This window comes from Eschrichtius robustus, chromosome 14, assembly GCF_028021215.1.
Source record: "Eschrichtius robustus isolate mEscRob2 chromosome 14, mEscRob2.pri, whole genome shotgun sequence".
Taxonomy (NCBI): Eukaryota; Metazoa; Chordata; class Mammalia; order Artiodactyla; family Eschrichtiidae; genus Eschrichtius; species Eschrichtius robustus.
In genome coordinates, this window is record NC_090837.1 from 46,875,835 (window position 1) to 46,941,573 (window position 65,739).

The 65,739-nt window shown below is 38.0% G+C and overlaps 1 protein-coding gene across 2 annotated transcripts; it reads right to left on the reverse strand.

Annotated features, from left to right (window-relative positions):
• Positions 1 to 11,050: 11,050 nt before the first annotated feature.
• DSC2 (desmocollin 2) lies at positions 11,051 to 43,772 on the reverse strand. 2 transcript variants are annotated; one of them, XM_068562385.1, is made up of 17 exons: positions 43,487 to 43,772; positions 36,803 to 36,887; positions 35,702 to 35,901; positions 34,479 to 34,598; positions 33,034 to 33,189; positions 31,271 to 31,415; positions 30,110 to 30,276; positions 26,403 to 26,537; positions 25,966 to 26,151; positions 24,298 to 24,548; positions 24,027 to 24,169; positions 18,967 to 19,194; positions 16,013 to 16,249; positions 15,508 to 15,632; positions 13,971 to 14,258; positions 13,407 to 13,450; positions 13,194 to 13,322 (listed from the first exon to the last, which is right to left on the reverse strand). In XM_068562385.1, exons 1-16 carry the CDS (start codon positions 43,553 to 43,555, stop codon positions 13,424 to 13,426), a joined length of 2,562 nt encoding a protein of 853 aa, XP_068418486.1. In that variant the 5' UTR covers positions 43,556 to 43,772; the 3' UTR covers positions 13,194 to 13,322; positions 13,407 to 13,423. The 2 variants fall into 2 exon arrangements, with proteins under 2 accessions (XP_068418484.1, XP_068418486.1); XM_068562383.1 differs by lacking the exon at positions 13,407 to 13,450 and having other exon boundaries at positions 11,051 to 13,322.
• Positions 43,773 to 65,739: the final 21,967 nt, after the last annotated feature.

A 65,739-nucleotide genomic window follows, 5' to 3' on the forward strand; every position in this document is an offset into this window, starting at 1 on the left:
CTCCTAAGGAGGGGCTCTCTTAAGTGTTTTATGTAAAAGCTTCCCAGAGTATTCTACTGTACAGATCAGAAATGAGATTCTTGCTCTAGATGAGCAGTTCTCAAAATGTGTTTTTTTAACCAGTAGCACAAGCACCACTAGGAATGTGGAAGTTCTTTACTCACTCTGAAATATGATGACAGATACAAAACCCAGGAAATGATGAAATTGACGTCGGAAGAATTCAGGCCTTTGGGTTTTTCTAAGATGCGGATTCTTAAACTTTTTTTTAAATGTTTCATTTTGATTTAGATGTAAATCTCCTTTTCCCATTTTTTAGCTCTCTTTGTAGCATTTAGATAATCTATTTAATCAATACTTTACAAGAAAGGCTTAGGTCTGCTTTTGTGTACTTCATCAAGTCCTTTCATGGTGCGCATGATGAAATGTACTGTGGTTTCCGGTTCGTTTATTACCTGGACTGTTGTTACCTGTATTCGTTTATTCTTACTTTCAAAGTCTTTCCCTAGATTTCAGTAAATTACAGGAGAAATCTATATCAAGGAAGTATTTCTTCCACACACCCATTTAGGTCTAGATGTTTCCTATCCTTGGTGAAATATTCATGGCTAGAAAGATTCTAATGGTTCCACTTTCCTATCTCAAGTGCAAGAATATTTATTCTAACTCTTGGGGCTGGGTTTTTTAAGTGGTTTCCAGATAAACTGTCTATATTATTAAGACTTCCCTCTGCTTACAATTGACACAATTCTCACGATTTACTTTGATGTCCACAGCTATTGGCAAAATGGAAAAAAAAAATCAGGTATTGTTTTGGTGTTCTTTCCACCTAGATAACCAAAGTTATCATGTAAGACTTTTAGCATCATGACACAGTAAACATGGGACAGAGATTGGTGTTTCCATTGCCTTCATACTAAGTACTGAAACACAATATCTTATTACTCAGGGACTAATGCCAGTCTTGAAACAAAACCACGCTTCCTTTTGAGATACATCTGTTCATCTCTACCTAGATGTTATGGGTCTTGTTTTTCATTTTGTTTTTTAAAAATCTCTTCCTTTAGCTCATGCTTTACCTACTTTTTCATCTTTCCATTCCACACTCTCTACTGGGACAATAAAAATGTTCTCAAGACACATATAATTGACAGTGGTGAAGGCATGCTTCCTGAAACCACAAGTTTTCTGCCACACCTCTTTTAGGAAGACCAAACAGTCCTGACACCCAAGCTAGTTTAAATATCCTGAGAAGTGGGTATTTTATAGGGGTCATCTGGAAAGATTTACTGAGATGTGAACTTGGAGATCTGAATGATAGAGGAGACCAATGATCTGGAGGACAAGCATCCCAGCCTGAGAGAATAGTAAGTATAAAAGCCCTGGAAATCAACAACAAGCTTGTCTGTTCAGAGAACAGAGAGGAAGCCAACAAGTGCTGGAGTGGAGTGAAGGCTACTAGCATATAAGGTGATAAAAAGAAGCAACAGAGATTTAAAAAAACTCATGGGCCCCGTTAAAGAGTTTAGGTTTTATTTTAATCTCACCTGCTCATAAAAAGGCATAGAAAGGCTTTTGGGTGGTGGTGGGGGAGGAAGGCATGATCTGATTTATATATTTTATTAATCACTTATGGTTGCTGCAAGAAAAGAGATTATAGAGGGCAACACTGGCAGATGTAGCAGTTCAGGCCGAAGGTGATGATAGTTTGACCTATGAAAGGCAGTGACGGAACTAGTGATGAAGTTTGGATTTGTGGTATAACTTGAAGTTAGACCTCATAGGACTGGCTGATAGATTGGAGGTGGGATGTGAGAGAAAGAGAAGATTCAAGGGTGACTACCAAGGGCTTTGTACTAAGCAGCAGTGTGAACACAATGACTGAATGAAGGAAGGAAATTGGGAGAGGAACTGGTTTGGATTAAGACATGAAGGGTTTTATTTGGACATGTAAAGTTTGAGATGTCTATTACATACCCAAGCTAAGATGTATTATTTAAAACTTTGAGAGTGAAAGAGAAAATCTAGGGAATGAGTGAAGATAGATCCCTTAGTTACTCCAAGAATCAGGAAGGAAAAAAGGAAGCAGCTCCTCCTAGACTAAGGAGGAGTGGCCAGAGACTAAGGAGGAATGCAATGATCTGTGAACATGGTGTTCCATAAGCCAAGGGAAGACAGTTTGTCACCAAGAAGGACGTAATTAACTGTGGCATAAGCTTTTGAAAAGTCAAGTAAGATTAAGGCTAAAAACAAGTCATTGGATTGGACATGACTAAGCCATTGGTGATGACAGGAAAGTGAGTTTCCTTGGAGTAGTGGTGACGAAGGCACAATTGCAGAGCCACAGATGGACTAGGTTAGGTGATGAAGAAATAGAAGCAAAAGCGACTCTCAGATCATCGCTTCCTTGCACCTGTCACACTTTGGTTCTCCTGAAAGCAAAGCCTGAAACACAGATGTGAGAGAAGCCAGTCTACTGGGAGATAATCCTGGAGGCAGAATCAGAGACTGGGAAAATATAAAAGTCACTAAAAGCTGTGTTATTGACTTGAGTAATGTTGTGGGCTCAGTCCCACTTGTCACGCTCTGAGAAATGAGGTCTACTGCACTTCAGAGTTGTATTCTGAAAAGACAGTACATTACCAGGCAATTCTAAGCACCACAAACTTAGAGGCTTAAAACAACACACATGTATTATCCATAGTTTCTGTGTGTCAAATATTTGGACATGGCTTAGCTGGGTGCTCTGCTTTATTCTCACCAGGCTGCAACTGAGGTGTCGGCTGGGCTGCATCTTCATCTAGAGGCTCAGGTGGGGAAGGATCCACTTTCAAGCTCATGCTGATTCTTGGCAGGTTTCCTTATGGCTGTGTAACAAATGGCCTGCTTTTTGTGGCTGTTGGGTGGATGGTGGGCAGCATTAAGTCTTACAGGCCACCAGCAGTTTCTAGAGGTCACACCAGTTCTTTGTCACATGGGCTTGCTTATTGCAAGTCAGCAAGAAGAAGCTCTTTCCCCGGTCCGCTAAAATGGGATGTTATATAGCATAATCATACGCTATGTGGGTGAAGTCTCATCCTATCACCTTTGCCATGTTCTATTGACTAGAAGCAAGTCTAGTCAATAGACTTGCTTCTAGTCAATAGAAGCCCTTCCCTGCCTTCTAGTCAATGAGGCCCGGCCCTCATTCCAGAGGAGGAGATTACTCAAAATCATGGACACCAAAAGGCGAGGAACCAGTGGAGGGTCACCTTAACAAACAGGAATCTGGAGCACATGTCCACTGACTTCTCTTCCCTTTATGGTGAGCGTGGGCCCTGAGGAGCAATCACTCCTCTGACTTTCTGGGCTCCACCTACACGCGGACTGAGGATGATGAAGCAGGTGCTCCAGGTGTACACTGGCAGATGTGTGGAGCTGTCAGACTCAGCTATGCTGAAATTGGGTGTTGAAGGCTTGTCCTATGGGACTCAAAGGCTTCTGCAACAGCATCATTTGGGTCTTTGTTATGTAGGTTTTTCTATGAAAGGGGATGGAGAAAATGAGGCAATCGCTGAAGGACAACTTGAGGTAAACAAGTTTTATTCACATGACAGAAGCAAATTGCGGGGTGGCTAAGAGCGTAGATTCTCAAGTCAGATTGCCTAGTCAAATACTGATTCTATCATATCCTAGTACCACTACCCTGAGCTAGTCATTTAACATTTCTGTGTCTCAGTTTCCTCATCTATAAAGTGGGAATAATAATGGTTCCTAACTTGAATGAGCATGAAAAGAATTAACATATGTAAAGTTTTTACAATATGGCACAAGAAAACTACTATATCCATGTTAACAATTATTTCTATTAAGCATTTCTGTTTATTCTTGGAGATGATCCAGGCAACAGCAGATTATGGACGATGTAGGAGAGGTTAATTTCATGAACAAAGATCTTGAGAAAGCAAAAGGTCATGGGAACCAGTGTATTAATGGAGAGGTTGCCTTAAATAGGAGCAGAGCAAGTCTTCCATTATAAAGGATGGAGGTCAAAGTACATGGTATAGTTGTTGGTAGTCTGGTAGAGTTGGTGGTGGAAAGATGAGAGAGTTCTGTTTCTATTTTGTCATTAAAATCAGATGCAAAGTTATGTTAAGCAAGGAAGGTAGACTAGAGACTTAAGCAGAGTAGGTGTAAAATAGGAAATTGACTAGACCAGTCTTTTGAATTGTTGACTCTAATTTATAGTAAGAAATATTTTTCATGTTGTGAACTGGTACATAGCTCATACATGTAATCTGGAACTTAAATTTCATGAATAACACTTACTATTCCCATGTGTAACACACACTGACCATTTCTGTTCATTGCCTTCTAATTTATTAATAATGCAGGTGGCCATCCCTCGAGTTAATTGGCTGTGTTTCAACCAGTTGGCTGTATCTCACTGTTTGAAAAACCCTGAACTTAGGTAACAGAGCAGAATTGTGGGTCAGCACTGACAACATGGTTAAATGTTTTTTCTTGAGCCATGTTCCAGGGTTCAAGTAAAATTCATGAAATAGCTGGCAAATGGGGTTTATCCAGTGATAGGGTTTTGCTGAGTAATTACAAAGAAGAGAAGGGAAAAGAAGTTAAAGTTATAGTGGAATAGGTTAAAGCAATGAATAAATTGAAGTTGAGAAAGGAAGGAAATGATGAGATCAGTGAAACAATGAAAAAGTGGTAGGGTTTTGCAAGAGACTGAAAATTGCCAAAGATGTTATTGGAAGCTTTCCTAAAGGAACTCAGCCAAAAAAAAGAAAAAGGGAACTTCCCTAAGTAATTGAGTTTCAGGCACATATCCAGACAAACTATGTAAATCAAAGCATCAGAAGAGTTCTGGGATAGACTTGTGCATTTATCCGTTAAAGACATTTTATCGGGGCTGCTTACCAGCTTCATGTTGGCATGGAGCTAACATCAGACGAATCCAACTACCCTTGCCCTGTCCTTGACATACATCCCCACACACCACAGACATTGCAATACAATCTCTTTGACTTGGAGGACATTTGGAAATCAATGATATACTAAGACTGAATTACCACTTCACTTATATTAAATTAACAGGGAATCATAGAAAATTATAACAAAGTGACTAGATATTTAACCTGGTCTAACCCCTCATTTTATTGAAGAAACATACACCCAAAGAAGGAGTTATGTGATTTACCTAAAGATGCAGATGAGTTTTAAGAATGTCGAGATAAAAATTCAGAGTTTTGGACCCATATACCCTTTCTTAAAAAATCTTTACGGAGATAAATTAATCTGTTAAAACCAAAAATGGTTGAAACCCATAATGTTGTTTTTTTCTTTCCTGCTTAAACCTAAGATGTATTGGCAGGTTTTAAATTATTATTATTGTTGGAAGAAACAGCACCCAATTATAACCATAAAAAACAAAACTGTGTCTGCAAGTTAAATCCTGTTCTAGGAAACTATCCAAATTCTTTTCCTGTGAACAATCAATGAACCATATAAAGAGTTTTAGAAATAACTTTATTAATTAGAAGTTTTTAAATGATATTTATTCTCTAAGATTTCTATATGCATTATGCAAAAAAGGAGGAATTTAAATTACTGATGTTTATATGAAAATTTTGCATAAAGGAGACATTAAAATAATTAGAAAATGATTCCTATTTTTCAATTAAAAAAAAAAAAAAAGAAAGTACAGACTCCAGGGACTTCCCTGGTGGCTTAGCGGTTAAGAATCTGCCTGCCAATGCAGGGAACATGGGTTCAATCCCTGGTCAGGGAAGATCCCACATGCCATGGAGCAACTAAGCCAGTGCACCACAGCTACTGAGCCTGCACTCTAGAACCCGCGAGCCACAACTACTGAGCCCACACGCTACAACAACTGAAGCCTGGGTGCTTAGAGCCCGTGCTCCGCAAGGAGAGAAGCCACCGCAATGAGAAGCCCACGCACTGCAACAAAGAGTAGCCCCCGTTGGCTGCAACCAGAGAAAAGCCCGCTCCCAGCAACGAAGACCCAACGCAGCCAGAAATAAATAAATAAAATAAATAAATTTATATATTAAAAAAAAGTACAGACTCCAGACCAGACCACAATGTTTAAAATGTAATGAAGACTCAGCAGTCTTTTTTAAATTTATTTAATTATTTTTGGCTGTGTTGGGTCTTCGCTGCTGCGCGTTGACTTTCTCTAGTTGTGGCGAGCGGGGGCTACTCCTTGTTGCGGGACACGGGCTTCTCCTTGTGGTGGCTTCTCTTGTTGTGGAGCTCGGGTTCTAGGCACGCGGGCTTCAGTAGCTGTGGCTTGTGGTCTCTGGAGTGCAGGCTCAGTAGTTGTGGCGCACTGGCTTAGATGCTCCACAGCATATGGAATCTTCCCGGACGAGGGCTTGAACCGGTGTCCCCTGCATTGGCAGGCGGATTCTTAACCACTGTGCCACCAGGCAAGTCCTCATCATAGTCTTCTTTGTGCAAAGATTAACTTTGTGTCTATGGCAGGAGGAAGAGGGAAAGCTTGGCTTGCTACAAAATGAACAATTTACTTGGTTCACCCTTGCCCTCATGCAAATACTGTTTGAAATATTTCATTTGGTACGTCTAGTAAATTGATTACTTTTTCTTAGTCTAGCCAGCACATGAAAATTTACTGATGATAAAATTTGTGTGCTAATGCAAAATTTTTAGACCAAAAACACATGAGTGCACTCAATTGTTATGAGATGATAAAATACTGTTTTTGCTTCAATTCAGTCATTTACTGTGAATGTAATATGTTCATTGTAGCCTTGACATTGTAAGGCTAAGATTTACAGGTTTTTTTCTCACAGGTCTATAAATCTCCAAAAATCTAAAACCTATGAACTTTTCTTGTTATTTCATTTATTATTTCCCCCCGATTTTATAATAAATGCTCATTGTAAAATGGAAACACAAAAACATAATAAATATTTCATCTGCAGATTACCACTCAACATTTTAGTATATTACATAGAATCTTACATTTATATGAATTTGGAATTATACTGATCTAGAGAATTGTCCTACTTTTCCATTAATACTATATTTTGTCTTTTCTTATTTAATTAAATAGCCTTCAAAATAAAATAATTGCATGATATTCCATTACCATCATAACAATAGTAGCAATAGCTATCTTTATTAATACATTGATGTGTCAAGCACTAAAATAGGATCCTTGGGACGTCCCTCGTGGTCCAGTGGTAAAGAATCCGCCTTCCAACGCAAGGGACACGGGTTTGAGCCCTGGTCGGGAAACTGGGATCCCACATGCCGCGGGGCAACTAAGCCCGCATGCCACAACTAGAGAGCCCACGCACCCTGGAGCCCAAGCCACAAGCAGAGAGAGAAAACCCACATGCCACAACTAGAGAGAAGCCCACGTGCCACAACGAAGAGCCCACACCACAATGAAAAGATCCCGCATGCCTCAGTGAAGACCCCGCATGCTGCAACTAAGACCCGACTCAACCAAAAATAAATAAATAAATATTTTAAAAAGATAGGATCTTTACATGTATTATGTCATTTATTCCTATTTTGTCCCCATTTTATATGTAACAAATCTGATGCTCCCATGACTTACCAAGGTTCCTCAGTTAGTGATAACAAAGTTGCAATTTGGATTCATGTCTTTCAGACTGCAAAGTCAGTGCCCATGGTCACTACCTCCGTTATCCTCATTTATGGTAACTTATATCACAATAATGTATTATAAACCATTTACTTTCCTATCATGGGACATTTAGCTTATTTCCAATTATCCACATATTTCATGCTACTGAGATAAACATCCTTGAATGTATGTGGAATCTTTGCAACATTATCCTACCTTTTCAGGATAAATTCCTTTTACCTGATTTACTGGTAATTTTGTATCAGAATTCTGTAGGTTGACCCCGCCCCTCTCCTTTCAACTTTGGCTTTCAGAACATCTCATTCCCTGTAGGTTCACCTCATGTCCTTGGTTCTTAGAAAATTTCCAATTGGCCCACTTCCCATGGGAACACTCCTTAAGCTGCAAGTCTTGACTTTTTCACCACGTCCCTTCCCTGTTTCATAAAACCCTCTGAAGCTCCTAGCCATCATGGTTACCCAGTGAGCACTGACTGTCACCCTGCCTGACACAGCTTCCACATGACAGCATAGCACTGCCAAGTAACTGCCACTTCACGGACAGAGTCACCTGTTGCACCTGGTGCTGACCCTCCTTGCCCCATTTGTCTCTGGAGATTTGACAACCTGATTTGTTTTGGGAAGAGATGCAACATAATTTGCATGCATGTTATTGGTTAGCAGCATTTATGTGGCAAAATTAGCTCATTTTTTTTTAGTGTTTACTGAGTGTCCTCATCCCACAATTCTACCTTAAGACCATGCCTCCACTTCCCCTCCATGTGGTTGGCAGGAATCACGGAGCAGAGTTCATTCTGAAATGGCTAATCAACTGAAATTGTGGAATTTTACAAACTAATGTGTTTCAACTCTTTGCTACATTTCTAGCATTTTGTGTAATGTATCTGATATGAAGAAGCAAACTTTAAATACTTCAGTTTCATAAACTTCTGAATAATCACCTAAATCTAGATACTAATCCCTATCCATGGTTCTCAAACTTTAAAGGGTGTAAAAGTGACCTAGCAAACTTATTAAAAAGTGCGGCCTTCCATACTTCTTCCCAATTACCTGTCATCCTGTGATTCTGATTCAAGGGATCTTTTTTTTTTTTTTTTGGCCACTTTGCCTGTGGGATCTTATTTCCCTGACCAGGGATCAAACCTGCACCCCCTGCAGTGGAAGCACGGAGTCTTAACCACTGGACCACCAGAGAGGTCCCAGAGGGATCTTTATTTTAACAAACACAATGGGTGATTCTGAGGTAGATGATCTGTGAACCACACTCTAAAAAATAGTGCAAGCAAATATTTCAGCAAGGTCACCCTACTATTTGTCTACTGTGAAAGAAACAGCATTTTGCTCCATCCTCCTTCCTGCATCCTAACATAAATAAAAGCAAGCAGGCAACTAGCAGAAACTCCACAGTTCTAACCTCTTAGCTCTGCGCAGATTTCCTGTAGGGATATAAGGGACAACTACACCATGCCTTGTCCTGTGCAAAAGTAGCTGATTCAGCTTGTTCCTTCTCATATGAGCACAAACAGTCTGTATTAGGAAGGCCTTACGTGGCTGTAATGGGAGAGCATTAAATGACTGTATGCAAAAAAATGAATGAATGAAATTGTGTTTAAAATTCTCAGAAAATTTGGCAGTTTGGGGCAACAAATAGGATGTGCTATGCAGACAAGAAAGAGAAGCTAAGGATTCTCAGCTTCAAGCCTAAGTAATAAGAAGGAGGACACTATTTATACAGGAAACTCAGGAAGGCCTGATTGGATGTGGCAACGCACTGTTTGTCTTTACGCATAATAAGTTAAAAGTACTAGGCTAACAGAGGTCTTGACCTAAAAGTAAATAATAGGATAACAGAGGTCTTAAAGAAGAACTGGATAAGAGCTGTAGCTCTACATAGATATCATGTAACCTCTTACAGCTTCATTATTCAAGGAGGTAAAAAAAATGATGGTTCTAGGTACATAGAAGGAAAAGCATTTTGTCCTCAGGACGTTAACTGCCTAAGGGGTCGACCAGGGCAAAATCTGGGGTCGAGATTTCAATCTTGAGCCCACGAAAAGGCTGGAGATAGAGACTAAAGGGAAAGCTTGTGGTCAAAGTCAGATTTTGCTAGAGACTAAAGGGAAAGCTTGTGGTCAAAGTCAGATTTTGCACTTAAAAAAAAAAAAAGAAAGAAAAGGAACGAAGATAAAACCCAGTCTTAAAACAGGGAATCCAATAAAGCAGAAAATGATTATACAGAGACCACAAAAGCAGATTGCACTGAACTAATTGCAGGTCCCCGTTGGCTTCCTCTGTTGAAGCAACATTTTGTAGGGGAAATCTCTAAGAGTTTTGTCTCCTTTTTGCTTCCTGAGGCAATGTATGGCTTATTAGGAATTTTATCTGCTTTTCATTTAAGTCTTAAGACTGATCACACACTGATTTGTGGGCTATGGATATGATATAGCTTCCTGACTACCAAGAATCAGAGACCTGGAAACTATTATTAGCCATGAAGTTCCCAAAGGCCATCACAGGTAAAACACTGATAGAGCTTCTGGGGAAAATGAACGGGAACATGATGGCAAGTTGTCAGCTGTAGAGAAGTGGATACAGGAGCTATGATTATTCCCAGCTATGGCATCCTCTGCTCCTACTATGATAATAGCAGCAGCTGACACATATATTGAGGGCTAACCCAGTACCAAGTCTTTTCATGAATTAACTCTTTTAACTGACAAAAAAAACTATGAAGTAGACTCCTCCAACCCCCTCAACAGGTGTCATACAAGTGAGGAAACTAGACTCCAAGTTTGAGTGACTTCTCAAATCCCACAGCTAATAAGGGTGGAGCTGGGAGTTTGCATCAGGGTAGTGTCTCTGGAGTTTTTGCATTTAGATTACCATGGTGACTGCCAAGAGTCTTAAACTCCCAGGCAAGCAACTGCTTGCCTCGGAGGCAAACCATTCTTTAGCAGAACAAGCTAGCAGAGCAGCTAAGGATGGGCTTGACAGGAGGAATCTTAAGCACATGTAATTTTCAAAGAGCTTTAGAATTAGTGCCCTTTTTAAGAAGTGGATGTTCCTCTTTCCAGCCAATTTGAACAGAGTAGTTTCACAGTATTTCAAACAAAGCAATCCTTTGCAGATACTTCAGCAATCTTTGCAATGTATATTCTGAACCACAGGAAATATAAGACCCAGTCATCAGATGATCATTATGGAGAAACATATGCTCAATTGACAAACATTCGAAAATGAAAAACAAAAAATAAAATAACCCCCCCAAAAGCCCAACCTTTTCATTATCCTGTTTTCTTAATAGATTTTTGTTAATATGAAATGGGTTGTATATGTGACTTATTTAAAATTATTTGGTTTTATTAGGAGTGCCTTTTAGGTGGACCACTCTGACTTTCATGCTTAAAAACGATTTTTTATTCAAATGTCTTACAGCCACTCTAATAGAACCCTAGGAAAGGAGTTCTATTATTATTCCCCATTTTAGATGAAGAAAACCAGACACAGAGAAATTATGCAGCTTAACCAATTGTGCACCCCACAGCAGCACAGTCTTTAGAATAGTAAAATTAGATGAATGTGGTGATAACAACGGACCAATTACCTCTCCAAATCAAACTCTAAAATTCTAAAAAATGTAGAACAGGATTCTAAAAAAGAGACTCACTTCTCTAAGTAAGAAAAATACAATCCCATAAGCTCATATCATACACATGATTGTTAATCAAAGACACTGATTCTTAAAAACTACTTGATTTACTTTATCATAACTAGTAATATACAAGAATTTTATACATAATTTATTAAAAATAACTTTGAGAAACAGTATTTTTGACTGAGTAGTGATGAAACTATTGAAAAGATAAACTGATTATTGAATAAATTACCGTGTTAATTTTTAAAGATAATTGTTATAAGCCAATCCTGTGAATTCAAAATAGGCATATTATTAACAATCCTAAATATCAGAAATACTTTTAAAATGTCCATATGGTTAGTATGGATAGAAAATTCATTGCCTGAAATCAGCTGTGAAATGTAGCCTGGAATTTGGTTGGCTATTAAGTTTAATTTTGTCTTATTATTTCAAAATTTAAATAGTTCGAACCACTTCTACATTTGTAAAAACTGTAATCTGAAAATATTTTTAAAAAAACTTTACAAACACATAGCTATAACTAGCCATCTCATCTAAAAAGCTATAAAAGTTATTCCTAGAGAGATTTCACGATCCCTGTATGGCAAAGCTTATTTCAAAAAACATCACTATTTTGCATTTATAAACTGTATCCTTGCAATAATGAACTAACTGTAAATATACTATTATATACTAAACATCCACACCCTAATTTTAATTACACTATTCCTTTTGTTAACATAAAATGTTGCATCAAATAAAAGCGTGACATATTTCTACAGTTGAATGGCAAAATTAAAGGGTCTTTGTTGAGGAGGTAATGAAGCAATCACCAAAACAGTTGAAACAAAAAAATCGACATTACATTGATTTTAAGAAAAGTCAAGAATACAGGTGCTTACATAAAGCAGAAACACAGAATAAGTCACTTTACAAGCGAGGAAAAAAGAGGTGGCTTTTAAAAATATTTAGATTCTCCAACCCAAATCGGAATTTTAAGAACAAAAAGAAGAGAAAGAGAAAGAGAGAGATAGAGGGAAAAAGAGAGGGAGAGGGGGAAAGAGGGAAGAGAGAGGGTGAGAGGCAGACAGAAGGGGCGGTGGGGAGTGGCGGGGACCAAAGACCAAAACCTTGCAGGAGTAAAAATACATTCTTCAGCATTTTGTTAATTTAAATTTTGCGGAGAAGGTGGGTAACAGAGGAAATGTAGATTCAGTGCCAGGTTTCACAGAGAATACAACACAGAAACTAAAGTCCACCAAAATGGAATTATAGTAACAGTCAACGCTTAGTTGGGAATCTCCCTTTGCTTTACGAAGAAAGGTCATGTTACAAGACTAAAACAATAGCAGGAATGCCGTGTATACACTTTAGAATGTTTAGGAGAACAACAGTCTTCAAGCACCACACAAACAATTAATTTAGGTAACTGAAGATAATGTTAGAGCAAGACCTCTTCAATTTTCCATTCGGTTATACTCCAAGTAGTCTATGATATAGACTTGAGTTAATTACATATTATTGCACTATAAATTGGCTGCTGTCACTATACCCAAATGTAAACAATAATGCAGACTTTCTCAACTTGTCTATCTGCAGGTGTCCTGAGGTGGAAGACAAGTAATTAAAAACTATGGAAAAATCAGGAAATTTGTGTAGTTATTCACAGCATCCCTCTGTAAAAGCACATTTGATTAAAGAGATCTCAACAAAATAAAGGGGAAAAGCCTCCAAAACAGCATCTTCTATTTTTAAAAAAATCCTGCCTTGTAATAATAATTTAAAAGAGACAATTAAAGCCACTGGCTTTTGTAGACTAAATAGAATGCACTCATCTCTTCATGCATGTTTCTGCTAGTGTCCTAAATTTGGGTTCCAAATGATCCAAAAATTCAAGCCCATCTTCTTCTTGTCGTTCACTGCAACAACCCACAGAACCAGCCGCCGATCCTTTTCCTTCATAGTTATACGTCCGGACGTAGTCTTGAGCATGCATATGACTGTTATCCTGAGTACACTGCTGGACCTTCTGCCAAGAGGAAGAACACAGCATGTTTTGTTACTATTTTAAACACCGAAACTTACTAGCATAAAAATAATTGCTTTGATTTACCTTTCATTGTTTGATTTTTAATCAGTGTGTCCTCTAATGGATTCCTACATATAAAAAACACCCATGATTGGTCTATATCATCAATCATACCATCAATTCACTACATAGCATGTTTCTAAGAGTCACACATGTGGCAGCAAGTATACAAGTGTCCGTTTTAAGTAATCATTGCTTTCTCTTTCAAGATTATGGCTAATGTGAAATGCATCCCTTAAACTGCACCTGAATGCATGTGGGCTCAGAGCTTGCCAGATAGGCATAGTGGCTGTGCAGGCTGGAATTGCCTTGGACCCCACTTTTGGTCTTTAAGACATGACTTGTCTGATGAGAAATGGCAACACAAAGTCATGAGCAAAAGAATTTGAATATCATATGATTTCAGAAGCAATTAAAAAGCAATCCACTTAACATCTGATCATAACTAAATCAAAATTAAGGAAAGTCAAATTTCTTATTAGTAGGTTAATCATTAATTGAAAATAGAGATCAGGCCAGTAAACTGTAATCATTTAGAAAGTTGAAAAGGAAGCAAAATAGATTTGTAGGTCACTTAGGGAAACTCACTTCACCAAGGCGGGGCTGAGCGTAGGTGTACCACTCGGAGTACGCGTATCTGCAGTTATCCGCCTCTACTTGTCCTCCTCTGCAGGAATCCAGGGTGTGCTGTCCACCTCCCTTACACATTTCCAGGGTGTGATGATGCCCGGCCTCCTGGCAGGACTCAATGGTCTGCCCTCCTTTCACCATTTCAATGGTCTCCTGCCCTACGTTTTTCACTCCGGATCCCAGGGTGCTGCAAATTCCCTGAGTGGAGCCTCCCGCAGTATGGGTTGTGAAGCCATTGGTGGAATACTGAAACAAAACAGTTGGCATTGGGGAAATACGGAGGAGAACAAAAAATGAGAAAAAGAGCAAATCATGCAGATAATGCTGTGAATTTTCAAGCTAAAAGGTAAGCATGCTGAGGGCGGGAACTCCATCTGTCCTGGCAAGCCCAAGTACCTAACTACCGTAACCCCAGTACTTCACGTAGTGTCCAATACAAGAAGCAAACTATAGATGTCAAGTGGTCTGAGCCTTGAGACAAGTCAGAAAGCTTGATGTACACTCCTTCTTTAAAAACTTCTTAGACTACTGTACAACTTCATTTGTGAAATCCTTCCAGCATCTCACATCTCAAGATCAGGATTGCACACTATTGTCTCACATGGATTGACCCTGATTCCCTTCACCTGACTAGAACAGAAACAGAAATAATAATCAGTAATTTTATTTAGTGTCTGATTGAGTTCCCTTCAACTGAAACAAAATCAATAGAAATAAAAGTTGCTGTAAAAATCTTAGCAGCAATACTAAATCCTTGTGATCTAATTAAATACAAATAAATCAGCAGAGAAAATAAGAACACTAAAGCTCTGGCCACTAATTTTCCATGTTACGTTTTTGTAGGAAACTCTAAGTTTTATTTTTTCTAATACCTTCCTAGATGTCAACATCCTTTTGTTTTCTAAATCCTTCCTCCTCGAATCATCAATCATGCTTCTTGTAGGGAATTTACTTGTTCCTCATCCACATATTAGGCTGGAAATCAAAGCTGAAGCAGTGTAATCACCTGTTGGCATTACTGCTTCATATATTTGACTTCAGGCTCCTTTCTAACCTATATTAGAGCCTGAAAGCCTCCATTAAAGTTCTTCCCACGATGACCAAAGCCTGTAGTCATTTTATTGCTGTTGCCAGAAAAGAAATTAAAACCATATGCTGATGATCTGTGAGTAACTAAATGAAACATTTTTACACACAACCAGCAGCTTCAACATATAAAAAAGACTGGGTCTAAAGTTGAAGCCATGACACCCTTGAAATAGAAAATAATAATGACATGCTGAAGGATTTTTACTAGTAAGTAACACTATATGGCCGAATTGAAATGCCATATATCACCATAGGATCAATGTCATTTTATCTGTCTCCTGGGACTGATGACATTTTATATATTGTAAGTTACCTGATTTCAAAAGAACTTTGCCCAGAAAAGATCATTACAGTTGGTTAGGCCAATTTATCGTCTGTATGTATTTTGAAAAGACAAACAATTTACCATTTTGTCATCGCCGGGAGCTTCAGTGTTTGACACAATGAGGTTCTGCTGGGCTAAATCATCAGGAAATACTTTTGGCTTTTTGGCTGCCCCAGTAGCTCCACAGACCAAGGTAAATAGGATACCTGGAGGATGAGAGAGATTACTTCAGTTTATCGTAAAACAGTGTTATGAATTTATGATGACAAATATGAAAACAACTTTCCAGAAAACATAAATATTATTGCTTGTGTCAAAGTAGCATCCAGTAGAAAAGCCTGCCCTAACCAGATATGCCACAAACAATGCTAAGAGCTGTATTTGTGTTGAATTTTATTCCTATGCTAATTAGGATAGCACTAAAATAATACCTAAATGCACTTTCAATAAATAAATTAAATATGTGTGTGTTAAATAGAAATGTAGCTATATACAAATGAGCAGCCATAGATACCAGTGCTGATTCTAAGAATTTGTCCTGAAAGTTATTTTAAAGGCTATCATTTGAATTCATGAAAGGACTTACAAAATAGCAATGCTATGCCCAACAATATTGCAAGGATGGCCCACTTTCCAAGTATCAGTCTTCCGTTGGCAAGGTGCGGAGCAACATGAGTGGTGCAGTCACTTGGGGTAACACAGTCACATAATAACACGTTTAACTGAGTAACAAGTGATTGGTCAAGCCTATCTGCAACTCTGACAGGTACTGTATATTGTCCAAACGGGGGGTCATTCAGATAGGAAAGACGAGCTGCTGTATCTGAAAGGAAATAAAACCAAGCATTATAGAATGTCATTGATTTCTCCTGAGCATAAATAATTAGTGACAGAATATTCATTATTTCCCTACAAATGGACATTCCTGATGGGAATGGCACAAGTGCTACACGATTGTAAGCGTGAATGGACGAAGTCTTTCTAATCATATAAAAGTTTGCCTACACTGCCTCTTTTTATAAAGGTCTTTCTTTTGGCTTTTGTAATAATATATTTTATCTGTGGATAAACAAATCCTTCCTATCACAAATAACAGACTTGTTTAGAGACTGATTTTTATCACATCTTTAAAATTTTTTAATTTTTAAAATACCAGTCAGTGTATATTTTCTTTTATGCATGATTCATCAGAGAATTTCATAGACTAAAATTCTGGATGTTTTCCCTTACTTTGTTTTCTATACATTGTGCCAAACCTTGACCATATTTTCAAGGCATGAGTCATGCTGCTGGAACTTCTTCTCATGGTCCTACAAGACACTGGGACCAACTGTATTTTTTTGGTTTTGATGTATGTTTTTTTAGGTCAAAGTAGAAAATATTGGGCTTCCCTGGTGGTGCAGTGGTTAAGAACCTGCCTGCCGACGCAGGGGACACGGGTTTGAGCCCTTGTCCGGGAAGATCCCACATGCCGCAGAGCAACTAAGCCCACGAGCCACAACTACTGAGCCTGCGCTATAGAGCCCACGAGCCACAACTACTGAGCCCGTGCGCCACAACTACTGAAGCCTGCGCACCTAGAGCCGGTGCTCCGCAACAAGAAAAATCACTGCAATGAGAAGCCCGCGCACTGCAATGAAGAGTAGCCCCTGCTCGCCGCAACTAGAGAAAGCCCGCGTGCAGCAATGAAGACCCAACACAGCTAAAAATAAATAAATAAAATAAATAAATTTATTAAAAAAAAAAAAAAAAAAGAGTAGAAAATATCCAGGTCAAAATCCTAGTCTTGGGAACGCCAAAAATATACTACTCTACATGTAGATGACACATGCCCATGCCCAAGAATAATCCTCCCCATTTAACTGGCTCAGTGTGACATTTTCATTATTTCATAATTTGAAGCTCTAAATATAAACTTGGATATTTGGGTAAAAAAAAAAACAATCACTGAATCAAGTCAATTTTAAGAGAAAGCATGGTTAACCCAGTGAGTCTATGTATGTGTAAGAAATCATAATAAGACTAACAAAACCACAATTTATGATTCAAAACGTGCCATGGTCTATTGCATTGACTATCTTGTTTACTTCCCCCAATAATCCCATTTTACACATGAGTAAATTGATGCCCAAGAAGAATAAATAGCATGGCGAGACCTAAAGCCTCTTTAGGATACGTTCTTCTTAACTTGGCATTTCCCAGGCTTTTGGGCTCTTTCACAGCCCAGTAAAACTTTAAACTAACAAAGTTTTGACCAACATAATCCTGACAACGTTTCATTGTACTAAGTAGGAATATTTTTTAAAATTACCACCTCCTTTAACATTATGTCAAAAGAAATATTATGAAACCAAATAAGTAGAAAGGACATCTAAATGTAAGGTTAGTTCTCAAGCACGCACACGTTAGAATGCTGTTACAAACACTGAAAATGTTGTCAGTTCACAGAGCAACTTGTCATAATAGGAAGTCAAGGAATACTCATTGAAAGCATGGGAATGAAAACCTTTCAAGGGCATTTTAAAGGCACCCCCCACTCAGCTTACAGTGGATCTTGAGTCGTGAAAGCTGGAGTGACATGACATCATGATGCACAGGTACTGTAGTGTGGTCAGGAGACACAGAATGTGCTGGAAAGTTAAGAGCTGATGTAGGGAATGAGGCAATGGTGGGACAAAGGGAGGTTCGCTTTGTTTTTGCCATTCTTGTCACCATAGATTCTAACATGGGTAAAGTCAGAAGTACAGACTGGGACCAAGTGGGGGAAGAATCCCACATAGAAAACAGTAGACAAGAAATGGTCAGAAGTCAAGGCAGCGCAGAAAGAAGGGATCCTATGGTGGACAGTGTGATGCATAGCCAGATCCCCTGTCATCAGGGATGTACTGTCCCAGCTGCTTGGGAGGCTATCAGCATCATCAGTGACTGTGCCTTCCTGCCAAAGGTCACATCCCTGCGGGCAGCCCAACCCACTGATGCAGCAATGTAAAAGCACAGAACAGAATGGCCATTCTGAAGGGCCATTTAGTTCAGACTCCCCGTGAGTCAGCCGAGGCTGTCCTTTGGCCTGAGCTACAGCTTGATTTCTCTTTTTGCTAAATCCTGCTTCCCTTCCTTTCACACATATTGATGCCAAGGAAACTCCCTGATAAACATTCAGCCTGGAAAGACTGTCTCAGTGTCTGCTTCCTGGGGAGCATACCTGCAAGGGATGGGGATTCCCTTATGACTTAGGAGACCACTGTCATATGAAGACTCTGTGTAGGTGGGAGGTACACAGGTCAGGAAGTGGTTACATCAGACCTAGTCTGGGGTGGGGGTGGGGGTAGAGTACGAATGAGAATTCACCCAACACCAAAGGGAATCCTGGCACAGGACTGATCAGAGACTGGCACTTCCCACCACACCAACACTGAGAAACTCATGTTCTTTTGTTGGCAGTTACCATTCAGTGAATTATTCTTCTACTCCATCAAGAAAAAAAAATATTTTAGATATCCTGATGCTGAGAAGGACAAAGTAATGTTTAAAAATACATACCGTTAATTCTTGTCAGTCTCCACATTCTAAGTACTTCTGAATCAGAAGCACCGTCCAAACTGAACTCAAAGGGTGGGCCGTGTATGGGTTCATCGGGATCTACGGCCACAATCTCCGCCGATGACATGACAGTTTTACAGATTGTCACTGTGCGCTGAGGTATGAATGGGCCGTTATCATTCACGTCTTCGAGTTTAATCCCTAGTGTCCCAGTACATGTTCTCCCATCTAGAAAATTGGATATGAAAATACAATTTTTTTAATGTTTTGAGTTTTCACTGGGACATTACAACATTGCAAAAAATTTATTACTTATTAGGTACTTGTACCATATAAATGAGAGTGACAAGCACAGTCCCAGGCTATGTCCTTAAGGTAAGTTAAGAGAAAGACATTATCAATTTCAAATGGGTTGTACAGAAAATAACTGCTATTTAGATTTGTCATTCATTCACTAAAGAGCTGCAATAGACATGGGAACTTTTATGGAGGTGAGCTTTGACAGAGTTTTAAAAAGAGGAAGGAAGAGGGGACCAAACAAGGATATTTCTGGTATATTGAAAAGCACAAGAAGATTTAAGGAGGTGGGAAAGCACATACACACACCTATGCTCTGGACATAATGAAGGGGAAGGCACACTGGTGCGAGGTGACGCTGGAAAGAAGAACCAAGGGTCCTTGAAAGCCAACGTAGGGAGCTTGGAGTTTAATATGCATTTAGAAAACACTTAAGATTTGGGGGCAGGAAAAGTGAAAGACAGAAGGCATGTATTTGGGAGATTAGAACAAAACTAGCACACGGAAATGTTCAAAGCATGAAAGACTCCAGAAGTGGAAAAACACTTTCAAACCAGAATAATCACTCTGAGGTGTAGCCTAAGGAACTCATCTGTCTACATATTCAATAAAAACTTACTGAGTAACTACTTTGTACAGGGCACTGCAGTGGAAAATCTGGAGATTCAAAAATGAAGTGGTCACGGGTCCCGGCCACAAATTAGTAACACGGTTGTGAAGTCTGAAGTTGAACATAAATCCAGGACTTGTGTCTCTAAATCGTTTATTCTTTCTGTTTAATAGGAAGGCCTTGAACATCAGGGGTGGAGAAGAGGATGAAAAAACCTGTGCTACCCGCGACCTGGGGCTATGCCTTATACGAAGCTGCCCACCTAGGAAAGCGGGAAGACCAGGCACTGGCGTGCAGTCACAGCCTCGACCCAGCAACAGAACTCGTGATATTCCCAGGGTCATCATGGGCCAGGAGCCATAGCCCACCAAGTTAAGAAGGGGTTCTGAAATGTGGGCCACAGAAAAGAACACGGTGGAGGCAACTACAAGACCACTATAAGGTAAAGTGGAAGAAAGAAAAAAGTCAAAAGCAGAGGCAAACCAATACCTCCCATTTAATGTAAGCTCACAAATTAAAATTCCTGAATGAGCAAGATTAATGCTTAAAGGAAAACCGACAAAATCAACAATCAGAAGATTAATTCACTCTACGCAAGATATCTTCGAAACATGTATATTTACTATCTTCAAAAGCATAAAGAAGGTTAACTGTTTAAATAAGCAAGAAAATGACACTGAAATTCCAGTAGAAATAAACATTCATCTAACAGGGACTCTAGAAAAAAAGGATAAATAGAATGGTAGGGAAGTAATACTTAAAGAAATACTTGCTGAGAATATCCCAGAATTAAAGAAAAAAAATGGATCTTCTAAAATATATTCTGACTGCAGTGCTGGGTAAATAAAAATAAATTCAGCATAACACTGAATTAAAACTATATATAGAACACAACCTAGGGAACTATAAAAGTTATCTGGAGGTATTACCTATAAAGAGACAATAATTAAACAGACAGTAGAATATGCGTCAGCAACAAGAAATGCCAAAAGATGATGGAGTACCACTTGCAGGGTATTGAGGGAAAGAAGGGGTTAACTCAAAATTCTAAACCAAGTCAAATGATCAAATCAAGCATGAGAACAATATTAAAATATTTTTCAGAACAATAAAACTGACAGGGTTTATCACCCACAATGCACCATTGAAAGAACTAGTAAAGGATATAGTTCAGCAGGAACAAAAGGGAACTAGGAGAGAAGAAATGAGATACAAGAAACAATGCAACTATCTCTCACTTTGGACAACTTTTAAAGAAAAGACAGAGACACAAAGGAAGCAGGGAGACATGTATACATGTATTTTATCCATCTGACAAACTTTTCTATTAGGACAGAATAATCTCGTCTCTCAAATTCTCTCGTTCTTATGCCATGTGGTATTTTCTTGCTCTCTCTGAAAATTGGGATTGCAAGATGTCTTGACCATTTCTTTCCATTTGAGGCCACACACGGAGTTGAAAGCACATGTCTTACTGATTAAATCTGGTTAATTATAAAGTCTTTAAAAATTGACCTCGGGACTTCCCTGGTGGCACAGTGGTTAAGAATCCACATGCCAATGCAGGGAACACGGGTTCGATCCCTGGTCCGGGAAGATCCCACATGCTGCACAGCAACTAAGCCTGTGCACCACAACTACTGAGCCTGCGCCCTAGAGCCTGCGCGCCTAGAGCCCGTGCTCTGCAACAAAGACAAGCCACCGCAATGAGAAGCCCGCGCACCACAACAAAGAGTAGCCCCCACCCGCCGCAACTATCGAGAAAGCCCGCACGCAGCAACGGAGACCCAACGCAGCCAAAAATAAATTAATTAATTAAAAAAAAAATTTGACCTCTACAGTGTTTGCTGTGCTACCACGGTGCTAAATGCTTGAATTTCCCTTCCATGAAATATTTAGAGTTGTTCAATAAACTCCATTTTTTTTGCACATTGTGATGAGTATTTCAACCAAAGATTTTAGACATCTAACTCAGTGTTTCACAGCTCTGCTTTTCATCTGTTAATAAATAATATTCTTTTATTCACTGGAATGTATGCATGCAATGCTCACCTTCTAATATTAATATAATTCTATACAGGTAAATATCAATTCCTAAAATGAAGTCTTGGAAGGTTAGCTACCTATGGGTCCATGATTTATGTGCATGGCACTCTTCTGCTAAATGTTTTTTAAAAATTTGAAAGCACACTCTTCCTCCCCAAAGTTAGAATCTTACAACAAAAGTAGAAACCTAAAACTCAGCTATACAGAGGAATCACCTGGGCGAAACTGCCAACTGAGGTTAGATTGAGAAGAGAAGAGAAATTGAACTCAAAGCTTAAGAAAGAGCTCTGTTTAGAAGAGGAGACGGAAGTAAAACTAGAATACATGTAGGTAAGAGAGAAATGTGTGGAAAAGTTGAGACATAGACTCCCTGAGGGAGAGTTTTAAAGAGGAAACAAGTGCTGTAGGAAAGTAGGAGAGGGAGTGAGTACAGGCTCAGAGGTCAGTGCTCACAGGAGAGAACATTTCTCGTATGGAAGAAGCAGCTGGGAGGGCTCAAAGGGAATGAGCCAGGATAGATTTTAGAAAAAGGTAAAAGACAAAAACAAATAAAAAACATACTTTAGTATGATCTCAGTTCAGAAAATAAAAAGATGTTGAGTTATTTATCCCCTACCAGCTTCAAAAGAAATTAATGGAAAAGGCCCTGTTACACATTTATTCTCAACCACAATGATGATTAACAGTGCCTCTCTTCGAAACGCCATAAAAACATTTGTTCAACAGAGGAAAATGTAGAATAAAATTACATCCAAAATCTCTCATTCCAGACAGTAATTTTTATCTCATTGATAAAAACCATTTGCCAAGTGCAATTAAAAATGTAAAAATAATGGATATGATTTTCATATGATTTCTCTTCTTTTCACTTGCTTTGACCAAAAAGCATTTGTCAAAAATGCTTTGTCAAAAATTTGAGGAAAAAAAGCTTTGTCAAAAAGCATGTTTTGACAAAGGGACAAAGGAAGTTGAGGCCTTAAAGGGCAGTCTTTAATTGGTGGAAGTTAAATTAACAATGACTACAACTTTACCAATTCAATCAATAGATATGAGCCATTTCTCTTTAACTTAGAAAAAGTTGAAATATCTAAAACATCTTCGAAAATCACTTCTAAATTCTAATTTTGCAAGCTATAGTATAATAATTTATGTTTACTGTAGTTAACATATTTATTTTACAGAGGCAAAAAGTTCAAATGTATATTATGGTAAAATTATATTTTATGCACTAAAAGGATCTCATTCCTAACCATTGTGCTCACATTCCAATTTTACAGGGCTCATAGAAAATGATTTTCCATTTTATATGATTTTGTGTATTCACAGTATTTTTCTAATTTTATAATATCAGAATACTAACCCCCAAGTATATTGTCAGTTTCCTGTAGAAAGATGTAACTTTTTTAGGACTGACCTATGAGGCAGTACGTATGCTCTCTCTGTAATAAATTTTCCTGTCAAAGTGGATATTTTAAGAGATATGACTAAATAAATTGAAGCTAATTTTTCTAAAGTAATTTTCTCAATTTTTAATGATTATTTGGTTTTAATAAATTATAGTCCCAAGTATTTTCTATGACTAAATTATTTCATACTGTAATTACATACAAAACTGAGGGTACTATTAGAAAGCAGACGTGAATTTAATAAATTATAGCAAACCTCTCAATTACTCTATTTGCCATCTGGGGTGAAATAAATTTTGAGACTGTATGCAGCTGACTTAAAAATGTATGTTGTTGGGCTTCCCTGGTGGCACAGTGGTTGAGAATCTGCCTGCCAGTGCAGGGGACACGGGTTCGAGCCCTGGTCTGGGAAGATCTCACATGCCGCGGAGCAACTAGGCCCGTGAGCCACAACTACTGAGCCTGCGCGTCTGGAGTCTGTGCTCCGCAACAAGAGAGGCCGCGATAGTGGGAGACCCGCGCACCGCGATGAAGAGTGGCCCCCGCTCGCCGCAACTAGAAAAAGCCCTCACACAGAAATGAAGACCCAACACAGCCAAAAATAAATAAATAAATTAAAAAAAAAAAATGTATGTTGTTTAAAAACTGAGGATGTCTGTAGTTGGGGGTGTATATAGCTGGCTTAAACACAAAGTTCTTACCTTTGTCTGAGGCAAGGATTGTAATATTATATATACCATTTCTGATGGTCTTTGCCTCTCTATCCAGGCTTCTGGAAATTGTGATTGATCCTGAGTTTTCATCAACAGTGACCCATCCTTCTGGATCACTTAATTTCTTATAGCTGTAAGTAATGATGCATTAAAATAGCAAAATGGATCATAAGCCGAATTACAATACTGGTATCAAAATAAGTTATACATTTTAAAAACAAGGTGAATTTGAAATCAACTAAAATAGAATTACAAGTACCTTATGCCACTGCTACTACTTGTTTCCGGGTCACGTGCTTTATATCCACTGACCTTTGTGCTCACTGGTACATTTTCTTTAATACGAACAATTTGCACTGCAGGGATACACTCAGGGCCTTCATCCTGATTTTGTACATTAACAGTGACTGCCACCACATTCACGGTTGATCTTGAACTACTAGAATATGCAGCTTCATTAACTACACTGATTTGCAGGGTCACCTCTTGTTTTTCTTCGTAATTCAGTGGCTGCAAAAGCAAGCGTGTTGGAAATCAGATCAACACATACTACTTGGCAACGTGAACTACTGTGTAACTAGTTAGCTTTGGAAATATGTTAAGTGCCGTGTCGGGAACAGTCATGGAAATATTAAACGTATACCCACAAATGCGATGGTGGTAGAAGGAGGGAAATCCTTCAACTGATTGAGCATTTGGGTGGAGCCAGCAAAAAAAAAAAAAAAAAAAATTCCTCAACTGCAAATTTAACACAAGTAATATTATAGGTCCCGATGGCGATTTCAGATAGTATTTAATGAAATATTATTTGAAATATTACTTTAGGGACTCCATACCCTAATCAACAGTAATTTACTAGTCCATTAATTTTGGAACCGCTTTTCCTACCCCTCTGAGATGAGTACAATTATTTGTACCTGGTTTGGGGTAGAAAACGTGGGTCAAATTTTATAAAATGTTTTTAAGATAAGAGAGACAAGAAAATAGAAAGCTTATGGGCTTTACACTTTCCTTTTTAATCTCTTTTATCCCAGTTACTCTCTAAAAAATGGGTAGTACCAAGTTTAATGGAAGGTTTTCATTTCATTTTGCCTGATATGTAAAGAGACAAGATTTAAGGGACAATCCCTTTGCTGTTTTGGAACAGAAATTAACCCACAAACTGCAGCGAATTTTCATCATTGTAAGAAAAAAAGAATTCGTCATGTTTGATCCATTCTCCTTGTGAATACGTACAGAAGGGAAGCCACAGTGACCCAGGATAGAATCATGTTTTAGTTACAGGCAGCAGAAATAAGCCCATGGTTTTGTCCAAAGCCAGAGTTCAGATCACTTTATGGGTTAACTCTGCCTCCTGAATTCGCAGTGATGTCTTCCGAGATAATTGTAGAACACTATCAGAAAGAGGTTTTAGAAGTATTTACATCCTCAAATGGGTGAGGATTCCCATTTTGAACCAGGAAGCTAAGAATGTAATGTACACTGGATACAGATGAACAGATCTATAAACAGCTTCCCTATGGGTCTGACCAGGAATAACTCATCATTTGGGAAATTCAGTAATTAAGTAGAGGCTCCTGGACACAGCTATAGATAGAATGGACTAGGAAAGTTTGGCAGTGTCCCACTGGTGTCAAAGCTGTGCTAGTTTTTTAATTGTTAAGAGATACTGGTTACAAAGTGGGTACTATATCGTATTAATTGAACATGCACATATAATCATTTTAAACCATCATGCCTTTATATAATGTTTTCCAAAATGAGTATATTCATCCCACTATATATATGAAAAACATAGTGTTTACATTTACCTAAATATCTATTTTATTCCTACACTTACCATAATTCCTTTCTTTTCATTAAGCTCTAGTATGCTAATCTGTGACATTATAAGCTACAAATAACTAACTTCCTAAGTTATTCTTACCTTAACCACACTCAGAACTCCTTCATTGGTTTTGGGATCTGTTACAATTTTAAAATTTCCATTTTCATTGCCCTTTAAAATGGTATAATTAGCTCTCCAATTAGAAGTATTAATTAAATCCTTATCCTCAACGGCAACACGTAAGATTTCCACATCAATTCTATTTTCCTCCACTGATGTCACATACTAAAATAATAAAAAACAACAAAAAAATGTTTAATTAGTAACTCTCACAAAAATAAAACACCAGGTAAAGCCAGCCCAGTTCTTCTAATTTCTAAAGTACTATGTTAACATGACTTTAAACCCCAAGTCCAAACTACCGACACGTGGCTGGGAATACTTCATTTGAAATCATGGGGCATGGGTGGAGGTGCACATATGTAGCAACTAACACTACATTGTACATTTTTCTTTTATTAATATCACACACTTACAGAAGAACGGGTGAATGTTGGCAAGTTGTCATTCACATCTTCAATATTAATGATGCAAGCTGCAGTTGTCTGCAAACCAAAATACTGGCCATCCATGTCTTGTACTTTTATTTTCAATTGGTATTTATCAATTAGCTGAAAAGTAAGTATTAATTATTGAGTGAACGCAACATTGTAAATGAAATCTTAATTTACACTCTATAATTTCCCTTGCATTCAAAATTTAAGAGGTACACTATTAGATTTCATAGTTTTCGTGTACTGGCAGAGGAACAATTTCCTCACACTAGTAATTTTCAATTAATTTACAAAAATAGAGTAGTTTCTTAAATTGAAAGTGCTACTCATGGAATCAACTGGTTTTAGCATTACTTAACAGAAAGAGAAGATATAGTCATAGTACATTTTAAATTGCCTAGTAATTAATCAAAATCTTTATCTCCTATGCAAAGTACATTCTCATATTCAAAAATACACAGCAGTGACTCTATACCAGTCTTGTAATGAAGCAATGAAGTAAGGTATCCTCCTGTAAAAAAAGGTGGATTTTAAATATTTACTTTACATTTACTAAAAGATCATTAAATTAGCATGAAAACAAAGTTCTGGAACTATGTAATTTTTTTCTTCTTCATGGAAAATAGAATCTGGTTCTTAAGTGTTTTCCGTTCTTCAGAGATTGCAGAAGGCTCATCACTGGTTTTAAAAAATGTGTTTCTCCTCATAATGGTTTCATTTATCACAAGTATTGAGATATGGAAGGATTAACAACAACACTAATAATAATGCCTTCTGGACTGAACATTAGGAGGCTTGGGTTCTATTTCCAAGTTCAAAAATAACAAATGTACTCTTGGGCAGTTGGAAAAGTCTTTTTCCCTAGCTTTCCTCTTCTATAAAATTATAACAACACCTTCCTTTATAATTCACCTCTTTTCATAAGACTAAATTATATGTAAAAAACTATCCTAACCGTCCACCTAGAATATCCACCCTTCTCTTAAAAAGCCACCTTCTTCCCTTTAGACCTCTTAAACTTTCTAGCCCTCATGTATTACCTAAAACAAAACGAATATTTCTCTCGATCACTATGCTTTTTACAAACCCAATTTTTCCTGATTTACTCTTCTCTCACAATCAATCACGTGTAGAGTTAAAAATTCATGGCCTTATTTCATTAAAAAAATTTTAAAAGCTCATACTAGTATTACTTACGGGAGGAAATATGTATTCTGTTTGTAATAAACTATGATTTATTGGGAATGATCAACTGGCTGATAAGACAAAGAAAGAAATCAAGTTTGGGACCTAAATATTAACTTGTGATATCTTCAGATGGAAGGAAAGTTCTGATGTTTAAAGAGCTTAAGGGGCTGAAGGCCAACAATACAAAAATTGGAAACCTGGGATCAGAAAGTGAGTCCAGAGTTCTCTTGGGTAAAAGCACTCCAAGACTCCTTCATTAGTCAAATGTTTTCAACTGATTTATCAGAAGGATCTATTCAAGGCTTGATGATAAAAGAGAATTTGGTCTATAATCTGCTCTTTCTGAGCACATAAATTCCATGAAGAATATGTATAATTTGTAGAGCTGTGACAGCAATTCATTCATTCAACAAATGAAATTGCATTCTTCACTGGCACATACTGATGGTAAAAATAAATAAATTATAAACAATAAAATTGAATTAAAAATAAAAATTTACCTAGGAATGTCCTTGTAAATGCAGTAAAAATGATTAATTTTAATAAATTTTATTAGATTTCAACCCATAGTCTATGTAAAGAAATGGGAGGTATGTATAAAGCACTTCTGCATAACATAGTATGGTGCTCTTTTCATGGAAAAGTACTTGTGTGATTGATTTATAAGCTGAACTAGCTACTGGGTTTTTTTTCATAGAATACCATTTTTACATGAAAACACCTATGGTTATTCCGACTGGTATATTTGGAAGACATCTTGTCATAGGTAAAGTGAATATGTCATTTCAAGGAAAACAGCTATTTGCTGCCAATGGTCATTTGGAGTTTTCAAGCCAAAATGAGGATTCTGGAAAACTTCTATGAACCATCGTGATATTAATAGAGATGAGGAGGTGATTTTTTCCAATATTGTTTAATTAGATGTGTCAATATTTGGAGGATCTGTATAACAGTGAGTCAATATTTCCCATATGACTAATGCACGATGTTACAAAATCACACATGGTAAACTATCCACTCATAGCAGAAGAAAGACCAATGTATTTTGATGTAACAAAGTAGGAAAGTTCACGGACAAGGCTTATTCAGAGTGTACATTGCAAAACACATTTATGACACTACCACTTGTCAAGTTTTGGTGTATCAAAGAAGACTATCCACAATGATCTGAAATTACTGTTAAAATACTCTTTTCTAACTTCATATCATGTTGGATTTTCTTTACATACTTCGACTAAAACTATATAACAGACTGAATGCAGGAGATGTGAGAATCCATCGGTCTTATATTAAGTCAGGTATTGAAGAGATTTAGAAAATGCATAATAATGCCACTCTTCTCACTAAATTACTTATTGTTTTAGAAATGTAATCATGTTTTATAAAAATATTATTTACATTAACATGTAATATATTATTTTAATTGGGTAAATAAATACATAGTTTACACTTTTATAGTTTTAAACACTTACAGATTAAATAGTGATAAATATAACCCACATAAACAAAAGATCTTTGGAATTCCAATAATATTTAAGACTGTAAAGCGGTCCTGAGACCAGAAAATTTGCAGACCACTTCTCTAATCCATGGGAGAGGGAGAGGAAATGAATCGATATGAGTTTTAGGAATCAAAGAAAAACGTGACAAACACATATTACTATATTTTAAGATTAAGGATTATAAACGTAGGAAGTAGGCCAGAATAAATGCTTGGTGGAGGAGGTAATAGTTCAATAACAAAATGAACAATTACTAAACTGGGGTAGTTGCAGTAGAAATGGACAGAATGTGAATGTTAAGATCACTTTGGAGTCAATATCAAATGCTTTGGAAAATAATTTGATCTGCAAGAAGAGACATCAAATACAATTTTGAGAACATGAATCCAAGGTGACAATAGAAAAAATTTGTAAAGGAAAAGAATGTACTAATGGCATTTTAACTAGAGAACATGGGAAGGAGAGCATGTTTAGAAGGAAAGAAGAATTCAATTCTAGATGTACTGAATCTTAGGTACCTGTGAAATGTTCAAATAAGGATTTCTAGCAGTCAACTGAAAATGTTAAACCAGAGATCAGAGACAGATAAACTTTCATTTAATCTATGTAAGGGGAAAGAGTGTAGATGAGATTGTTGATGAAGAAATGACACAGATGGGAAAAAGAAGCATTGTTATCTGTAGATAAGAAAATTCCACAAATTCCCGAAAGTTTTACTTTTCATATATGACATTTCCTGTGTTTTACAACTATAAATATGTTTATATTAGGAAATTTGATTTTAGAAAACATACAATTCAGGAGAGAATTGAATTAGCGGTTCAAAATCAGAGCACTGCAAGGTCAGTGACCTCCACCAACCTACCTAAAATAATTTTTGTTAAATTAGATTCACAACATGCTTTTCAAAAGCACATCTGCAGGTGGCATACAGAGATACGCAGGTGCTGCTAAGCAGCCATGTGGCAATCAGGCTTTATCTGTTAATATTTATGTTACCTCTCTGTCTAGCCGAGATGATGATGTGGTGATCACACCTGTAGTTGGATGCATAGAAAAGAGGGTGGGTGACGCTGGAAACTGCTCGATGATGGAGTACCTTAGACGCGTGTGCAGTGTGTCAGCCTCGTCTTTGTCAGTTGCACAAACCTGTCCCACGGTAGTGCCTACATATAGAAAAATCCTCTTTAATTTCCAAAACTTTTACAGTTTCAACTTGCCCTTTATTTGACTCCTCTCCATCTACCACAACAAAGTTTTGGACCACGTAATTAATAATAGTAATAGCTTTTATACATTTTCAGACTTCTCTATAAAATAGCACTTACTTTTAAATATCCCAGCGTTCCAACATTTTGGAATTTGGTGACCATATTTGTATTTACTGTATTTATTGTATAAATTTATAAATGTTGATAATATCCCTCCATGGCCTTTGTATTTCTAGACTAAAGAATTCCAATGATTCTTTAACCTTTTTCTATTTGTAAGCCTACACTTAACATTGATCATATGGGTCAGTTTGCTCTGAAAATTCTTGGTTTAGTTAGATCTTTCTAAGGGAAGACTCAAAATCTGCATTCCGACTCCTAGCTGAAATGGTCAATTTTCAAAAGATTCAGAAAATATATTATTCTCCATGACCTTTATGATAATGCCCAGAATACTGTCTATCATTTAATCACTATAGAACATCAGCCAGATCTCTTCAAGGCCAAGACATCCGTTGCTCAAAGACTTACTCTTTTTTAGAAAAGAATATTCTAAAAATATTCTTACAATATTTAGAAAATATGGTCTCTTAAAAGTATTTATTTTACCTCACACAGGAAGGCAAAGTAACATTGAGTCACTCCTATTTTTCAGGCACTGTGCTTCGCCTTCAAGGTATATTGTGCTTCATTTAACCTTCAAAACAACCTTGTATATTAACATCCCATTTTACAGATGAGGAAACCAAGGCTTGTCAAGATTAGGAAACTTGCCCAGGGTCATGTCAGACAGCTAGCAAAAGGCAGAGTAAAATGCCACCTACAGCTGCCTGTCTGGCAAGCCCCTTGTTCTTGGCAGCAGGATGTGCCACCTCCCAGTGGCCAGAGTGAAACTCAGCTAATGAACTGAAACATTAAGTTGCCCTATATTGCCAAGGCAGGTACTCACCAACTCTGCAATTTTCAGAAACATTAAAAACGTAAGATGTCTCTGTAAAAATTGGGAAGTTGTCATTCTCATCCTCGATTCTGATTAGTAGGGTCAGTGGATATTCTGGAGTATATCCATCCTGAGTTGTTGCAAAGGCAACTAGCTGTGAAGAGAGTAAAATTGAAAAAAAAAAAAAAAAAAAAGCAAAAATAAAATACGGTTCAAACTTGCTTTTGCTTTGGCTTTCATTTGGAGACTGTTCAGCATCACAGTGTGGATTTCACCATTTGTTACTGTTTTTGGATGTGAACATAACCTTAATGTCAGAAGAGATGGTTAATTTCATGATGCACTATAGCATTTTATGTTTCAATTTATCTAATATAATAACATAGCTGGGCTTCCCTGGTGGCGCAGTGGTTGAGAATCTGCCTGCCAATGCAGGGGACACGGGTTCGAGCCCTGGTCTGGGAAGATCCCACATGCCACGGAGCAACTGGGCCCGTGAGCCACAATTACTGAGCCTGCGCGTCTGGAGCCTGTGCTCCGCAACAAGAGAGGCCACGATGGTGAGAGGCCCGCGCACCGCGATGAAGAGTGGTCCCCACTTGCCGCAACTAGAGAAAGCCCTCGCACAGAAACGAAGACTCAACACAGTCATAAATAAATAAATAAATAAATAAAAGAACGTGAATTTCTTTAAAAAAAAAAAGCAAACTGAAAAAAAAAAAAATAATAACATAGCTAAATTTGGTTTCCTCACCATTGCTGTATTGTTGTTCACGAGCGTAATGGTTTTTATTATTATTTTCCCGAAAGAGTCTTGAGAACTATTTTGTTTTGTTTGAAAGTTTCAGGTGCATGAATTTTAAATGCAATTTTCTGGATCTTTTATAACTTTGAATTCTTAGGATTCCAAATTCCCCAGGTGCAGTTAACTGAGATATTATTTTATTTTCTAATTAGAATTTTAGGCATATTGATGATTGTATTTAGATAACTGTCTTCATAAGAATTTTTTAATTTAAAAAGGGGGAGTCAGAAATGGACCAAATGAGTGGCTATAAATTGGGTCTAGAATGCGATTTATTCTTTTGATTTTATAATATGAATTTCAATTCCAATTTTTCTCATAACAGCTATCATAGAAAGAACAGACCATCACAGGTACTTAGAAGGTCATGTTGTAGTAATTCTAAAACTAAGTAATTACATCATCCAAAATAGATATAAAATAATTAAAACTAAGTTAAGCAAAATGACCAGCTCCTGTTGGAAAGTCAACACAACATTAGGTTAAATTCTTATATATTAACGCTCATCCCACCACAGGAGGTTGCCCAGATGATGAAAAGACCTAGTTATCCTAGTTAAGCACCATCCACACTCCTTACTTGCTCACCACAAGTTAACTTTCTCTCATTGCAAAGGTACCAAGGCTTAACTTCTGAACTTGACTTTCCTCCTATGGTATCACTCTCAGGACCATAAAGAGGTTCACAGATCTTTTCTGCCAAATAAATAACTACTGTTCAAAGTGGTACTCTTTTTTTCTTTTGAAAAGAAAAATAGTAAACTGTAATTCCCAGAACAATCTAATAGAATCGAAGGCTATTTATTCTATAAAATTGTTTTTGCTGCCAGTCAGGTCTGTACTATCAGATATACCCAGAGCACGGATGCCAAAATCAGAAAACAGTCAAGAGTAAATGAATTGAGGAAGAGAGACAAAATAGCCAAGTTTAATTTTACTAATACAATATGTAAACTTTAGACTTTACCTCAAAAGATGGATACTTTTCACGATCTACAGGACGAGTACAAAACAGGTTTCCAGTATCTCTCTCTACATAAAATAAATTTAGAGGTTCTTTGTCAACTCCAGGCCCACTTATGGAATAGTAAATAGTGTAGTTTTGCGCTGTATCAGACTGAATCTAGAAAGTAGACATCATATACATAAAAGACAAATTTGTATTTCAGCAAAACTTTCATTTATACACTTATGCAATCACACTGACATTTTACAATAAGTAATTGCCCTCTTTAATTTATTATTATGTCTGAATAAACAGCAGCAATAGAATAAGGAAGCCTAATAATTGTGAAATTCAAGAGCAAGGCATGAGGAAAATAAAGTAATAGCATCTTAGCTTTCCAGAATAACTAAGAAATACTTTAAAGGCTACATGTAACTACATGGATCAAGCATTTTGGACTTTCCCTGTCTTAGATAACAAAGTATTCTGAGCATGAGAAGTTATCCTTTTGTCAATGTTTTACACCTGAAGTTTTATTATATATAACATAATATTTGAGACACTGGGTTTAAAGTATACTGTCAGCAGGGCAAACATTTGGAAAATGGTTTCTTTAATTAGTTTTTGTTATTTCTCAGCGTCTTCTCTATTATAGGGGCTAAATGGGAGGATGAAAATGAGTGAGAATGGAAATGATGTAATATCCTGGCAAGTAAGTGTGCTACTTTGGTATTTGATTCAAAAAGAAAATTTTTTCCAAACTGTTTTCATCCTCTTAGTAGGATCTTGACTATCTATCAGGATGACTAACAATTATTTTCTAACAATTTCTTTCTCAACTTTAAAATGCTCTTTTCTCAGCTGCATTGAATTTGTTGGTGGGATATAAACAAGGATTCTCTCTCACCATTTCAAGAACTGGGGGAAAAGAAACCTAAGAGCTAGACTGAATGGTAGTGACCACTGATAAGGGAGGAAGGCAAGAAGATTTGCTAGGGTTTCCACTAAAAATGAAACAGGGAAGAGAAAATGTGGATCCAGTGTGATTTAAGCAGTGGACTTGGGAAGAAACCATGGAAAGTGCACGTGTCTTTCCCCTTCTTGGCATTTGACCTGTTATCAACAATTTCATCCTTTGTTATGGAAGATGTTTTGGGGTTTTCTAGACTATGCCCAGGCTCTGAGATACCCTTGATGATATGAAAATTCATTAAGGAAGCATGTGTCTGAGAGTGCTATATGGGTTTTACTGTTTTATAAATGGCTTTTGCATGACTAAAACTGCAAAAAAAAGTATACGTAGGTATAGAGAGATGCATTTATACCGTATATTGAAACATATGATAGACATACTCACTCATATATTCATACACACATACTTTTAAAATAACTGCATACTCATTGTCTAAATTTTTTACAAAGATGGAAACCACAGACTCTCACAGTGGAAGGAAAGTAAATTATACCTGTTGAAGAAAAAGTGGGAAAGGACCCAAGGAATTCTCAGGCACTGAACAAGGAATAGGAGCCCATCTTCTCTTGGCACGTATTAGAACTTTTTCTTGAGAACGCCTTTTCCTTAGTACCTCAATTTAGAAGACAAAAAAAAATAATAATAATAAATAAAGCCAACGACTACTTTATTTTCAAACTTTAAAACTCTGATACATCTTTCTCCTCTCACGAGGATTAGCTGCGGAGGCGTAAGACCATGGTAGTGCTTGAAAACCGAACGAAATGTCAATACTAGAAAAAAAAATAACCAAGAAATCCCTGCCCTAACTGTTTTCTCAGCAATCCTCTTGAGAAAATAACTTGGTGGGAACATGGAAGAGAGAGAGATGAAATTGGAAGCCTAGAAGCAAAACTGAAAAAAAAAAAACTGTACTGTTGCCACATTGCCATGCAAAAACATGGGAGGAGAAATATGCAAAGAATGTAAGTAGACAGGTGCCCTTCTAAATTTAGCATAAGCATCTTCCACTCACCGGCAACTAGGAAGAGCCAGGGGACCAACAGAGATCTGTGTCAGAAGGAGGAGAGAAACATGGTGACAACTCACAAACAGCTGTCGTGAGAAATGGCCAGTGGTCGAATGAAGTCATTTTGATCTTGGATGTCACAAAGTCATAAGTGTGCGTGAAGTCCAAACCTTAACCTAAAATAGTCCTCCCATTTTCTAAGACTAAAAATTATGCTAAGATACATGAGACCTATTTCTGGATGCCTCATGTATCTCTCAGAGTAATCAACCATGTCATTGACCCTATACCGCTGCCCAGAGTAGGACACCATCCTAAGTCATTAACATGCCATATGAGTTCTTGAATAATTAAAAGCTACAAAGTCCAAGTTATATACAAATATCTGAAGCAATAATGTTTCTTCTTTTGGAAACCTATTCCACAGTGAAGATCAAGAAATGCTTCTCTGTGTCTAATCTCAAGTTCTCATGCTGTCCCATATCCCAATTTCTCCTTTTATGTCCCAAATAAAAAGAAATTATAATCTGTGATAACCTATGTTGAACAACGCTTTTCCATTTCAACACTGTTAACTTGAGTCATGGCTTTTATTCTTCTTCAAGCTAAATTATCCCATATCTTTTCTGATTCACATCTTCCCTGGTCATGTTAGTTACACCTGAAGAAAACAGTTCATCATACTTCATTTTTATACTTTGGTATACCTTTGTTTGTTGCTCTAAAAGGACAAGTATTTTCTTCTCTTCTTGGGTCTCTGTGTTGGAAAGTAATAGGGTAAAAGATCTCTTCGCTGAGGACAAAAGAATGGCATTTGTTGTATAGACTGAACCATCTTCTAAAATTTGGAAATCAGGATCACTTGAATGAATTAGATTTGCAGATTTAAAGCACTCCTTCAGGTTAACTGTAGAAAATGTACAGAGCAATCATTTGTTACGTAAAACAAAGCAATATATAGCTTTAACGGTAAGCTATGTATTTGAGGTGGGGCAGTCAAAAGCTTTAATTACACTGACACTTGTAAGTTTTGCATTTTTAAAAGGACATGAAACTATATGGTTAATTAAGTTGTGCTTAACTAAACGTATCCATCACTTCTGATACCTACTTCACAGCCTTTTAAAGAAGAGACATTTGTTCTGAAATAAAAGCATGTGAACTCTACAGTTTGAATATTAAACTCACACCAGAAAAGTTTTTCTTTATTAACTGAAACTAGCCACAGGGCAATACATGAGAACACTTAAAATAAGTTAAACAGAATCTAGAGATTAAAACTGGCAGTTATTACATTAAATTATTACTGAACTCTTTGCATCTGTTGTTAAATAGTCATCGTATTCTGTATCTTCATTGATCTGATCTTTTGGTATACATTTGAGTTATATGAAAAAAATAATTGATAAAAAAAAATATGTGGAAGTAAATGTCGTAAGATGCCAAAATATTTTAGGATGAAAATCCAAAAACAACACCTTTAAACTCAAGAAATAGTTTCAATACTATTTCTCAATTTCATAGACATGTGTTATAACAAATACCATATCCTTCATCTAATGTAAATATTAGTAATTACTTCATTACTCAAACTAAACAATTTTAACTACTTTATATAATCATGTTTTTCAATAAAGTACAATATTCCATTCATTGGATTGACACCATATATATTAAAAAAAAAGTATTGGAATGTACTGTATTAGTTTTAACTATTAGTTCCAATACAGTTATCCTCTTAAAGATTACACTAATTTTATAAGATCATACCAAATTAGGATTTATTACATACTTTGGCAGTTTCTTACCTCTACCAATAAATTTTCCAGCATCTAGTTTGGAGGGAACATGTAGTGTCACAGTTTTGCAGGCATCACAGGCAAATGTTAAGATCTAAAAAAATCAGTATTATACATTAAAAAGAGCCTTTTCATGTGTACACAGTTTATACAAATTTGTATAATTATAAATCTGTTTATATAATTAGCAAAATAAAATAAAAAGCATACACTGGATTAAGAATTCAGAAAAAAACTGCATAGAAGAATAAAAACAACAGACTAAGAGCCATGGCTCCCTCCCTCACAAAACATGTAAACTCAGAGAATTGCTTATCCTCTTGGGCTTTGTTTCCTAGTCTGTAAAATGAAGTTAATAATAACTTCACTAACTTAGTGGATATATTGAGAAACCAATGACACCCTTTTGTGGGAAAGCACTGGAAACTATTAGGAAGGCAGCACAGGTATGTAAAAGGAAAGAGAAACAAAAACAAATTTAATGATCCAGCAAGTTGTTTCAATTAACTGTCAACTGTCTATGAGTTTTGGTACCAAATCAAAAATATCCTAAAGAAAATTCCGATGCTTTTAAAGAGAAGCACTGACTCATTGCCATGGAGTGACTTAAAAAGTATTTACATATGACCCCACGCATATAAGCACACGACTTTGAAATATGAACTTATTTTGAAGTTCTCAGTAATGAGAATTAAGGTCAGTGTTAAAAATATTTCACTTAAAAAATTTAAATGATTTACTGATTTATGCTGAAACAATTCCAATACAATATATATTTGATCACACTGAAAATAAATTCTGTTCTCTCTGAAACTTTATAATGGATGCTTCTGAAAGTTTCACAGTTTTTTGCAAAGGTTTTTGACCAAAAGCAAAACAGCTAACCAGCATTTACACTGTTATTTCAACTTTTATTTTTTTTTGCTGCACCGAGCGGCCTGCAGGATCTTAGTTCCCCCACCAGGGATCAAACCCGTACTCCCTGCAGTGGAAGCTCGGAGTCTTAACCGCTGGACCGCCAGGGAAGTCCCTACACTGTTATTTAAAAGTCTATAAACATACATTAAAATCATCAAAATTTGGATGAAAATTTTTATTTCCAAAATGCACTAAAGACCCTTTAAGTATCTAATTTAAATTATGTATGAAGGACCAAGCATGGCAGAGATTACATTTCATTTGGAACTCAGAGATGGACGTAACAAAGAGACTGTACTTGAATTAGAAATAAAAAGATGAAAAGAATTGTCACTGGTTGCATAGCCCAGAGAGAACAGGAGTAGAATCAGACATGTGAAGAGTCCAGCTCAAGGTGACAGAAGGCATACACCCACTGATTCATTCAATCAACATTTCTTGGTTTCTGCCTAGGTGCCAGGAAGTGTTCAAAGGCTACTACGGTGAACAAAGAGAACTCGACCTCACAGAAATTATTTTACACTAAGAGACAAAAAGTAAATACACAAACGCACAATGGTCACACAATGCCAAGAGTAAGTGTTACAAGAAAAATAAAACAGGAAGAGAGGGTGATAAAGACCAGAAACTTGAAACCAGGACGCAAACCAGTTCACTAACTGGGGAAGAGTCTTCCAGGTGGAGCGAAAAGCCGGGCCAAAGGCCCTGGGAGGGGACTTCACCTGGTGTGTTGAAGGAACAAAAAGAAGGCCGTAGCAGTAAACACAGTGAGGGAAGAGTGACAGGACATGATAGCGAAGAGACAATCATAGGCATATCATGTAGGGTCTAAAAGGCCACAGTAAGGAGTGCAGATTTTATTCTGAGGGCAAAGAGAAGCACAGTAGGTTTAGACACTGTGGAGTGGCAATCACGTGGTGAGCATTTACACAGACTCATTCCGGTGGCCATGTGAGAACAGACTATGGGGAAGACAGAGTGGAAGCAAGGAGACCCATCGGGAGGAATCTATCTGAGAGGAGAGGTGGTGACTTGGACTAAGGTAAAAAACGATGGAAAAGGTGAGAAGTGGCCGAATTAAGACAATATTTCAGATAACAGTATCCTGGACATCCAGTCATTCATGCATTCAACAAATACTTACTGAATGTTCTAATATGTACCAGACACAGAGCAGTAAAAAGGATTCTCATGAAACATTCAATTCAAGGATAAGACTTATTTGTAATTTCAATAATGGAGGAAAAGCTATGACAGGGAAGTACAGGACGCTTTGGGAGAGCACTAGGAACCAGCCTCCTCTAAGAGCCAGGTGAAGAGGGGCAACAAGTTAGCCATGTCACAGGGAGGCAGAGCTTGTATGCTGCAAACATATAGGAACTGCATATGCAAAGGCCCAGAGATGACACAGACTTGAAAATGCAATTTGCGATGGTTGATGCATATAGCACAAGAGAGACAGGAGTTTAAAATGGATTCACAGAAGTAGGTGTGGGACAGGTCCTGAACAGCCTTAACAAAGTACACACATAGATCATTTTTCCTAAAGATAATAAGAAACCAAAGATTTGTTTTAAGCAGATAAATTACATAAGCAGCTTTCTATTTGAATAAGGTTAACTCTGACCAGTGTGACGAATGAATTAGGGGAACAATTTTCATTTCCAATAATGGGACCTAGGGTGTTCAGTCCAACCCCCAGGCCAAAACTAAAAATGATGGATACATGTTTTTAAACCATCCTAAAACATCTAACTAGGCAAAAACTGAGGATTAAGCTGGAACACAGTAGTCACCAGAAACAACTTCTAATCTGAAAAGATTAGATTCTGGCTTTTTGGCCTCAAGAGAGGGGAGTGAAATCAAAGCACAGATCTGCCTAAGATCTAAGAGAAGATCTGCCCACATTAATCTGGATCCCCAAATGCAAAACCTTCACTGTAAGAGTGAGCTAGAAGTAAACTGGTCCTCACACGGATTTGTGATACACATTCACATCACTCACTTGTTCTAGGAAACTCAAGCCGCTAATTAGTTTAAAGAAGCCCTGGCATGTGATCAGCACCATAGGTGCTGAAAACCATGTGACCAAATTCAATAGCCATTCTTAAATTTTTTTAAAAAGTGCCCCCAATAGGAATTGATAAGTGCTACTTCAATATAATTTTATTTTATATTATAATGACATCATCAATGGAAAAGCACTAGCAGTAGACTCACTAACCTCAGAAACAAGATAGACTTCCTAAGGGTCATCATCTATAGCTAACATTATATTAAAGTATATTAGGCAAGAGAATGATATTAGATGGCATATGAATTGAAAAGAAAGAGGTTAAAAAAAAACACTATTTGCATTTGATATGACTATTTATCTGGAAAACCCAAGGAAATTAACCACAAAACAATAAGAAAATTTCATAAGGGAGCAGAAACAACTATTAAAATACAGAAATCATTAGTCATCATACACATAAACAAAATCTGTTAAACAATATAATGGAAAAGAAGAAATCATTTTCAAAAGTGATAAAAAATTAGAATACCAAAAAGTAAACTTCACAAGAAACATGTAAAGTTTATTTGAGAAAAACCTGAAAATATTTCTGAAGGACACAAAAGCAGACTTGAACAAAAGAAATATATATTATTATTTTGGATAGTAAAAAATCAACAACATAAATATATCAATTTATAGTAAGTTAAATTATAAAGTTTATGATCCCAATAAAAATCCCATCAATATTTTTTCTAGAACTAGACAAGCTGATATAAAACGTAATAAGGAAAAATAAACAATTAAAGATAGAAAAATTATGAAAAAGAAAAGCAATGAAAGGATATTAGCTTTAGCAGATACTGAAAGGTCTTACGAAGTCTCAATAATTAAAACAATGCAGTATTTGGTATATGAATAGACGAAAAGAGAGTAGATGCATATAAATTGGAAAGGAAGAAGTAAAACAGTTTCTATTTACATTTGTTACAACTGTATATAGACCATAGGGGTTGTAACTTTTTGTTACACTCACCAGCCATTTATGAGTTTCTATTTCTCCATATTCTTGCCTACAGAGCCTGTTGTCAAACTTTGGATGTTTGCCAAATGAGAAATGACTTTCAATGCATTTCTTTCTTTTTTTTTTTTGTAATACCATTTTTTAAAATTATTTATTTATTTGTTTGTTCTTTTAAAGATTTTTTTTTTTGATATGGACCTTTTTTTCTTTTTTCCTTTAACATCTTTATTAGAGTATAATTGCTTTAAAACCAATGTAGTTTTAAATTCATCTTTCCTTATTATGAGTAAGGCTGAAATATTTTATGGGACATTTTTATTATTTTATGGTTTTTCAGGTCCATGTTCATGCTGGACTTCTTGATTTAGAAGAGCTTCAACCACAAGATGGAACTGTATAAGGAATGATTTCGATTTAGCAGTGGAGATCCCTGATGACCTGAGAGAGACAGAACCTTCATTAGGTGTTTAGGTAGAGGCAGCGTTCAAGTGGTTACCAAACGTGTGAGGTGAGGCAAGATGAGGACGTTGGGAGAAGCTGATTCACAGAAGCGTGAAGGATTACTTGGGTGCATGGGGAAGAGGAAATGTAAGGGGTGTCCCCCAAGCCATTTTTTTATTTAGTAACGTTCCTACTCTTCTTTACACGTCTATCACACATGAGGCCCACAACCACAGCAAGCATGTGAGGCTAGCAGGACTTTGCACAGACATGCACATGAGCATCGGAACAGCTTAAGACCCAGCAAGCCTTCCAGCCAGAATGCAGTAGGATGAGGGGGGTAGTAGCCACAGCTACCCCACTTCTGGCCTATCCAGCTTTGAAGCTGAGGAAGGTCAAAGAATGAGGAGTATTCAACTTTAGTTTATTCCCTTATATCTGCTTTCTTCTAAAAAGGAACTGAGAACACACAGAAAGTTCTGTGTGTCCGTATATAAGAGCAAAGCTATTTATGGCCTGCGCCTAATCATGCCTTTTCCTTCAGGGGCAATGTTTAAAAAGAAGTGTCAAAAAAAAAAAAAAAAAAGTGTCAACTTTATTAAGAATCTAACCAAGGGCTTCCCTGGTGGCGCAGTGGTTGAGAATCTGCCTGCCAATTCAGGGGACGCGGATTCGAGCCCTGGTCTGGGAGGATCCCACATGCCGCGGAGCAACTCGGCCCGTGAGCCACAATTACTGAGGCTGCACGTCTGGAGCCTGTGCTCCGCAACAAGAGAGGCCGCGATAGTGAGAGACCCACGCACCGCGATCAAGAGTGGCCCCCGCTTGCCACAACTAGAGAAAGCCCTCGCACAGAAACGAAGACCCAACACAGCCATACATACATACATACATACATACATAAAAAGAATGTAAGCAGACAAGAATATCATTAAAAAAAATTTTTTAAAAATAAAAAAAAAAAGAATCTAACCAAAATCCGTTCCTTTAGTCATCAAGGACATATTTCACGACCGTTATTTACTCCCTTCTTGATTTTCTCAGCTGTGAACGATTAATTGCTGTGCACCCGGCCCTTTGTATGTTATTAATGTGCCCCGGGAATTTAGTTAAGGGTTTGAAGTCCCTGGAGTTCCATGGGAAAGGCATTCTAATAATAGTAACAACTACAATTTCATTAGTTAAACATTTCAGGATTTTGTTGTAAAATGAGAGCGGTAGAGTAAGGGAAATTACACGGATATTTCCCGCCGCCAGTTGCACCCCTTCCAGGAGGAATCCTCCCGCTGTCTGTTCTCCAGGTTCGTCCCCTTGTCCTTCAGCCCTAACGCCTGCGGCTCAACGTGAAAGGACACTACCCGCTTAGCCCTCTGTACTTGTTCTATGTAAATTTTGTCCTTCCAGGGGACCCAGGAAGCCCAGTCTGTGGAACCTCTGATCCCACACTCTCCCAGGGGCTGCTCCCCCCGCACTGGATTCCTATGCCTTGAGGTCCCCCAAAGAGATTTCAGTCTTTCCTAACAGGGAGGGGGGCTATCCCTTCCGACTAAGGCCACCTCCTTTTTCCCTCCCAGCTTTGGGGTCTTTGCTAGTGGGTTCTTTAAAGCGGGAAGGAAACTAGAGCTGGAGGGCTTGGCGGGGATGCGGGAGCGGGGAGACTCTGTATGCCTCCGAGGCGAGAGATCGGGAAAGCCACTTCCCCGAAGTTTAAGGGGAATGAAGTCTCACGTGCTGACAAACAATGGAAACCGTACCAAGGACCACCGAGGGCTGGCCCATCTATCTTTAGGCGCAGAGGGTGGAGACCGCCCCCGCCCCAGCTCTTCCCTACCCCCTTCACTCACACACTAAGATCAGTCCCCCAAAAGGCGCCTAGTCCTTTCACCCAGGGACCTGCGATTTCGGTCGCATCCGCCCAGCGGCTCCACTCGTCCGCGGCCGGAGCCCGCCACTGAATGGACTGCCCCGCCCGGGGAGGTGCGCGAGGCGCAGAGGAGCAGCGCGGGGCGCGCGGCGCTCACCGGCTTGTACCCAGAGGCCACGGTTTGGGATGGACGTTTGCAGCCGCTCATCTGCCTGAGCTGATCGTATCTACCAGAGACACCCTTCTCCTCCCCTGCGGGATCGCGGCGCCCAGCTCGCTCTCCTCCGTCTGCCCGCCCCCCAGCCTACGGCACTTTTTCCAGCCAGCCCCAGGCCCAAGAACCCTCCGCATGGGCCGCCGCCATCACCGACCCCCCGCTCCCAAAGTTTCCCCTCCCTCCCCCATCGGTCCGTGCGCCCACTCGGGACCGGGATCCGGGCAGCCACTCACCGTGAGGGCCAGCAGGAGTTGCCGGCAAAGGGCTCCGCTCGCGGAGCCTGTGGGTCGCGCTGCCGCCATGGGAGGACTCGGAGGCAGGTCGCCGGCCGAGGCACCCGGAAGGCCGGGGTGGGAAGGCGCAGCCGGGCGAAGGGCCGTGGGCCAGGCGCAGGCTGGGCCGGCCGCGCAGGAGTGAGAGGCAGAGACCTTGGCGCGCGGAAGGGGCTGCTTTTCTTCTCGGTTTTTCTGAAGCTCCTGCGTCTCACCCCAGGGGCTTTTCCTCTGACCGAGGGTGGGGTTTCAGGCGCGTCCGAAAGACACCGATTGGCCCCTCCTTGGTATTTTCTTAAGTCTTCATTTCTGGAAGAACGCAACGTGGGAACTCCCTCTCGCCGCCACCCTTTTACTGCGCTAGGTGTTTCTCACCGACGGACGCCACCCACATGCCCCATCTGCCTACCGCCCCGGTATCCGCCTTGAGGATTAACAGCTGGCCCTGCCCAGCAGAAGCCCTGACTGTACAGAGACTCAGTCCCCAAGCGCGTCCTGCCGCAGGAGGGGGCGCGCTCCCGGCCCCGACTCCGCCCCGTGCGCAGCGGCCAGTTTCAGACCCGCAAAGGCCGCCTGGGAGGTGGAGAGGTCGCGTTTTGTGTCGCAGCTAACTAAGGCCCGCCTATTAGAGGGTTGAGCCCAGGTAGACTGTTTTATACACTCTTTGCTGGAGTTAATTTACTGCAGACATCCAAGTGCAATTCAGACAGAGTTTTCATGTGTGGCACACCTTTCTTGGGGTCTTGTTTGGTTGTTATTGTTTGTCTTTTTTTTTTTTTTTTAACAGAAATGTCATGGCCAGTATAGCAATGATACAAGGAAATTACAATAATTAATCAATTAAAATAAGGGAATCCAGGCATCAAGGGTGAGTTACTACGGAAAATACATCTTGTAGACGTTGGTTAAATGTGGGCCTACTGATTTCCTCCAAGACCCGCCTGTGTCACAGTTAAAGCCAACCACTGACCTTCTTGTAACTTACCTCCTAAATTGGACTCCTGGACGTCTGAGATTTCTCTCTTCCCTTCCCACCATAAAACCAGAGTTCGTGGTCAGAGAAGAAAAAGAATAGGATAAAATGTATGTTTTGGTTTGAAGTATACTTAAACTAGGTGAATTATAGGAGTACTTAACCTGGAAGATTAAAATATAAAAGAGGTATGCTTGCAGCTCTTCCGAAAGCAATAACAGGGCATTCTGACTCATCCTCCTGCACCTCTTTTCAATTATGGCTTAAACCAGGGAATTCTGACCACAAAGGAGAAACTTGTCTGTTCCATTTCATTTGGTTTGTCTCCCCAGCGATGTGTGGAGAAATCTTGTTTGAAAAGCCAGCCATGATACATTTCAGCTCTTGAAAACATGTACAATCCTAATACCATTATACACAGAGCCAAAATTATTATAATATTGACCATATACTTAAATTCAAAAGTATTATCAAACAGTATCTGCGTTCCGTGCTATGTATTAGTCCCATGCTCTATTTTATTACTGAATGACACATAATGAGCTGTCCTGTTGTCTCCATACATATAAAACCTTTGAACTTCTGCTTGTAAAATAAGCCTGGGTCATCAGCATGAGACTATGGTTGACATCCTTCTGTTTCCATAATTTTTTAACCCTCATGTTTTTTCCAACAATGCTTTCATAAACACACTTCATCCTATTAATGAAGATATCATGATCTCTAGCGTGGAGCTTTCCAGAGGAAGAGAAGCAAGCTAGTTTCAGGTTTAAGAAATCTACTCAGGCTGTCGTTATAGCCCTTGACAATAGGACATTTCCAAACTCTTGCCTACCCCTCAACCTTTAATGCCTAAGGGTAGCTCATGTTTTTCCACATTCCAGAAAAGGGGAGAAGAGCAATTTGAAAAGAATTCGCCTTAGATATTTATTTTCATCTTTCACATTACGTAACTGATTGAGGCTACTAAGATGGTGATTTGTTTGTTTCATTGTGATTTTTTTAAACAAAGAAATGAAATATAAACTCTAAACAAGGGGCCCAATTAATTTAATAGATTTAAATTAGACTATATGGCTTCTGAAATAGATTCTTCTATACTACAATCTTGAAACAACAGGTATAAATTTGAAGAGACAATGAAATATGGGAAGATGAAATTTTTAAGTATGTCTTTTGGCTGTGAAGATGATGTTGCTGACTTGAACTGGTTTTCCATTCTGCTATAGTAAAGGGTGCACCGGACCAAAAGTCAGGACCAAGTTCCTTTGTGTCTTGGGCCGCTCATGTAACCTTAGCGCTCAGCACTCCTGTTTGTTAAGTAAGATAATTAAAGTAATACTAGATGCTGTCTATGGCACCTTCCACATCTAAAATTAAATACTTAGATTCCTTGTGGCTTATTTTTGAGAAGTTGGCTGGAAATAGGTGTTCCTTTCCAAGTAGAAAGTCAGAACCAGAGTTGTCCTTAAGAAACTGAACAAACAGCAACCCAGGGCACTTGGGGCACATCTCTGCAACCTAGCTTCACAGTTTTCTAATTTCAGACACCGGAAACTATGGCAACAAAAAAATACCACTTACTGATATGTACACAGGGACAGCTCTCTTTGAGCTGCACGATTCCACTGTTGAAGCCTGGGGAGAAGGGTCCATGTGGACACGTGATCTTTAGGGTGCCTCTATCTTGGCGTGGCCAATGACACAGAATGGAACCTCAAAGCAAAGGAAACAGACCTAAGGGGGAAAAAATGAGGTTGAAGGACATTGTCTAGTTACTTTACAGGTGAAAGTGAAGAGGAAAACATCAGATAACCATAATAAAATGAGCACAATTAGACTATTTACCTCTCAGAGTTGTTTCAAGATTAAATGATGCAGAATAAAACCTAGCATATTCTAAGAGCTCCATGGACGTTGGTTAATATGGGTATCCCTCTTCTGTCCACTGCTACCATACCTTTACAGCCCACTCATCGCCCACCCTACTTCATCCTTATGACAGTTCCCTAGTTCCTGTTCTTCCTCTTTCCTCAGGTACTGGTCTAGGGCTGAACCGCAGTGTTAATTCACTCACCACTCCCAAATCCTTCAGGATCCTTCCCCCCAACACGACCCCCAGACCTCATCTGATTCAGAAGGATTAACTATGCAATACTAAAATGAGATGCCGCAGCTCGCGCTAGTTTTGTACTTACTGAAAATTTGGGATCAATTTTTTTTCAACATTTAACAAACATATATTGAATGTCTACCCTGTATTCCCATAGCCCTCTTGGCATGCATTCCTAGTATTGCAGTTAACATATTGAATAGAAATTCTGTTCACTTTTTCTATTTCTCATTTTACACTGTGAGCTTCTTAGGGCAAGGACCATCAGAATTCTTTTAAGATGGGAGAAAAGTTTTTTAAGTGCTGCCTTGTTCGATAAATAAAATATTTATTTTTGAATGCTGCCATATTTCTTTGAAGTTCTCTTCAAAATTGTCCTCAATAAAAGAGTGTACTAATCAAATTCAACTTCCATTACCTTTCAAAATATATTTCTTTTTTTTCTTTTCTTTTTTTTTAATTCAGACAGAAAGTCACAAAAATTATACTCATCCTCATCAGTTCACTCAGTCCCATGTAATTAATTTTTTTTTCATCTTGATCTTTTGTTAGCACTTTTATGAGTTCATCAGTTTTTCATTAGAGTTCTGAAAATGATTATTCATTCAGTTCAGCAGTACAGTCAGTTATCAGAAACCTGTACTTGTCAGAGTCTTTTCCATGAATTTCTTGAAGATGAAACCCTTTTATAGGAACATATTTGCAAAAGCATCAGAGTACACGCAGAACTGTCTGTAAATGACAAAAGACTTAAAAATGACCACAGTTAAAGATTTGATGAAAGTTCATAATAATGCAGTTGACAAGAAAATTAGTTATTTCTGAGATATACATTTTAAAGTAATAACTAGGATTATTACTTATAACATTATACCAGAACATATAAGATTTTTAGAAATTTCATGTAATGTCTGAAACATTTATATTAACATATTTTCATGCAAATACAAATATAAGATTTTTAGAAATTTCATGTAATGTCTGAAACGTTTATATTAACATATTTCCATAAAAATAACCCAATGAAAGTTTAGTATTAGTTGTTTTGTTTGTTTATACTGCAGGTTCTTATTAGGCATCAATTTTATACACATCAGTGTATACCTGTCAATCCCAATCGCCCAATTCAGCACACCACCATCCCCACCCCACCGCAGTTTTCCCCCCTTGGTGTCCATATGTCCATTCTCTACATCTGTGTCTCAACTTCTGCCCTGCAAACCGGCTCACCTGTACCATTTTTCTAGGTTCCACATACATGCATTAATATACGATATTTGTTTTTCTCTTTCTGACTTACTTCACTGTGTATGACAGTCTCTAGATCCATCCACTTCTCAACAAATGACTCAATTTCGTTCCTTTTTATGGCTGAGTAATATTCCATTGTATATATGTACCACATCTTCTTTATCCATTCGTCCGTTGATGGGCATTTAGGTTGCTTCCATGACCTGGCTATTGTAAATAGTGCTGCAGTGAACATTGGGGTGCATGTGTCTTTTGGAATTATGGTTTTCTCTGGGTATATGCCCAGGAGTGGGATTGCTGGGTCATATGGTAATTCTATTTTTAGTTTTTTAAGGAACCTCCATATTGTTCTCCATAGTGGCTGTATCAATTTACATTCCCACCAACAGTGCAAGAGGGTTCCCTTTTCTCCACACCCTCTCCAGCATTTGTTGTTTGTAGATTTTCTGATGATGCCCATTCTAACAGGAGTGAAATGATACCTCATTGTAGTTTTGATTTGCATTTCTCTAATAATTAGTGATGTTGAGCATCTTTTCAAGTGCTTCGTGGCCGTCTGTATGTCTTCTTTGGAGAAATGTCTATTTAGGTCTTCTGCCCATTTTTGGATTGGGGTGTTTGTTTCTTTAATATTGAGCTGAATGAGCTGTTTATATATTTTGGAGATTAATCCTTTGTCCATTGATTCGTTTGCAAATATTTTCTCCCATTCTGAGGCTTGTCTTTTTGCCTTGTTTATGGTTTCCTTTGCTGTGCAAAAGCTTTGAAGTTTCATTAGGTCCCATTTGTTTATTTTTGTTTTTATTTCCATTACTCTAGGAGGTGGATCAAAAAAGATCTTGCTGTGATTTATGTCAAAGAGTGTTCTTCCTATGTTTTCCTCTAAGAGTTTTATAGTGTCCAGTCTTATATTTAGGTCTCGAATCCATTTTGAGTTTATTTTTGTGTATGGTGTTAGGGAGTATTCTAATTTCATTCTTTTACATGTAGCTGTCCAGTTTTCCCAGCACCACTTATTGAAGAGACTGTCTTTTCTCCATTGTATATCTTTGCCTCCTTTGTCATAGATTAGTTGACCATAGGTGCGTGGGTTAATCTCTGGGCTCTCTATCTTGTTCCATTGATCTATGTTTCTGTTTTTGTGCCAGTACCATATTGTCTTGATTACTGTAGCTTTGTAGTATAGTCTGAAGTCAGGGAGTCTGATTCCTCCAGCTCCGCTTTTTTCCCTCAAGACGGTTTTGGCTATTCGGGGTCTTTTGTGTCTCCATACAAATTTTAAGATGATTTGTTCTAGCTCCGTAAAAAATGCCATTGGTAATTTGATAGGGATTGCATTGAATCTGTAGATTGCTTTGGGTAGTATACTCATTTTCACAATGTTGATCCTTCCAATCCAAGAACATGGTATATCTCTCCATCTGTTGGTATCATCTTTAATTTCTTTCATCAGTGTCTTATAGTTTCCTGCATACAGGTCTTTTGTCTCCCTCAGTAGGTTTATTCCTAGGTATTTTATTCTTTTTGTTGCAGTGGTAAATGGGAGTGTTTCCATAATTTCTCTGTCAGATTTTTCATCATTAGTGTATAGGAATGCAAGAGATTTCTGTGCATTAATTTTGTATCCTGCAACTTTACCATATCCATTAATTAGCTCTAGCAGTTTTCTGGTGGCAGTTTTAGGATTCTCTATGTATAGTATCATGTCATCTGCAAACAGTGACAGTTTTACTTCTTCTTTTCCAATTTGGATTCCTTTTATTTCTTTTTCTTCTCTGATTGCCGTGGCTAGGACTTCCAGAACTATGTTGAGTAATAGTGGTGAGAGTGGACATCCTTGTCTCGTTCCTGATCTTAGAGGAAATGCTTTCAGTTTTTCACCATTGAGAATGATGTTTGCTGTAGGTTTGTCATATATGGCCTTTATTATGTTGAGGTAGGTTCCCTCTATGCCCACTCTCTGGAGAGTTTTTATCATAAATCGGTGTTGAATTTTGTCAAAAGGTTTTTCTGCATCTATTCAGATGGTTTTTATTCTTCAATTTGTTAATGTGGTGTATCACATTGACTGATTTGTGTATATTAAAGAATCCTTGCATCGTTGGGATAAACCCCACTTGATCATGGTGTATGATCCTTTTAATGTGTTGTTGGATTCTGTTTGCTAGTATTTGGTTGAGGATTTTTGCATCTATATTCATCAGTGATATTGGTCTGTAATTTTCGTTTTTTGTAGTGTCTTTGTCTGGTTTTGGTATCAGGGTGATGGTGGCCTCATAGAATGAGTAAGGGAGTGTTCCTTCCTCTGCAATTTTTTGGAAGAGTTTGAGAAGGATGGGTGTTAGCTCTTCTCTAAATGTTTGATAGAATTCACCTGTGAAGCCATCTGGTCCTGGACTTTTGTTTGCTGGAAGATTTTTAATCACAGTTTCAATTTCATTACTTGTGATTGGTCTGTTCATATTTTCTGTTTCTTCCTGGTTCAGTCTTGGAAGGTTCTACCTTTCTAAAAATTTGTCCATTTCTTCCAGGTTGTCCATTTTATTGGCATAAAGTTGCTTGTAGTAGTCTCTTAGGATGCTTTGTATTTCTGTGGTGTCTGTTGTAACTTCTCCTTTTTCATTTCTGATTTTATTGATTTGAGTCCTCTCCCTCTTTTTCTTGATGAGTCTGGCTAATGGCTTATCAATTTTGTTTATCTTCTCAAAGAACCAAATTTTAGTTTTATTGATCTTTGCTATTGTTTTCTTTGTTTCTATTTCATTTATTTCTGCTCTGATCTTTATGATTTCTTTCCTTCTGCTAACTTTGGGTTTTGTTTGTTTTTCTTTCTCTAGTTTCTTTAGGTGTAAGGTTAGATTGTTTACTTGAGATTTTTCTTGTTTCTTTAGGTAGGCTTGTATAGCTATAAACTTCCCTCTTAGAACTGCTTTTGCTGCATCCCATAGGTTTTGGGTCATCGTGTTTTCATTGTCATTTGTCTCTAGGTATTTTTTGATTTCCTCTTTGATTTCTTCAGTGATCTCTTGGTTATTTAGTAACGTATTGTTTAGCCTCCATGTGTTTGTCTTTTTTATGTTTTTTTCCCTGTAATTCATTTCTAATCTCATAGCGTTGTGGTCAGAAAAGATGCTTGATATGATTTCAATTTTCTTAAATTTACTGAGGCTTGATTTGTGACCCAATATGTGATCTATCCTGGAGAATGTTCCGTGTGCACTTGAGAAGAACGTGTAATCTGCTGTTTTTGGATGGAATGTCCTATATATATCAATTAAATCTATCTGGTCTATTGTGTCATTTAAAGCTTCTGTTTCCTTATTTATTTTCATTTTGGATGATCTGTCCATTGGTGTAAGTGAGGTGTTAAAGTCCCCCACTATGATTGTGTTACTGTCAATTTCCTCTTTTATAGCTGTTAGCAGTTGCCTTATGTATTGTGGTGTTCCTATGTTGGGTGCATGTATATATATAATTGTTATATCTTCTTCTTGGATTGATCCCTTGATCATTATGTAGTGTCCTTCCTTGTCTCTTGTAACATTCTTTATTTTAAAGTCTATTTTATCTGATATGAGTATAGCTACTCCAGCTTTCTTTTGATTTCCATTTGCATGGAATATCTTTTTCCATCCCCTCACTTTCAGTCTGTATGTGTCCCTAGGTCTAAACTGGGTCTCTTGTAGACAGCATATATATGGGTCTTGTTTTTGTATCCATTCAGCCAGTCTATGTCTTTTGGTTGGGGCATTTAATCCATTCACGTTTAAGGTAATTATCGATATGTATGTTCCTATGACCATTTTCTTAATTGTTTTGGGTTTGTTTTTGTAGGTCCTTTTCTTCTCTTGTGTTTCCCACTTAGAGAAGTTCCTTTAGCATTTGTTGTAGAGCTGGTTTAGTGGTGCTGAATTCTCTTAGCTTTTGCTTGTCTGTAAAGCTTTTGATTTCTCCATCCAATCTAAATGAGATCCTTGCCGGGTAGAGTAATCCTGGTTGTAGGTTCTTCCCTTTCATCACTTTAAGTATATCATGCCACTCCCTTCTGGCTTGCAGATTTTCTGCTGAGAAGTCAGCTGTTAACCTTATGGGAGTTCCCTTGTATGTTATTTGTTGTTTTTCCCTTGCTGCTTTCAATAATTTTTCTTTGTCTTTAATTTTTGCCACTTTGATTACTACGTGTCTCGGTGTGTTTCTCCTTGGGTTTATTCTGTATGGGACTCTCTGCGCTTCCTGGACTTGGGTGGCTATTTCCTTTCCCATGTTAGGGAAGTTTTCGACTATAATCTCTTCAAATATTTTCTCTGGTCCTTTCTCTCTCTCTTCTCCTTCTGGGACCCCTCTAATGCGAATGTTGTTGCGTTTAATGTTGTCCCAGAGGTCTCTTAGGCTGTCTTCATTTCTTTTCATTCTTTTTTCTTTAGTCTGTTCCGCAGCAGTGAATTCCACCATTCTGTCTTCCAGGTCACTTACCCGTTCTTCTGCCTCAGTTATTCTGCTATTGATTTCTTCTAGTGTAGTTTTCATTTCAGTTATTGTATTGGTTATCTCTGTTTGTTTGTTCTTTAATTCTTCTAGGTCTTTGTTAATCATTTCTTGCATCTTCTCAATCTTTGTCTCCATTCTTATTCCGAGGTCCTGGGTCATCTTCACTATCATTATTCTGAATTCTTTTTCTGGAAGGTTGCCTATCTCCACTTCATTTAGTTGTTTTTCTGGGGTTTTTTCTTGTTCCTTCATCTGGTACATAGCCCTCTGCCTTTTCATCTTGTCTATCTTTCTGTAACTGTGGTTTTTGGTCCACAGGCTGCAGGGTTGTAGTTTTTCTTGCTTCTGCTGTCTGCCCTCTGGTGGTTGAGGCTATCTAAGAGGCTTGATGGGAGGCTCTGGTGGTGGGTAGAGCTGACTGTTGCTGTGGCGGTCAGAGCTCAGTAAAACTTTAATCCACTTGACTGTTGATGGGTGGGGCTGGGTTCCCTCCCTGTTGGTTGTTTTGCGTGAGGCAACCCAACACTGGAGCCTACCTGGGCTCTTTGTTGGGGTTAATGGCAGACTCTGGGAGGGCTCATGCCAAGGAGCACTTCCCAGAACCTCCGCTGCCAGTGTCCTTGTCCCCACGGTGAAACAGAGCCACCCCCCGCCTCTGCTGGAGACCCCCCAACACCAGCAGGTAGGTCTGGTTCAGTCTCCCCCAGGGTCACTGCTCCTTCCCCTGGGTCCCGATGCGCACACTACTTTGTGTGTGCCCTCCAAGAGTGGGGTCTCTGTTTCCCCCAGTCCTGTCGAAGTCCTGCAATCAATTCCCACTAGGCTTCAAAGTCTGATTCTCTAGGAAGTCCTCCTCCTGTTGCCGGACCCCCAGGTTGGGAAGCCTGACGTGGGGCTCAGAACCTTCACTCCAGTGGGTGGACTTCTGTGGTATAAGTGTTCGCCAGTCTGTGAGTCACCCACCCAGCAGTTATGGGATTTGATTTTACTCTGATTGCGCCCCTCCTACCTTCTCACTGTGGCTTCTCCTGTGTCCTTGGATGTGGGGTATCCTCCTTGGTGAAGTCCAGGGTCTTCCTGTCAATGATTGTCCAGCAGCCAGTTGTGATTCTGGTGCTCTCGCAAGAGGGAGTGAGAGCACGTCCTTCTACTCCGCCATCTTGGTTAATCCCTCGGGACTATTCACAAAATATATTTTTGAAATAAATAAAAGGATAGAGTGTGAAATAAACAATCAGTCAGTTCTTACTGAAGTACCTTCACATAAAAGACCCTCAATTAAAAAACAAGCCAATGAATGAATTCTGAGGCAGCTGTGTTGAACATGACCGTGTCTGCTCTTTCCTTCAATAGAATGCCATTGACCTATGCCGCTCTGGAGTGCTGTGAGCAAATATATCCTTAAAACCACAGAATTTTCAATTATTTGCTTTACTAACTAACTAATTTGACAAGTATTTATTCAGTGTCAACTATGTCTCTGGCATTTTCTCAGCCCTGGGAATGCTGTGGTGAACAAAACAGAAAGGGCATGTGCTTGAAGGAAACGCCTAAGAAAGTACAATTGGGCTGAACACGTACTCTCTACCTGCTATTCACCTCATGCTGACCCTGTTGTAAAAGAAAAGACTAATCTCAAGTTAAGTGCAAAATGATATATAAAGAGTGTTCTATAAGGATGAAAAATCACCGACTAAAATTCATGTGTTAAATTCTGAAACGGACCTAGGGACAGGAAACTCACTGTTTTGTGAGATCACTTCACTTAGAACATATTTGCCCTTGGCTTCTTTGACAGTCGTGTCTCCTGGTTTTCCTGTTTTCTTCTTCCCTTGCTGGCTGGGTCTGTGCATTCTCGTTGCCTGGATTCCTCTGCTCGACCTGACTTCTAAATATTGCCACACACAGACACATTTGCACTTTTTCAGATCTGTGCTCGAGAGGCTCCTTCTACCATGGGTGTTTTGTATATGCTCTTCCCTTACCTGGAACTTTCTTCTGTCTCTGGCCTGGCCCATCCTATAAATAGCAACTTTTATTTTCTCTCCCACCAGGTCAAATCCCTCTCTGATCAGGTCAAATCTTCCTCATTAAATAGCTGCCTGTTCTTTAGAGCACTTGTCACAATTACAATGTTAAATTTGAGTAATTATTTGATTAATATTTGTTTTTCACCAAAGACCATACATTTTCATGACTGCACTTGACCATTTTTGGTTCTCCCTGTATCCCCGGCACTAACCAGCATGAATCCTGGCACATCGTAGATGCCTAATAAATAATTGTTAAATGAGTGAGTAAATGAATAAATGCATGAATGACTCCTGGGAGGTTTTTTTGGTAAGTAATTCTTTGTTTTTCTAATTTTAATGTTTATTGGCCTACTAAAATGATGTCTTGAGTCAAATTTAGCAGGGTGAGTGTTCCTAATATGATCTCAAACATAATGGACATGTATTAGTATATTTGTTAAAATGTGAGCTGGGCCTACCAAGAATCTCTAGTATGGTTTTTACACAAGAACAGACAAATAGGCTAAAGAGTTTTAAAATTCAGAAAGAGACCAGTGCAGAAATAGGAACTTAATATATGATAAAATTGTGGACAGCACACACCACTGAAAAAAGAAGAAATTATTTAGTGGTGTCGTTAGGAAAACTGATTCTTTATTAGAGGAAAAGCAGAACTGATTCCCTACTTAACATCATGTACAGAGTGGCCTCCAGATGGGATAAACTTCCTGTGGTGACAAAGACATAAGTTAATGGAAGACAATATAGAACATCTATATGACCCAGGGGTAGAGAAAGATTTTTAAAATAACACCCAAAAAGCATATACCATAAAGAAAATTTTAAAAGATACATTTGATTACATTAAAATTCAGGCTCTGTATTCAACAAAGGACAACATGAATAAAGATAATAGGCGACAGATTGGAAGAATACATTAGTTATGACTAAAACAGACAAGGGAATAATATCTAGAATGTGCCAAGAATTCTTACACATGACAGGAACCACAATAGAAAAAAATGGGCAAAGGGTATGACCAGGCATTTTACAATAAAGGAATCCCAAAGCCTACAAAGTATATTTTAAGAAGCCAGAGAAGTGCATTTTAAAATCATAAAATATCCTTTACACCTGTTGGACTGACAAAAATTAGGAAGCTGATGCTTCCTTGTCAAAGTGACTCCCTGATTAAATCTAACTCTCCACCCTCCCAGCTGCTACACACTCACAGGTGAATGTGGTTGCAGATAAAACTCATATCCAGGTTCAGGAGTTCCACTTTAAGGCCATGATCAGTATCTTAAGTAGGCCCAGCAGTCTCACTCTATTTGCTTAGTCCATTCACTTCCCTTTTCTCACTGGCAATATTTTCATGTCTCCTTTTTTCTGCTCAAACCTCCCAAACACCCTCCTTTATCCTTAGTTTCCTTTACTGATTTAGCTTTCTATTTCACGTACAAAATAGAAATTAACAAGGAATACTACAAGCTTCCCCACACCTACCCACCTGTCTGCATCTGTGCCATATACATTATACATGGGCATTTCTTCTATACTGTGGAAGAACTGCCTCTGTTCATGGCTAAGTTCAGCTTGTACACTTGGGCATTCATTCCCACCTCCTCCCACCTACTTGAGAACATTGCTCTAGATATAGAGATAGATAGATACATAGATAGATAGATGATAGATATATAGATACATAGAGCTATAGATCTATATAGATATCTTGATGAAGATTAAAATGTGGTTACCAGGGGGTCTGGGAGGTAGGAAAATAGGGAAATCTGGTCAAAGGGTGCAAGCCTTCTTAAGTACATGAGTTGATGGATGTGTTAATTAACTTAATTCTAATAATCATGTCATAAAATATACAGATATTAAATCATCACATTGTACACTTTATGCACACCAACTTTGTCAATAATACCTCAATAAAACTGAAAACAAAAACAAATCCAGTCATTCCCCAAACATTTACCTGGCCAGCTACCATGTTAGTGTTCTTAGCCTATGCCAACCCCGGTCCAGTCCCAGCAGAGTGGGCTTTCTAGGAAACACAGTCCAAAAAAAAGAAAACCTGTTCAAGTACTTCAAACCTTTTCCAGTGTTGAGGCTCAGGGCAGGCCATCCCCAAATATGCCACCATGGCGTAGTGATTATTTTGAGTTAAAGTTATTGAAGAAATGGCCAATGCAAGAGGGACACTCTAACCCTCCTTTCTGTCTCCCTGAAGGCAGGAAATAAATCTCCTGTGACAGGTGCCCTCCTGCATCTGGAGGTAGAAGGACACCCCTATCGCCAGAGACAGGGAATTTGGGCCGAGATCCTGTATAAACCAACCCTGTTACTTCTTTAATTTACTATCCCAAGCCCAAATTCTGTTTAGATTCTTTACTAATTAAGCACCCAAAACCTAAGTTTCTTTGTCCTGTCAATTCCTCACAAATTTATTGTTTCTTTGCCTAAAAAGCATAAAAGCTGCCTGCTTTGGCCACTTCTTAGGTCCATTTCTATGACACTTCTGTGCATACAAATTAAAATATGTTTCTCTTTCTCCTGTTAATCTGTCATGTGTCAATTTTGTTATTAGTCCGGCGCAAGAACTCAAGAGGGTAAAGTGGAAATTGCCTTCTCCCCGACGCTAGCCTTTTCAGGGGGTATTCTTAATACCTAGTAACCTTCTTAAAAATGTTTTCTTCCCATGGCTAACATTCTGAGTGCCCTTTATACAGTTTGCTGCTGTTTCCTGAAAATTTAAAGGTACCTTTTTCCTACTTCTCACTTTCTACTCCTCAACAACCATCGCCACATAAATAAAATAAACCACCTCCTCATTCTCTGAGCTCTCCTTCTTTTTCATTTCTTTTCTTTCTTTTTTTAATAACAAATTTATCCAGGTATAATTCACATCTTTTCTCACATTCATTTTATTTCACCCAATAGAGTGGGGGATTGAGAGGGAGAGAAGGAAAGAGGTGTAAGGGGGATGTCTAGCCAGTTCTCACTGAGCAGAGAAAAGAATAGATGCTTTGAATATTCATGTGGAAAAAAAGTATTTATACCACTAGTTACTTAGATAGAAAGCCAAGGAAAAAGTGTTCCCTGTACTAAATGAACTTCCAGTATTTGGGGATGGATGACATGGGTATTAAGTAATAAAGAGTGGGAGGAGGAGGTGGAGAGCATCAAGTGTGTTCTTTCTTTCCAAATTTGAAACCAGAAGTACCTTCCTGGAACTCCCATAAACACCTCAAGTTCAGAATATCCCAAACTGAAGCCATTATCTTTCCATAACAAAACTGCTTTGCTTCTCTCCTCATTGTGGTTAATGGTTTCATGATCCTTGCATTTACTCAAGAAAGAAACCAGGGAGTCATCCTAGACACCCTCTCACCTTCACATCACATCAGTCTCCAGGTTCATTGCTGTGTTTAATCCCTCATCTCTCATCTGGACCATCTTCAATGGTCTTCCAGCTCTACAACCCCTCCAATCCAAGCTCCCTAAGAGTGGTTTTTAAATTGTGTTGTTTGGAACTTTAGTAGATCTTGTTTTTTGCTTGTTTTGTTTTGCTTTTGGTTGATTGTTTTGGCTTTGTTTGGCTTGGGAAGCCTTACTTCCACTCCACCTAGAATGTCTTCTGCTTTGCTCAGGGAGCCTTCCCTACCTCCCCATGGAGGGGAAGCATTTCGAGTCTTCTGTGTATGTAGCAGCTTTCATATGTGCCTCTGTAATTGGTTCTCTGACCAAAGTGTTGTAATTATTCCATTTATAAATCTGTCTCCTCTGGAGTGCATTAAACTTCTATTCTTTATATACTCAGATAATTGCAGAATTCTGGGTTTGATTTATGTTTGGACAAAGAGCGTACTGTATTGTTAGTAACAAAGGTAGGAACAGCAGGAAAGCGCTAGTTTGTGCAGGAGTTAAATAATTTGCTTTTGAAGATACTGAGTTTGAGATTTCTGTGAGCCATCAGGCTGGAATAATTAGTAAGCAATATGGATGTGGAATTCAAAAGAGACATCCAACCTGAAGATGCAAACTTGATCATTATCAGGATAGGGATAGTTAGGGCAACTCCAAATGAAAGCCATCTGTCTGTTTAAATCATTGATTCTGCTGTGGAGAGAATGGCTCTAATGTGAGGAAGACTCTGTGTGTCTTCCACCTTCCCACAGAAATGTACCAGCTGAAGATTGAAATTTACATTGTAGAAGGATGTATGTAAAATATTTAACACAGATTCATAGGAAGTATTTTTTCTTTTAGGATTGATAAGCTAAAAACACTTTCCATTGTAGTATGGACCTGAGAAGGCCATTTCAGGAGAAATGTTCAGGGGGTAATCACTGGTCAGCCTTACATTTAAATCCTTGCTCTACGAAAACCTAGCAGTCTGATCTTGTTTAAGTCAAGTAACCTCTCCCAGCTTCAGTTTTCTTATTGGTAAAAGGAATAATAAACACCTAAACTTAGAAGTATGTTATTAATATTTTCAATGAGATAACATTTGTGAAAGTATCCTGTAATGCTTGCACATAGTAGGTGCTCAGTAAATGTCTTCAACAAGCATTTACTGAGTTTCCTCCATGTTCCAGGCACTGTTTTAAGCACAAAGATCCCTGCCCTCATGGAGCTTACACTCAAATGTGAGGAGGGGAGAGAAAACAATGAACATAATAAAGAAGCAAATTATATTGTACACCAAATGGCAACATAATCCATTTTATATTGAAAATTCATGTAGTGTAAGTAGCCATAGCCTTTAACACCTGCAGGGTCCAGGAAAGTAATCAAAATAAATAAGTTAGGTTGGTTGAAAAGAGCAGCCCTTTTTGTTATTCTGCTTTTGTGAAGATAAGAGCACAAAAAATACATCTCTTTTCTTTCCTACATCTACCTTCAGAAAACAATAGTACAAGTGTCATGATAAATGGCAATTGACAGCCTTCTTATCTGAGACATAAATGGCAAGCCTCATAGGGCTCTGGCACTGGCAGAGACCCTGGGAAAGTCACTTGTCACTTCCAAGCAATTGGTGGTCTTTGGGAATATGGACTCAGTGTTGCCAGACCCGCCAGTTTTTCAAGGGAAGTCACAAATTTGCATTTGGGGTGAAATATCCTGATTTTTAATATAACAGTTTATTCATAATTTTTTCAACTGTAAAAGATTCTCCTCTGCTCCCCCAAAACCCCCCAAAATTTGCAGGCCACATATGGCTTAAGGATGTAATCAGGTTTAAATCTCTGAAAAAAACTGAGGTTTTATTTATGTCACTTTTAAAATAAGCTTTAGCTCTGCACTATTTTATAAAACTTGGCATGTGAAAGAGTGTAAGCCACTCAAACTACTATATAGTCCACTAACTATTTTTTTTTATTGGAGTATAGTTGCTTTAGAATGTTGTGTTAGTTTCTGCTGTACAACGAAGTGAATCAGCTATATGTGTACATATATCTCTTCCCTCTTAGACCTCCCTCCAACCCCCCACCCCACCCATCTATGTCATCACAGAGCACTGAGCTGAGCTCCCTGTGCTATACAGCAGGTTCCCACTGGCTGCAAATCTTTATATAAGGAATAAATATTTTGCTAAGAATCTTACTGACCTGGGGCAGGGAACACTGGTTAAGAATAAGAAACACTATTTCTCCTGCATATTTGCCCCCAGATTACCTCCTATCATTATTAAATGTCTTCCTTAGTTACAGTGCCCTGATTTTGTTCAGCTGATAAACCACATTTTTCACTCTCTCTTGCAGCTAGGGATGGACAAGTGACTAAGCTCTCCCAAGGGTATGTAGGCAGGAGTTGTTGGAGGGAGCTTCTGGAAACGCTCCCTAAAATGAAAGTCTTCCTCCTTCCTCTTTTTTTCTGCCTCAGACTCAGATGTGATAGCTGGAGTTGCATGAGCCATCTTGTGATTGTGAAGCAATTTGTACAAAGGATGGTTGAGCAGAAAAAGTGAAGGCTCCTGGGACATTGATGATATTAAGAAGCCCCTGTAAGTCCAAGACTCTGAACTTGTTTTACATTAGTGAAAATGGACTTTTACCTATTTAAACCACTTTATAAGAAATTGATTCTTTACAAGAAATTGATTGAATTAAGAGATAATTAAGAGGTAGAGTGAACTAGTTGTAGTTCTATGTGGGATGTTGGATGGGGGAGGGCAGAGGGGGAGGAGTCAAGGGTGATGCCCGGGGTTCTGGCTTTGGCTACTGGGAGACAATGTGCCCTGAGCAGGCAGGATCATGTGGCTCATGATGTCTAAATAAATAAATAAACTACTTTATTTCTGTCACCAAGTAGTCTAATACAAGTCCTGAGATCATTTTTAAAATACCTTTTTATATAGCCTCTAATGTGGAAGAGCAGAATTCCAACTAAGTCAATAGGCATGTGGAATCACCATTTGTCATACAGCAAAACCATAAAATTGTCTTCTTTGTCACCTGCTGAAACCTTCTCAACTTCCTGTGTTTGTTAAACTCATCTTTACTCATTTTGAAGTCTAGTTGAATTGGCATAAGAAATATTTTAGATTGTGATGTAATTTGTTGGATTAATAGGAAAATAAATTGTATTTGCTTTTACTTACCTATATATTAATTAACTGAAAAATGAGATCATGCCTCAGGCTGTTAGAATGCAACCAAACATTGAATCCCTCAGACTTAAGGGAACACATCCATTTGATCACACAATTTATAGGGACAGAGACTGAAGCAGTGGAAATAGTATGCTAAATCTTAAAAGGTGTGTTTTAAAATTAGGGAAGATGTTTTCATTTAAGTTTTTAATTTAATGCATCAATTAAATACTAAATGCCATGTATATATACTATTGACACCCACAAAATAAACAAACAAACAAAAACTCTTGTCAAGCACAGGTGTAAGGGAGAGCACAGTGATGACTGAAACATAATCGCTGCATTGAAGAACGTCAGTTTGGCTTATAAAACCAACAAATAAAAGCCTTTTTATAGTTGAGGGGATTGAAGTAAATGAGCTTCAATGACTTTTTAAAGATCATACAACAGGTTAATAGAAAAATCCAGACTGCCTCACTCCTAGAGCCATGCCTTCTGACAAAGTCAGGCTTCTGACAAAGTTAGGCTTCTGACTTTAGGGAGAACAGAAAAGAGTGTTTTCAAGTGAAGAAAAGGTACACCTTTTTGACTTCCATTAAATAATTAATATTTCATTTTGCCTTGAGACTGTTTAGAGAACACAGAACTATCTTCAAGAACAACCATTTTTGAAATATTAGCCAAAAGAAAATGAGTTCCCAAGGCAGATTAAGTTGATTGAATCATGACTTAAGTAAAACAATTATTTCCATCCAGTCTCTGTTCTCTCCTTATATCAGATTAGACTAGCTACATTTAACAGAAAATCTAAAATTTCATTGCTTAAACACAGAAAGGTTTAGTCACTCAAGTGGACAGGTCCAGAGGCAGGAAGACCAGGGCAGGTTTGGAGGCTCCACAAAGTCACAAGGGATTTAGGCGCCTTCTATCTTGTTGCTCCACCATTCTCAACAAGTGGCCCATGGTTTCCAATCTGAAGCATCATAAGATGGCTGCTTGAGCACCAGGCATCACATCTGTGTTCTAGAAGTCATGAAATTCAATTGAGGGATGCAAAAAACAAAATAAAACAGAACAAAAGCAAACAAAAAACCCTAAAAATATCTTCCAGCTGAATCAGCTCCTTTAAAACACCTACTCAGAAATTTCATACACAGCAATTCACTTGCTTCTCATTGACCAGAATCTAGGACACGTCACACTTAGTTCAAGGGATTGGGAAATAATGGTCTCTTAGTGAGGCCCATAGCCATTCTGAATGAAATCAAGGTCCATCTCTAAGAAATAGCTAGGTTAGGGGATAGTTGGTAAACAACCACAAGTCTCTGTCACAACTGTCACAAAATATCAAGGGACATGTGTTTGTTAGTGGCAAGTGTCCCCTTGATATTTAACTTCAAATGTATTTAATATTAAAACATCAATACCAAATTCATATTTAATTTTAATAATTATTTGTTATCTATTTAATATTAATAACACATAAATATTAGATTAAAATATTAAAGTAACTCTGAAAATTTGTCTTCATTTCCTTCTGCCTGATTTCCCAGTCTGAAATGAAAAGAAATAATCGTGACAGAGTATGGTTACTCAGTAAAACACAACTGGTTCTGACAGCTTCCTAGCCACACCTATGATATTCAAAGTCAGCTACACCCAGAAAAATAAAAGCTTAAAAAAGTACATGGTGATGAACTGGCTCAGTATGAAAAGAATACGTCAAGTCACCTATTTGCCAAAATGATCTCAGGATACTGCGAGTGTGTTGCTTACACTATCCAGGTTATTCAGGTTGGTTTTTAAACATAATTTGGTAAATTTGTTGGATAGAGCCTGACCAAAAATAATGTCAAAATGTGATTTTTTTTCCCTCAATTATGGGTTGGCAAAATATATTCACTAAGTAAAGTGGCAGTGAGTATGCCATGTACCTAAATTTGGTTACCCTATGTGCCATTGTATACCCTCCAATATATGGCACCATAAGGTACAAAGTATACAGAGAGTCAGTTATTCAGGTACAGAAGAACACAGAGTAGGGTGGGAGATTCTGCTGTGTGGGTGGACAGAAGAGATGTGGCCTTGAATTGGGGTCACCAGGTGAGCCGGGACAAATTTCCTTACCATCTGGCAGCCGTAGACCTGCTGCCTGAGACTACCAGTGTACTCACTCTAATTGGCTAATTGTGTTGTTCATCTATTAGTTTTTGCAGGTTCTAACCAAGGGATCATCTATGCATTGCTTGTCAAATTTCATGTACAAAGGGATCTCCTGGGAGAGCTTGTTGAAATGCAGATTCTGATTCAATAGGTCTGGGGTGGGGCCTGAATCCACTTTCTTCACCTGCTGTCAGGTGTTATGAACAGCACTGAGTAGCAAAGACCTAGTACAGAGGGGAACTTGTACACTGGGAACACCTGCAGGGCCTCCCCCACAGAGTGTTTTCTTCAGTGGATCTGAGAAGGGACCCAAGAATTAGCATTTCTGGCACATTCCCAGGTCATGCTGATGCCTCTGGTCCAGGAATCACACTTCAAGAACCACTGATCTAGAATTTCATTATGGATCTCAAAGAGGTGAGAAATACGGTGGATGTAGAATAGCAACCTAGCTCCCTTACAGAATGCCTACTATGGACGAAAGGTCTTTGTGAAGTTGGATTTTAAATTTTATGTAAATGAACCATATAAATGTCATCCACTCTTTTTTTTTTTAAGTTTTTTTAAAAAAATTTTATTTATTTATTTATGGCTGTGTTGAGTCTTCGTTGCTGTGCGAGGGCTTTCTCTAGTTGCGGCAAGTGGGGGCCACTCTTCATCGCGGTGTGCGGGCCTCTCACTATCGCGGCCTCTCTTGTTGGGGAGCACAGGCTCCAGACGCGCAGCCTCAGTAATTGTGGCTCACGGGCCCAGTTGCTCCGTGGCATGTGGGATCTTCCCAGACCAGGGCTCGAACCCATGTCCCCTGCATTGGCAGGCAGATTCTCAACCACTGCGCCACCAGGGAAGCCCGAAATTTCCTTTTAATAATAATTCCATGTTATAGCATTTAACGGTCCCTAAACATGGACAAATAAAAACACTCCACAATTACAGGTATTCATTGTTGCACTCTGACAACTAAATTTTTAAAAATTTGAAATCTTATGTATCCTCAGATCAAATACAGAGGAAGGTCACACTTATTTTTAATTGTTTTTTTCTCTAAAGTTAGTAAATAAACAACGTCTAACCCCATAGATTGATTTTATAAAGGGCATTTTATTCCTATCAATCAAAAAACTTTAAGTAAAGATTTTAAAATAATTTGATCTATCCACATGAAATGCATATTATAAATATACTTTGCACATAACATTTCTTACACAATTATTCTATCTATATATTTGAAAGTGGTTATTATTTTATTGGTAGTGGCAAGGATTTGAGATCAAGTGTGGTTTTTATTTTTTATTCAACACTATCCTTTCAAAGAGTTTTTTAAAACTATGCTTGCTTAAATTTACTGGGCCCTACAAACTATGCAAGGATCCATCCAATCTTTTTTTTTTTTTTTTTTAATTTTTATTGGCATATAGTTGCTTTATCCATTCTTAATAGTGCTTTCTCCTGCTATACGTAGTACTCTTTTCTTTAACCTAATTATGTAGAAAGACAAAGGCAGTTTCTGGTCAAATGAAATTGTTCCTTCACATTTATTAGAAAAGCAGATAAAAGAGACCAGAAACGTAGCAATATACATAATTTGTTTCATTACCCTAATCTAATTGAGGATTTTCAACTAGTACAGGACTTTTATAACTAACGCACACCAAAATGGAGTTAGCTTTTCCTCTATGATAATAAAAATCCTCAACTCTAGAACACCTATTGTGAACATTTTCCAAATAACATAGCATATTCCATTTTCTACAAGTAAACATATGCATAGATACCAAATTTTACAAAATATTTTTAATAAACCTAGGAGGAATTAAAAGCTCAGCAAAGTTAAGGAAGTATTTAACAAAGCTCATTTATAACAATTATATCAATTTTCATCTGTCTTGGTGTTTCCATGGAATTTTTTCACATGAAATAGTTTGAGATCTTGATCAAGATAGGAAAGTTTAATTGTACATTTCCCCTAACTATAGATTTAATTCTTGAAAACAATTCAGAATGATTAACTTACTGACAATTAATTAACAGACAATTAACTTACATGAAATAATCCATAAAATACAATGTTCTATTAACAAAGTAAATTTGTAAACAGTCCAGTAGAGTTTCCTAAATTTCATCAATCATACAATTAACATTTCATTTTGAGTGTAAATAAAGAATGACTTTGAATTTCCTAAATAAACCAAAAGGCGTCATAGTTCCTCTGTGAGATAAATTTTAACGATATTTTGAAAACATTTTAAAATAGTCAAAACTGCTTAATACAAATTCATTTCCCACATTTTCTAATAATTTTGGTTATAGTTTTACAGTGTCTTCTCTTGCTGATTGAGAAATCAGCCTTTGGCCTTTAATTGTATTTTATGTTCAGATACAAATTTTCTCTTTCATTCTTAAATTTAAGAAATATGAAGACATAAACAAACATGTAAGTTAATGTTCGACTAGTGATTTTTAATTGCTTAGCAAGCATACTGCATCTACATTCAAGAATATAACTTAACACATTATTATTATATATTTCCAAAATTTTAATATTATATTTTAAAATTTCAAAACTGGTATCATTGTCAGAGTAACATGTACATCAAATAACAGATA

What these genes read in the sequence shown, in the direction of transcription:
- DSC2 (XM_068562383.1), bottom strand. Translation starts at nt 43,555, where the DNA reads ATGGCGGCAGCGCGACCCACAGGCTCCGCGAGCGGAGCCCTTTGCCGG. An exon ending in CAACATTCACCCGTTCTTCT is followed by an intron (nt 26,152 to 26,402) that starts GTAAGTGTGTGA and finishes TTATTATTTTAG; the next exon opens with TATGTGACATCAGTGGAGGA. An exon ending in AGTAGTAGCAGTGGCATAAG is followed by an intron (nt 24,170 to 24,297) that starts GTACTTGTAATT and finishes CATTACTTACAG; the next exon opens with CTATAAGAAATTAAGTGATC.